General features: G+C 38.1%; 3 protein-coding genes across 4 annotated transcripts; all 3 read left to right on the forward strand.

The window, feature by feature from the left end:
* Positions 1-19016: 19016 nt before the first annotated feature.
* On the forward strand, positions 19017-37436 carry LOC148847164 (NAC domain-containing protein 53-like). Its single transcript, XM_088949820.1, has 6 exons — positions 19017-19507; positions 19613-19890; positions 20058-20252; positions 35572-36105; positions 36186-36303; positions 36744-37436. Exons 1-6 carry the CDS (start codon positions 19348-19350, stop codon positions 37190-37192), a joined length of 1734 nt encoding a protein of 577 aa, XP_088805946.1. The 5' UTR covers positions 19017-19347; the 3' UTR covers positions 37193-37436.
* Positions 37437-38965: 1529 nt separating this feature from the next.
* On the forward strand, positions 38966-50819 carry LOC148847165 (hydroxyproline-rich glycoprotein family protein). 2 transcript variants are annotated; one of them, XM_088950687.1, is made up of 7 exons: positions 38966-39576; positions 39712-39881; positions 46350-46426; positions 46724-46789; positions 49869-49943; positions 50038-50112; positions 50213-50819. In XM_088950687.1, exons 1-7 carry the CDS (start codon positions 39425-39427, stop codon positions 50669-50671), a joined length of 1074 nt encoding a protein of 357 aa, XP_088806813.1. In that variant the 5' UTR covers positions 38966-39424; the 3' UTR covers positions 50672-50819. The 2 variants fall into 2 exon arrangements, with proteins under 2 accessions (XP_088806813.1, XP_088806814.1); XM_088950688.1 differs by having other exon boundaries at positions 39228-39576; positions 50231-50819.
* An 8022-nt stretch (positions 50820-58841) lies between these two features.
* Positions 58842-60213, forward strand: LOC148847166 (uncharacterized). The gene is made up of 3 exons (XM_088950689.1): positions 58842-59174; positions 59280-59654; positions 59759-60213. Exons 1-3 carry the CDS (start codon positions 58986-58988, stop codon positions 59831-59833), a joined length of 639 nt encoding a protein of 212 aa, XP_088806815.1. The 5' UTR covers positions 58842-58985; the 3' UTR covers positions 59834-60213.
* The last annotated feature ends 7333 nt before the right edge of the window (positions 60214-67546 follow it).

Raw genomic sequence — 67546 nt, forward strand, 5'->3', positions numbered from 1 at the left:
ATGATGTCTAAATGTGTCAATTTATCAAATATATAAGTAGGTTTATTGTCAAATCTTTGCTGGCAGAAAGGCATGATATATATTACAAGTTTTTCCCGTATCATAATCGAACCCCAGTTCTCAATTATAAAATAAGTCTTATCGGGTCAGACCCAATGATCCCAATCATAAACCAGAATCTGGTTTGGAAATGGTTATGCACATTTATTTATGAACCAGGTCAGCATCTTTACCCAAATCAGATTTTTCCCAGGTCTTCAAATATGTTTGATGAAGAGAAGATCTATCAAGTTTTGGGTCCAAGTGGTCTACAACCTGGGACCTATATGGGTACCCGGCGGATAGCTATATGGTGGATTATTTAAAATTTTCCTTATCAGAAATGTTAAGTTACTGTATATATTCATAATAAAAGAATTGTACATGACCAGAAATTATTTAAGAATAACAACAATGATGTTGACCCATTTAACATCATTCTATTTATGTGCAAATAAAATTAGGGAGAATGACGTTTATCCCAGTGTCAGAATTTTTAGGCTCAACGTACAGTTGGGTAGGTGTCAACTTGGAATTGATGCTAATTTATATGTGATGTACAAAATAGGGGTATTTGACATTTTAAATTTTTATAGGTCTATTGAAATTTAGAATTCTGCAATGAGCTGCAGCGTATTTTTCCGTAAAAATTAAAGGGTAAAGATATAGATGGTATTAGAGTAAAAGCACATGTGTAAATGTGTGTATATATAAGTTTTAGGGTAAAAGACAAACCTCCCCTAATATTTCATCCAAATATTGAAACATCCCTTCATTTTTCAAATTGGACTTAGACCTCCCTCTTAGATTTACAAACTGTTATCTTTAATAGAAAAAGTAAATTGACTAATATATCCCAGCTTAAATTGGGGATTAAAGCCACTTTACAGAAAATAGCTTAAATTGGGGATTAAAGCCACTAACAAAATACCTTATTTATAAAAATAAGGTATTTTGTTCAAGTTTGCTTTTGATCGGTGAGGAGAGGTTTGTATCCCCATAAGATAATCTATGAAGGCAAAGAGGTAATAAAGGGTATCATTGGAATTAAAAAAATCAACAGCACATGATATCATGTGCTAAAAAACACGGAAGGAGAGTTTAAAGGATGGGAAGTTTGTGTCTAAAGGTGTCCAATCCATGGATTTTAAAAACGAACCGGTGACCAAACCGCTCAGGGGTCCGGTTATCGGTTCAAACGGTCTGATTATTCGATTCGAACAGTCATCTTGTTTTGACAAAAAAAATTAAAAAAAATAGAAACGGTCAAAACTGTTAGAACGGTTCAAACGGTTAATTGGTCGGTTCAACGGTTTGCTGACCAAAATCAACGGTTTTGGAGGAAAACGGAACCAATCAGGTGATCGGTTCCCGTTTTTTCTGGTCCGACTGTACGGTCTGGTCCGATTTTGAAAACAGTGGTCCAATTGACCAGTTTTGGATGAATGGATTATTCGAACCAAAAAAACATAGTAGATTGGACCAATTCAGTCCAAAATATTTATTAGATTGAATTGGACCTAGTCCGTTTGTAATAAATTTATATTGAATTTGGGTAGATTAAGTCAATATTTTGTCCACTGATATAAGATAAGAATATAGGTGTCAATGGACTGGGTTTGGGTTAAACCCAATCTAAAGTAAAATGAATTTGAACAAATTGAATGGTCCAAACATTAAATTGAACCGGTTCAAAATGATCCAAGTTATTCATTAGATTGGATTGGACATGATCCATTTGTAATGGACTCACATTGGACTGGATCGGATTGGACCACATCCAGTCCAATCGACACCCCTATTTATGTCTGCTGATGTCATTTAATAGGGGAGGTTCAAGTCTAATTTGAAAAGTGAGGGGATATTTCATTATTTAGGTGAAATTTTAGGGGAGGTTTAAGCTTTACATGGCATTCATGATAATTTTATTTTACATTTATAACCTACATCTAAACCAAATATCTCTAAAAACAGTTCTATAGTTAGAGTCCACGTTCTATGCACCCACGTAGCATTTTGAATTTTGGTCTTTGTTAGCGAGCTTTCTACCGTTAGCAACTGGAATACGGTTGAACCGGATACAAAAGGACAAAAAAAAACATTAAATCAATTCAAACTCCCTCTTCCTCCTCTTTGTTGAGCCCTAACCCAGAAACATACCACATCCCACATCCCACTGGCGATCTCACTTTACACCAGCATTCGTGGACGTGAAATCCACCAGCGACAGTCTAGCGGTAAGCAGAGAATCTTCTTTCTTTCGTCTTCTTCTTCTTCTTCTTCTCTTCCACCGAGCCCTAACCCATAAACATCTCACATCCCACCGGCAAAGGTATAACAAGCTTCCATGTTGTTGGCATCTGCACACTGTTTTAAGAATCAATGAGATGATTCAGACCAGTTTTTGGCTTTCACAGAAAAGGCTTTTAGAGAGGCTTTTGACAATACGAGATGATGAAGACATAAGCTGTGAAATTAGAGATCAAAGGAAAAATCAAAAGGTTTATCACTAATTACTTTTAAAGCAATTAAATCAAAAGGGAAAAATCAGATACCAGAGGAAACAAATCCTCTTCTTGTTATTTTTCTTCCTAATAAAGCTACTAGAAAGAGATGCAGCCATTAATCAAGCTGTTAGAGAGAGAGAGAAAAAGATTAATAAGAACTGATGCAGTACGATCCGGACACTCCTAACTAACTGCTGACTGGCTCTTTGCTGGCAACAGACGGCACCTGAGAAGACGAAAGGAAGGATTCCCTGGCAACAGACGGCACCTGAGAAGACGAAAGGAAGGATTCCCGATGGGAATACTCCGATGCTTAAGTTAGAACGCAAGAAAGAAGGAAAAGAAGAGTCGGTAGCTAAGAGTGTAGGTCGCGTTTTATCACTATACTCGAGAAATTAGAGGTCTCCAGAGAAAGCTTCTCTTCTGCCATGAGGGCTTTTATAGGGGTGCTCTTGCGAGATCGGGCAGAACCACCACTGGACCCCTGCCACAGTCGTTACCTGCCAGGGCTGCACAGGTGGCCGTTGTGACGTACTCCTCGCCCGCGTGAGTGACACGTCTCCAAAGTGATAGGCACGCCTCCGCCTGCTGAGAGACGTGTGTGCAGACTGTCGAAAGGACAGGGACTGCACCATCAATAAGGGACGTGGCACAGTCTGATTGGTACGGCCTGTCAGATAGAAGCTTCCTGAGGAATGCTCATGCGGCCCATTCGCGAGCTACTTTGCAGCGAGCTCGGAATACTTCAGGAGTACCCTAAGTAGAATTGGTCCTCGGGATGACTTGTCTGCTTGGGAGCTCGGGCGAGCTAGTTTTCTTAGCTCGCAAACTAAAGTTGCCTCGAAATATACCTTTAGAGGTAGCTCGGGGAACCCGGAGCTCACGTTGTGACGAGCTCCTTCCTTTGCGCACTACGATGTAGCAAGCTGTTTTATGGGCCCGTTACTTGGTTGTATTGGGCCTCAATGCTGAGCTGTCGCTTATGCTGAGTCTATGTCTACGTGTCACCGTTTCATAGGTTGGGTCAAATCATCCTTCATCAAGAACATTGATAAAATTGGAAGGACATTCAGCATTGGAACTAAGCTTACATAAAAGAGTTCGCTTCCAGGAAGCATGAACTCATAAAAGAGGAAGATGAATAAGATTGAAAGAAGAGGAATAAGAAGAGGAGGAAGAAAAAGAAGAAGAATACTGACCACTTACCGTCGGACCGCCGCTAGTGGATTTTGCGTCCATGAAGGCCGGTGTATAGTGAAATCACTTAGGGGATGTGGATGTTTCTGAGTTAAGGCTCCACGGAGGAAAGGAAGGAGTTCAAATGAAATCCTTGAGTGGTTTGATGTATTTATTGTCTTTTTGTGTCCGGTTCAACCAGACTCCAGTTACTAATGACAAAATGCCCGTTAACTAAAGCCGAAACTCAAAATGCTAACTTGGTAACTCTTTATTGGTGGATTCATGCGTCCAGTGCACAAAATGCAGACTCTAGCCGGAGACTTTACCAACCAATCAGTTGGCACCTTGCAATTTTGATGTTGGTCAAACTTGACAAAATTGGAGCTCGAAAAATACCACTCTATATTAGCAAAATCATGGGCATTAAGAGGAGAAAGATCAACCAATATTGTTGTGAATGTTTTACATTTTACTTCTTATCATACCAATGTTATTGAATACCGATTTCTTTTTGAATACAAGTAACTAAGATGCTTGCTTGGCATTCCTTCAAACATGGAAGCGCAGGATTAAACCATCATATAACTACATACTCTATATGGTAAAGTCAATGAATCTCATATGCACCTTGCTTTATCCCCACCCCCTTATCCTCCTATGATGTGTATGTAATGTGCAATACAAAAAAAAAAAAAAAGAGTGATTTCTTTTATCTTGTTTATTCTTTTACAAGAATAAAATATTAGACTTTGTTGTTGTCAAGATTTGCAATTAATAAGGAGAAAGCTAGAAGACCTAGGGCTCCAGTGACCTGCAAGCACAGAAGACATTAGAGACCCTAAAGGTGTTCTCAAGGATCGAAATTAGGAGGCAATACACCGGTGTATCGTATTGTATCATTTTGGGTTTTGAAACACTTGTTTATAGATGTTTTAGGAACCTTTTTTTTTAATAAAAAAAAAAACAAATTTTGAAAAAAAAAACACTAAAAAGACATAAAAATGTATGTTTTTTAGTATTGATACACCTTTGTTGATATATTGAGGTGCATGTATCAGTACTTTGAACAATAACTGTTCCTTGAATATGTACTCTGATGTTCAAGTCAGAAGGGAGAGAGGAGTTGTGAAGTGGTAAATACCTTGGGGTGAGTGCATTTATGTAAAGGAGTCATGGCCCAAGGAGGACTATGTTTCTTCAGCTCGTCTTCTTATTTGGCATGGTTTCTTTACTCATCTCTGGTCTATGTCAATTCAACCATCCTCTTCATGATTTCCTCTTTCCTGTTCTTTTTCTTATCGATGCTTTCTTGAATCTGCCCCTTGCTAGGGCCACATGTCGCCTCCTGACCAGAGGTTGAAATGACATCATACCAAACTCCATATCTACCACAAACAAGATATGTACAATGGGCTGGAATGTATTCAATAGAAGAAATTAATGTTTGTCTAAAGAAAGAAAAAAAAAAATGAACTACCTTCCTAAAATACTAAACACCCTACGTTGAGTTTATAGCTCCTAAACTTAGTTGAATGGAGCAAACAAGTTCAGTGGATCCGGGATCCATTTCTCTTTCTTTTTCTGTTTGATGATTTGCTGTAAAGAGCACTAATTGCCTTGCCCCAATAGCCTTTTTCCATCCATCATCCATTATGGGTAAAAGGTGGGATCTTATAGGAGATAATGATAAATTGCAACTTTACATCATTGAATTGTATGAAGTACCGAGAAAGGTTTAGCAGTAGGGGTGTCAGTTGGACTGGATTTGATCCAATCTGATTCAGTTTATTGTGAGTCTATTATAAATGGACTAGGTCCAGTTCAGTTCAATTCAATGAATGTTTTGGATCAATTTAGACGGTCTAATTTAATGTCTTGATCGTCCAATCTGTTCAAATTCATTTTGATTTAAATTGGTTTCAACCTAAACCCGGTTCATTGACACATATATTCTTATCTTATATCAATAGAATAGATATTGGCTTAATCCAATCCAATCCAATATAAATTTGTTATGAGCAGACCAGGTCCAGTCCAATCTAAGAAATATTTTGGACTGGATTAGTCCAATCCAATATATCTTGTCATTCCATCCAATCCGTCCATATTAATTTTGGACTAAATGGAGTCCAATCCAAAACCGGTCTATTGACACAACTGAACCCAATAGCTGTTGAACAGCCTATAGAACCAACTATAGTATTCCATGCTGGTAATAAAATACATGGATCCACAATCATTTAACTTATGACCGTGGGCCTCATGTGATTTATAATTGGCATGGGACCTTATCATTGGCTCCAGAGCCCAGCCATTGCATTCAATTAATTCGAATTATGATTTAATTAGAATTCCTCTACTTATTTATTCATACAAAAGACATTTATTCACCCATGTAGTCTGTGGACCTACCTAACGCCATTCCTTAATTTCTAAAGAGATGAGATGGTTGAAAAATATAGCTTGGATCTGCAGATCACATCTTTTGCACAAGACACTGCAGCCCCATATTGGAAATATCTCCCCATGACTATACCGCCTAGGGTATTGTGCAGAGTCTTATGTGATTGATAGATATCCACTTAGAGAACTCTTTGCACAGGTGACATTTGCACCCATTTGGGAAGAGTGTAAATATAAGTACGTTTGGTGCAAATACGAGTACTATCATTTTCTTGAACCTTGCATATATTTATATTTACACTGAATAATTTTGTATTTGCACTTGTCCCAAATGGAACCATGGGCACTGTTAATAGGAAGAGTGCAAATATAAGGTTTAGAACTATTATATATAAGATTTTGTATTGTACATGTTTGTATTTACACTCTTCCATCTAATTTGGTAATACACTGAATCGGAGCAGCAAAGACAAACTTCTCAACCTTACCTCACCCAAGTTGCACCTGTATCTATTCCACAGCTCTTAGCAACATTACCTCTCTTGTTTTTCTTCTTTGATTCCTTCAAACAAAAATAAAGAATTAAGACGTTAAATCCCTATTCCAAGCTTCGAAGTTAGAGATGCCACACTAAGAAAGTAAGAATGAATGAGCTGCAAATGGATGGAAAAATCAAAAGCGTGCAACAATGTTCAATCTTCTGAAGCTTCCTAAGTCAGGGACAAAATATATTTTTTGGTGTATGTTTGTTATGAAAGAGTAATAAGTTCAAATTTCAAGTTACTTCATCTCCAATTGTCAACCAGCTAATTGGTAAAGATTCCAGCTGATCATGGGGAAGACTTGGGATCAATTCCTGCCTTCATCACTGTTGGGAATTGAGAATGTATGGGACTTTCAAAAAGAATAAAAAAGTGTTCAACTATGATACTAGAAAGATATGATACTAGGGCCATGTTTGGGAGTGTTTAAATTAAAATCAAGTGCTTATTCGAATAAGCATTTATTTGCATTTGGCACCCAACTTTTTCAACTAGGGATAATTTTATAAGTGGTATTTTATAAGTGCTTTCATATAAGTACTTCTATAAAATTCAAATAGGATTATTTTATAAGTGGTATTTTAAAATTCAACTAGGGATAATTTTGGAAGAAAAAACTTAAAAAAAACTGAAATTTTGGGCTTAAAAAATAAACCCTTATTTTTAAAATAAGCACTTGTTTCGGGCTTATTTCCCAAATACCGATAAGTGTTTAAATAAGCCCTCATCTAAAAAAATAAGGCCTTATTTTTAAAATAAGCAATTATTTCAAGCTTATTTCTCAAATACCAATAAGTGTTTAATAGCCCAAATAAGCACTTATTTTTAAGCATTCCCAAGCATGGCCTAGAAATATTTACGGACAATCAACTGGTATCATAAAAGAGGTGATTAATCAGATGGTATTCATCAACTGGTTTTATTTAATTAGTGTATACAATCCTATCCGATATTAATGAAGTAAGCTTGAAAATGGGTATATCTAACTCTTTGGTTGTTGGGGGTCAACAGCCTCTGCTGTTGGGAACATTTTTGGGAATGCCACGTTACCATAGTGGGGTAAAAGAGTAATTACTCCCTATTTCTTTTTAACCATAAACATAAACATGTGCGTGAATTGGTGAATGTGTCCAGTCTAAACACGCTCTCAACGGCATAGGCCGTTGGCCCCCAACAATCAAAGTTAACTCTAACTTGAATCTGGTCCATTTGTACACCTAGTTAGGGGGTTTCAGAATGTCTAATTGGCTAACGACTTGGTGTTATTTTCTTGTTAAAAGGAAAGAATGTGGGGTGAAAAGTCATTATTCTTTGGGTTTCATACAGCTACAATTTTATTTTATTTTTATTTTATGTGCCAAACAACAAAATCTAGAAAGTGACACTTTTTTACAAGGTTTTCAAACCACCATTGACCTGGATGGTCGGACTGTTCGGCCCGGGAATCATCTAGGAAACTGGTTTCGATTTATCCCAAACCCGGTTTTTAGCCAAAAAAATGTTGAAAAAGTCAACAACATGTTGACACGGACGGTCGAACCGTTGACCTGTACAACAGTTTTGACCATTTTATTTTTAATTATTTTTTAATTTATTTGTTAGAACGGGCCATCTATTCGAACCAAACGGTTGGACCATCAACCGGGAAACCAATGGTCAAAATGATTCCATTTCTAGGTCGTTTTTTAAAACATAGCTTTTATATTTTTACCCGGTAGTTCCCTTTCTCCCCCATCTATACTTATCCTTACAAGAATGAAATTTGTGATTCCCCAAATCACAAAAGGAAAACACATGCAAATTGATGCTCGGATCTTCTACACATGACAACGCTATCCACTCTTACCCAAAGGCATTGCGGCAATACATCAAAAACATCTCTCCATGAATGACAACAGATGTTCTCAAGACACAGCTGAAATGTCTAGGCATTCTCAAGGATAGCAGACCCGAAGTTAAAAATTTGTGGCAAAAAGAGTGAATGAAATATGTTCTTTGTATCAATGATGTTGCACTAGCATTTCACAATATATTAATACAACGGGGTATGTTAGTACTAGGGGTGGCAATTTTTCACCCAACCCACTGAATCCACCAAACCCACCCAGTATCTAATCCGCCTAACCTGCCCATTTACTTGGCGGGTTGTGTGATCAACCCGTCCATTTAAATGGGTTGGGTTGGGTTGGGTTGTGGATAACTGTTGGGTTAACCATTACAGACATTAGTATTAATTCCTTAACCATTACAGACATTAATTTTCTATTAATTATTGACTAAATTTAGTTTTGTCTTGAATCAACACACTTCACTCAACATAAATCCAAATCAATTTGACCCAAGTCCAGACCAATTCAACGCGGTCTAACCCAATCCGGGTCGACCCGAATCCGAAATAGACCTCGGATGGGATGGCTCGATACCGCTTGCTATGCTCGGTTAGGGTCGTCTGGTCCAACCATTATTCACACAGTCGGCTCGACCTGGCACAAGCTTATTCGGGCCGACCCGAATCTGAAACGGGTTGGATTAGGTGGGGTTCAAACCCTAAACCACCCCGCTTGCTTTGCCTGAGTTGGATCGTCCAGTTTGGTTCATATCCGTACAAACTTACCCGAATCTGGTCAGGTTCGATTTACCTGACCAGAGTCATATCCGTCCAGCTAATATGAGTCGACCCAAGTCAATCCACCATTGACTGAACCGATATGGTATGGTTTGACCGAATTAAACCAGCCCGGTCTAGTCCGACCGAATTGAGCCGGCCTGGTCGGGGTCTAGCCTGACCGAACTGAACTGATCTGGTCCGACTAGACTGAACTGGTTCAGGCGGGGTCTAGTTCGACCGGACTGATTTAGATCTAAACGGTTCAACCACTCTTGAACTTGATGTGATTACCTCGAAGACAATCCAATTAGATAGTTCAAGTTGGTCTGACTGGTTTGAACCTATGTGGTTCGTCAAATCCGAAACCCTAACATAGTTAAATGGCTTTGCTGCTTGTATAAAAATAACATGCATGTAATATGATTTGAACCTTCACCACTTGTGTGAATAGCAACTACTATTATCACCAAACTATGACTAACTTATTTGTCAAAAAGGAGTTAGTTTTTTGTTTTAAGTACATAAATATAAGATTAATGGGTTTGAGCGAGTTGGATTGGGTTGAACCCAACCCATTTAATTTTATATAACTGGGTCATTAACGGGTTATTGGGTTAAATAGGTTGGGTTGAAACTCAACCCAAGCCGCCTAATTGCAACCACTAGTTAATACCAATCCAAATTGACAACACAAGGTGTTAGACACTTAGGCTACATTACCAATCCAAATTTAGCTAGGCAGTTGCACCATCCACTCTCCAGTCTCCATGCATCAAGTCTCAATATACAAGGGATGAAGGGAATGATTCATTTGTTAGGTGTTCGGCTCTGCTACACTTTTGTATACAGACAATCTACTTTGGGCTCGGGTTTTGGGTTGGGCCCATTCAAATTTTGACAAAAGTCGAATCCAAGTTGGCTCAAGTTTCATCCATATCCATCCCACCTATGTGTGTGTGGTCAAGGTTAATTTTAAAAATTGACCTAGAATCAAAACCGTTCTAACCATCGGATTATGGGTCAATAGTTCAACTGTTCGGTTCGAATAGACGACCCATTCCGACTAAAAAATAAAAGATTATTAAAATAGAAAAACAACAAAAAACCATTGAATGGATCAACGGTTCAACCTCCCAGGTCAACAGGTCACTGATCAAATCAACAATTTTTGGCCAAGGATTGGGTCGAGGCTTGAGGGTGAAATGGAACCGCTTGCTTGGACAGTTCCCAGGCTGAACAGTTCGACCATCTGGGTTAATGGTGGTTTGAAAACATTGTGTGTGATTAAAGATTGGCCGATACATGTGAGAGTAACTGGGTCTCACACTAATTGTGGGTACCTATCGCCTACTAATTTGCCATACATGAAATGTAGGAGAAAAAAAGTGGTAGATCCAAAATTAGTTCCGTGAGGTCTCCTAAGGTTGTGTTTTGTTCGAGTTTACATCGTCTGTCCCTAAGGGATAGAAATTTTTCTATCCCATCCAATTAAAATTGAGCATGACACCCTCTCCCTCTTGGCTTTCAAACTGACGGAGTCTAGAGCTAACGGCAGTCTGGACTCCAAAATTTTATGAAATCCAATTAATCCTCTTGCTTCTTTCTCTTTTCTCATTCCCTCTCTCTTCTCCTCCCTTCCCACTATCTCTACAACAACACGGAACTGCCCCATGAGTGCCTGAATCTCCATCGCCCATACAACACTACAATCAGAAATGCCGCAGCAACCCTTGCCTCTGGAACCGCCACTCTCTCTCTTGAAATTTTTCTTGAGCTCTGTGAGATCTTTAGGATATGTTTGGTTTGAAGGAAAAGGTAGGGAAAGGAAGGGAAAGGCAAGGGAGCCTATTCAAGATTTCGAAAGGTTTCATTACCTTTCACTTTCTTTCCCTACTTTTTTCCTTCAAACCAAACACAACCTTATTGGTAGATTCTTGAAAGACTAAGCAACCATTCAGAGAGGAAAAGGGTACCATGTAGACCTACCTGTTCATGGGTTAGGCTTGGGTCGGGCTTTGCCTCTTTATCAATAGAAAATGTGCAGGCCCAAGCCCGAGCCCAAAGCCTGACATATACACGAAATGTCTTATTTTAAATGCACTATTATAAGCTAATATTATATTAATTTAATAATAATTTAATAAATTAATAAACTAATTTGTATTGCCTATAGTAAATTAATATTTATTAATAATTTAATAAACAAATATATTTTTTATATAACATAAATGTTTTTTATTATACATAATAGTATCGAGCCAGGCTTATTTGACAAAGCCCGAGTCCTAGCCCGTGGGCCTGAAATTTTGTCCAAGCCCAAAAAATAATGGGTTGAGCCATTAGGCTACTCGGCCCATGAGCAGGTCTAGTGCCATGGCATTGCCCTTCTCTACATCAAAAATAACTCATCGTCGATGCTAATGAAGTCAAGAGCGAGTCTCACCAAAACCAGAAAGAACAGGTGTTCTTCGATGATACAGCCTTCGATGACGCTAGAGTTTCACCGCTTTTTGAGAAAGGAGAAATGATGCCGAGGGAGGAAAAAACCCTCTTCTTCTCCGACAAGGATTTTCACTGAAGAGTTAAGCTCCTTGAGCACCTATTGTATTTCGGCCACTACAAGTCTAGATTTGAAGCTTGAGATTTTTTTTTATTGTTTAGTTGATGGATATATAATCGTAGAACTTAGATTTAAAAGCTTGAATAGTGATGTTCTATTTGTTTCTTCTCTATGTTACTCTTCTTCCTCACCTTTCTGCATTTGGGATCAAGTTGATCAACTAGATGAACTTCTCAATCCAAAAATTAGAAAAAAAAAGAAATAAGAAATTACAATATGGAGTTCATACTTCTCTACTTTTTTTATTTCCTAAATAAATCTTTTTTTCTCTTTTTCTTGGAGTCTAAATCCACTGCATGAAATTCCCATAAATAAATTTTAGGTCTAAATTTATTTTCACAGGTTCTATTCCATTGGATGGCTTTTTTCTAAAGCTCAAGATCTCCACCCAATCATCTCTTCAAGTTGCTTCCTTCTGGAATATTTTCACAGGTTCAGTGAAGTTTGTATATTCATGAAGCTTTCATGACAAAGGCAGTTCAAGTTACTCAAGAAACAAATAATCTATTTTCTTGTTTCCTAAGAACTAAGGTCCTGTTTGGTTTGCGGGAATAAGGGTTTGGAATCAGAATTGGAATGGGCTATTCTGATTCCAACCGTTTGGTTGGGTTGAATCAGAATCCCATTTTCATTCCTGCTGGAATGGCATTCCCTCATTTGAGGGAATGGTCACTCCCTACCCTTCCCTTGGGAATGAAATCCCATTCTTGCTGAGTCCCTTTTTTCATTCCCATTCTTGTGTGAATCAAATAGACTATGGGACTGAACCATTCCAGTTCTGATTCTGAAAGATTTCGATTCTGATTCCAATTCCAATTCCAACTGCATGCCAAACTGACCCTAAGCAAATTAGATAATTGAAGGGGGAATTTCTGGCTGTTTGAGAAAAATAGCCATTGGGCTGTTGCGACTTGAGACCGAATATGCTCCTCATGGGCGCCTCACACGCACATCCTACCATGCATTGGGAACATCTCCCATACTTATAAGTTGTTATTCACGGGAGATGTTCCCAGTGCACGGTGGATGAGCTTGTGAGGCACCCATGTGTGAGGAGCAGATCCCATTCCAATGGGACTTGGGAGCTTCCTGCACATGACGTGTTGCTATAGGGTGGGGTAAAAGAGTATTTACAACCAATGATCTTATCTTTAGCAAAAAGATAAGCAAGAATCTGATTAAAATATGACCCCTCTGATGCCCCTAATTTGGATAGGCTTAGACTTGCATCTAAGGCTCAACTTGGAAGAAGTACAAATACAAATACATAGAGTGCAAAACCTTACATTTTCTATTATTTTAGGGGTGGATTCGAGCTGAGCCGAGTTGAATAGTATAAGGCTTGAGCTCGGCCGAGTCGAATAGTATAAGGCTCAAGCTCGGCCCGAGACTGTTCTACAAGGCTCAAGCTCGGCTCAAGTCAAAAATTTAGAAGCTCGAGCTTGATTTTGAGAAAAAATATTTTATAAAAATAAAAAATTATATATGAAAATATTTTTTATTTGATATTTTAAAATATAAGAATTATAAGAATTAATAATTATAGTATTTTTATTATATATATTATTTTCTATAAATATATATATATATATATATATATATATATATATATTTGAAATGGCTCGTGAGCTCGACTCGTTTCACAATCAAGCTAGTGAATTGGGCTCGAGCTCGGTTGAAACCGAGTCGAGCCGAGCTTAAGCAGTTTGTGAAAAGTTTGGCTCGTTGCCACCCCTATATTATTTGTATGTATTTGTACTGTACATATTTGCATTTGCACTCTTTAGCTCAGTTTGGAAGGAGTACAAATACAAATATGTAGAGTGCAAAACCTTGTATTTTGTACTATTTTATATGTATTTGCAGTGTACATATTTGTATTCGTACTCCTTCCAAATTGATATTTTGTATGTATTCGTACTCTTTCCAAGCTCAGTTTGGGAGGAGTACAAATGCAAATATGTAGAGTGTAAAACCTTATATTTGTATTATTTTTGTATGTATTTGCATTGTACATATTTGCATTTGTACTCCTTTCAAACTGAGCCTAAGGCTGCATTTGGAAACGATCCAAATGGAGTGTAAATCTCGGTTCAAGGTAAATTTGCACTCTGGTTCACTTTTGCCTGTGTTTGGCAACATTACACTTATGCATTGACAAATAACAGACCAATGCATATTTACATTGATAATAAGACGTAAAAGTGCATCAATAAAAAAGAAGTAAATTTGCATTCAAGTGGGTTTTTGATAAAAAAAAAAGCATATGCTTTATTGGAATTCATTTTTGCATCCATTATAGCCAAAAGTCTGTTTGGTAAGAAGGTAAATTTGTCAATGCAAAACTAATCCAACTTTTACACTACAAATTTGCATTCACACGTATTTGCATCATTTCCAAACGCAACCTAAGCTACAATTTCTAAGGCTCAAGGCTGTGAAGAATTTTACATCCAACCAAAAATTATTGATGAGGACTCAGAAGCCAGACCCATGTAGGAAGGGGAAGAAATACACAATTTGGATTCGCATAATAAGCTATTAATTACTCTTTTATGGAATTTGGCTTTTTCAAGTTATATATTCAGTAAATTTTGCCTCTAATTTTAGAAACATGTCATCCAACCAAACACTATCTTCTGGCTTTGAATGCTAATTAGCAAATCTACATATCCTCTTGTTTCATCATTCTATCTAGAAACAACAATTTTACTATTGAGTTAAATCTATCTCTAAAATAGCGTTTGGTTCTATTACTGTTTATAAGAGAAATGGCTTCAACTTAGTGTCAAGTAGGTGTTTTATTCCAATGGAGCTTAATTTATTTATTTAATTTTGTTTGCTGATGAAAAAGCCTTCATTAGAGGGATGTTTTTCCAATGCCCAAGCATTTATTTTAAGGTTTTTTAAATCGATTCAGACAATGAACTGATCAGGGGTTCGGTTCCGGGGGTGAATGGTCTGACCGTTCGAACCGAATGGATGATCCATTATGGCAAAAAAATAAAAAATAAAATAAAAACCAGCCAAACCACTGAATGATTCAAACGGTTCAACCACTTGAGTCAGTGGTTTACTGATCAAACCAACGGTTTTGGGGGAAATAACAATTCTGAGATAAAACAAAATCGATCACCTAACTGATTTCCAGTTTTCTGGTCCCATCTGATTCGATTTTGAAAATCATGATTTATTTACCATTCAGCACATATAAGATATAACGCCGAGTGGTGCCTAGTAACCCATAATGATGCTGAACTGCCATTTGTCCCGATCTTCTGAAGAGAAACGTTTTATCTCAATTTTCAAGGAAAGATTCGTATAAAACATTTATCTGATAAATGTAAAACCAAATATACCCTAAATTAAGATGTCTCAGGTTGGTGGTAAACTGGTTCTGAAAACACGGGAAGCCGTCTTGGGATGTTTCCCGATCATAATTGTGCATTTCAACCATTCATAGCCAGAAGACTTGCAAGGTTTCACTTTTGAAAAAATATATAACCAATGCTTTGTGTCACTTCAAATGTCAAGCTTGCATCATTGAAAACTCTTTCCTCATCTCTAATGAGAGATTTTAAAATGCGGTTTCCTGTTTCTGAATTTGATGAAACTCGAAATGAACAATGAACCGGACACAGCTACCAAGGTGCCAGACTCACTCAATCTGGATTTTACAATCAGATAGGGGTTCGAATTGCTACTCACGAGTTGTTCTTACATTTTTATCCACGAGTAATTATAGCTGTGCATTGGGAATATCTCCCTTATCATTTGTGGGAGATGTTCCCAATATATGACAAGTGGATGTGAGAACATTTTATGGGTAGTATGGCTTTGGTGGTTTTTAATGGGTTGAACGGGCAAACTGCCTGGTTAACCAATAAAAGTAGGACCTGGTGGCAATTCCGTTTTTTAGTCCAATCCATGTCTTAAAACATTGGTGTCAATCCCTAAAATTTAATTTATTTCTATTGCATTTATTTGTGCCTAATGTTTGAGTCATTAATTCTGAATAAGGATGTGTTTGGTTCGACAGAATGTAAGAGGCAATGAAAGTTATTGGAAAATTCCTAGGGACCATTTGATTCATGCGAATAGGGGTTTGGTTCATAAGTTCATTCTGGTTCCAACCGTTTGTTTGGGCGGAATTGAAATCTGATTCCCACTTTTAGTGGAATGGCATTCTCCTATTTAAGGGAATGGCCATTTCCTCCCCTCCCTTGGGGTCAAAGTTCCATTCCAACTAATTATAGTTTTGATTCCAATTTCTGTTTGAACCAAGCATATGGGAGGAATATATGTATATCTTTTTCTAATTTCTGATTTTAAGTGATTTCTATTTTGATTCTAATTTCGACCACAACTGTGAACCAAACATACTCTTAAAAAACATAGGCTAAATGCATTGGGATTGAGCGTTTCTTCAGATTTTTTAACTTTTTTGTTCTAATAATTTGTAAATAATAATAATAACAACAACAACAATAATAATAATGTAATAATAATGATGATGATGATGATTATGTGTGTGTTTGATTTAGCTTTTTTGTACTTGATTTGTCTTCAAAACCAATAAAAGTACTTGATAAGTCATTTATTGACAATGTTTTGATAAAAATCCACTTTTATGGATATAAATCAAAACCCACTTTTGTGGATATCAATGTGTATAGATAAATATGATGATAAAAATGATGGCAGTGTTTTGATAACTACATATCACAAAACGTCCAAGAAACAAAACACACGCAAAAATTAACCCCCCTCTATCTCTATCTTTCTATCTCTCTATTTATCTACATATATATAGATATAGATATAGATATATTGCATTGGCGACTCTAAAAACCACTATATATCATCAATGTTCAAATTATCCATACTCTTTAATTCTTATTATTCCATGTATTGCCTATTCTAAAATTGATACTCATCAATGAAGATCAAATTTTAAAATGAGCCTAGATATCTTAAAGGCAAAAACTCTATGCACACATGCAATCCCATTCATTCTAAATAGTTAGACATGCAAATGGATTGGATGAAATCCGATCCAATAATGTAAATCCTATATCTGATCTGGTCTATTGATCTAATGGATCAATCTAATAAAGTCAATTTGAATTTGAATCCATTAAAAATGTCAGATATCTAAATTTGATTCAATCCAATTTGAATTCTCATATGTATGTAAAATTCAACAAATTGTTAGCACACACACACACACGAAAAAATGAAATAAAATAGTATATAGTGAGAAAAACAAAAAAACAAGCATTTTTTTTCTAACCATTTTTTTCAATTGTGCCATCAACATGCCATTCGAGTGTCATCTTGTATGTCTTTAGTGGGACATTATAAGTGTCAATGGTGTTATTGTAATTATCATTATGTTTTTTCAACATTTTAATGTATTATTCTATTAGACAAAATCTTAATATCCCTTTTAGGGGAAGTCATAAGGGAACTAAAATGTAAAAGTTAAGCACAAGGGCCTCTGATGCATAAACTATGTATATGTACTTAACACATTAGTGCAATACATAGTGCATTTTTACTAATTCGTGTACCATTATTATTGTCTTTTTATTGCATGCTGTTTTGTTTTGTAAGCTTGCTTCACACATTTGAGCATTGCACAAGGCCTTGTCAACTAATCCATAATATATAATTTGAAATTTTGTAAAGAATTATCAAAATCCGACAAAATAGAATTGGATTCAAATTTGAGTCGGGTCATGATCCAGTTAGGGATGACAATGAGGCAAGTTCAGGGTGGGTTTGGTAAATTCTACACTCTACTTACTTCCCTAAACCTCTTAACCTATACCCACCCCAAAACTTGTAGCAGGTTGTTGGATTTTAAGAATCCAAACTCTCCCCATAAATGAAGATGCAAAACCCTCCCTAACCCCTACCTTCCTTGCATTCAAAGGTAGGGTGGGTTTTGAACTTAAAACCCACATCTAATTCCCTATTATTTATTGTTGTATATAAGCAATAAATAAGTAAAATAACATAAGCAAATCACAAGATTCCCAATTATTTGATAGACATGTAAAAAACACATAAACTATCAATTATCCTTCGCATAAAATTCAATACTTAATACATAAAATTCATACTCATTCCTCAGAGAGGATTGGATTTATCCTAATACTATACCCTACTTATATTGTATGGATTGTAAAATATCAAAATCCATAATTCAACAAAAAGCCGAATAAGGTAGAGTAGAGATTGCATCACAAAACCAATACATAATTATTATATCAACCTATCGATACTTTCATCTCCTCCACACAAGCCACAAGCAAAATCTAGTACACTATTTATGGGTTGAGCTTGGGCTTCGCTTTTGCCAAAATTTGAATGGGCCCGATGTGCAGTTCGAGCACAACACACAATGTAGAGTCCAACCCAAAGTCCAGCCTCTGAACAGGGATCTAGTTATTGATACTTTGATCTTCCTACAAGCAAAAAACTTTGCGCACACTCTTTAAAAAAGAGTAAAATACAAAAACCTCACCTAAAGTTCATGACAATCATAAAAACCTCCCCTACCCTTTTATAAATTATTTTACATACAAAATTATTGAATAACCATGTTTTAATTCAACAAAAACATTAGAAGATGATCATTAAAAGGATATTTTTGTCAAGTAAAATATAGGGTTATTTCAGTAATTTTGTATATAAAATAATTTATAAAAGTGTAAAATGGGTATTTAGAAGAAACTACTACCTCAATCTAACGTTTTTCACTATGGGGAAGTGATGAAAGGGAGATTTTTATCAAGTTTCTCAAAAGTTTAAGGGAGTTATTTGTTGAAATAAAACTATAAGGGAAGTTTTTATAATTGTCATAAGCTTCAGAAAAGGTTTTTATATTTTACCCTTAGAAAAACTACGTACACGGAATTTAGCCGCACATCGGGAATATCTCTTAAATGAATAGAGAGGTGTTCACAATGTGAGGTTGGAATCTCCCGTCGCATACTTTTTTGACCTTCGAGGCCTCAACTCATCAACCATCGTACATTCTTTCTCATGCCCATCCAACGGTTGTATAAGCCCTCGTTGAATCCATAATGGCACCAATCATGGATGATGGAGGATGCAATCGTCATTCTTCTACGGTTCTACCTGCCATAGAGCACTTAAATAATATAGTCAGCAAACAGCAACTCCTTTGCTTTTCTGATCTCTTTCTCTGTCTCTCTCATACCTTCTTCGAATGCTCCGAAGTCCGAACATGTTGAGTTTCAACGTTGTAGAGATGATAAGGACCTTGTTTAAATTATCAGACATTGATTGAATCCTCTTTTTTTTTTTTTTTTTTTTTTTTTTTCCTTTTCTATTTGTTATTCTTCATCGAATCCTCAATTCCCCAATTTCCAATTCTCTGTAAAGCCATCTGTCTGTATCTCCAAGAGACCGCATGCTATGGGGGGTGAAGCAGCACTTGCTCCTGGTTTCCGATTCCACCCGACCGACGAAGAACTTGTAAGCTACTACCTGAAGCGCAAGATATTGGGAAAGCCATTTCGCTTCGAAGCCATCTCTGAAGTCGATCTTTACAAAACAGAGCCATGGGATCTTCCGGGTTAGCTATTTCTTTTTACAAAATCATCTTTAGTTTCATTTCTAATGACTCCATTACCTTTTTTTTTCTTTGTATGTATTTCTGATGAATTCTTCGAATTTTTAGGTATGTCAAAGCTGAAAACCAGAGACCTGCAGTGGTACTTCTTCGGTGCCCTAGATAAGAAATACGGTAACGGGTCAAGGGCGAATCGCGCTACGGACCAGGGGTATTGGAAGACCACCGGTAAAGACCGTCCGGTCCGACATAACAACAAGACGGTCGGGATGAAGAAGACCCTTGTATTCCATATTGGACGGCCTCCACGTGGCGAGCGGACCAATTGGGTCATGCATGAATACAGGCTCGTCGACGAAGAATTGGAGCTAGCGGGTGTTCTACAGGTTAGTTTATTGGTGAACTTTTTGTCTGTTACAAACTATAGAGAATTATTGTCCTGAAGAAAACAAAAAACTGCAGACAATCGGATGCTTGTATGTGCACTTTTATTCCTTTTTCTCTTCTTTTTTTGATTTATTGTGGAAATTTATTAATTGTTTTTGCTGGGTAGGATGCGTATGTGCTGTGTAGAATTTTTCAGAAGAGTGGTTCAGGGCCCAAGAATGGTGAGCAGTATGGAGCGCCTTTTATTGAGGAGGAGTGGGATGAAAACGAAAATGTGCTGATTCCTCAGGGTGAGGATGGTGACAATGCATTGCTTAATGGTGGGGATGACATATACTTCAGTGTTCATGACTTAGAACAGGTATATGCCTTCACTAATTAGTTTGTTTTGTTCACATGAAACTTTCTGAATTATGTCACTCGAATGAAATTATTTTGCCCGCCATTGGTGATGGTTATAGTAGAATATAGTTCAATATTATGTTGTTTTGCATTATTGCAACAGCCACTAGACTCAGTTATTGGTTTTACTGTTAAAGGTTTCCTTTAGTAATAATTTAGATGAAGTGAATAAATCTATAGAGAAATGTATAACTCAAAATGGATTCAACTTGAAGGTGAAAATCTGGCCAACTTAGATAAGAGGTGTTGAACTTTGTACAGATAGGATGACAGGCGGAATTTAATTTTGCGGGATCTCAATACAACTCAATTGTTTGCATATTGATTGGACTCATCTGAATAACTTTTCTGGCTAGTGATCTTGATTGATCTATATAGCACTAATTGCCATGTAATGCATGAAAAGTTGTATGATATTATGCTTGTCAAGGAAACAACTGGAAAAATCATCATTTGATGTCAAGTCACTGGGGGAAATGGTCCTCATTCTGCTACTTTTTACTTTTTTAGGCATCTTGCCCATTGATTTCTTTGTTAGTCTTTCTTAGGCAATTTCTGTGGTACTGAAAAGATACTGTACCTAAAACACTTTCACTAATCAAAATCTCTCATGAATTCATACCCTTTGATTGGTTATGAATTCGTTAGGTACCATACCTTTTTGTTACAGTAGTCGATCAAGACTACAGCCAGTCTTGAATTCCAACAGATTTTGGATTGAGAAAAGTAGAAGAAAGAGGGAGAAGAAAGGAGAAGAAGCAGAAGTACACAAGGGTTTTGAAAGGAGGGACAGATCGAATGAATCTGCCGCCGCCACTCTCTCAATATTTATAGTTTATATTCACTAAATGTAAGAAAGGACAAAATTGCCCTTAATGCTTACATGGCAAATAAAACAAATAAATAACTGAGATAACAAGCTGTCTAAGATAACTACCAACTAACACTGACAAACTAATCAAAGGTTACATGTGTTGTCATACGAACACAGTGGGGACCACATCTGTGGGGCCCACATCAGTGTTCTCTACACTCCCCCTTAAGTTGGGAATAGATATTTGTCATCCCCAACTTGAATAGGTCTGCTTCTAACTTCTTCCTTGGAACGACCTTGGTGAGAAGATCTGCAAGCTGCATGTTGGAGGTAATATACAGGAGACACACTTCTTGTGATGAAACCCTTTCTCTGACAAAGTGTCGATCAACTTTGATATGTTTAGTTTTGTCATGCTACATCAGATTGTAAGTTATATTAATAGCCGCCTGATTATCACAATACAACATCAAGGGCTTCTCATAATCAATACCCAACTCTTCAAGTAGTGACTTCAGCCATAGGATTTCAGCCACTCCGTTAGCCATTGGCCTGTATTCAGCTTCGGCACTAGAGCGGGAAACAATACTTTGTTTCTTACTCCTCCAAGAGACAAGGTTACCTCCTAGAAGGGCACAATATCCAGAGGTAGACCTTCTGTCATCAGCACTCCCAGCCCAATCAACATCTGTATAGACCTCCACCTTCATGTGATTATTGTTCTTGAACAGTATACCTCTACCTGGGCATTTCTTCAAGTATGCTAATATTCTCTCAGCTGCAAGAAGATGTGTAGTTCTAGGGGAATGCATGTATTGGTTGACAACACTGACTGCATAACTGATGTCTAGCTGTGTGAGGCAGAGATATAGGAGCTTTCCAACCAACCGTTGGAACATAACTCTTTCTTCAAGAGGCTCTCCACCCTCTGCACCGATCTTGTGATTTTGTTCAACGGGTGTATCGGCAGGCTTGACACCTAACTTTTCAGTTTCCTCCAACAGATCTAGAACATACTTCATTTGAGAAATAAAGATCCCCTGTTTAGATCTAGCAATCTTAATACCCAAAAAATATCACAGTGCACCAAGATCTTTCACATCAAACTCTTGATGAAAGAGCTGCTTGAGGGACTCAATCTCACTATTATTATTCCCTGTCACTACGATATCATCCACATATACATCAAGCAAGGTCAAAGAAGAGTTCACTCTTTTAATGAACAGTGTATGATCTAACTGGGCCTGTACATAGCTGAATTGTCCAAAGACTAGTCTGAATCTATCAAACCAAGCTCTAGGGGATTGCTTTAATCCATACAATGCCTTATTCAGTCGGCAAACCTTCTTACTTGTATCTGTATCATAGAATCCAGGGGCAACTGCATGTAGACCTCTTCCTGTAAGTCTCCATTCAGAAAGGCATTTTTAACGTCCATTTGGAACAAGGGCCAAGAGTAACTTGCTGCAAGGGCTAATAGAACTCGAATAGTGGTAATCTTTGCTACTGGAGCAAAAGTCTCCAAGTAGTCTATACCATAAGTCTGAGTAAACCCTTTTGCAACCAACCGGGCTTTGTACCTTTCAATGGAGCCATCAACATTATGTTTCACAGTAAATACCCATCTACATCCAACCGGTTTCTTTCCTCTGGGTAGGTCAACTAGCTCCCAAGTATTATTTTTCAAAAGGGCATCCATCTCAACTAGCTCCCAAGCAAAAGTCTCCAAGTAGTCTATCTCACTTCCATTGCCGATCATAGGATAGAAACTGGGAAATGTAGTGAGCTGTGGATGTGGTGCAACACCGTTTCCCTTTACGAACCGCAATAGGGAGGTCAAGGTCATATGAAGGAGGGGAAGTAGCAACAGTGGAAGTTATCTCAGTGGGCCTTGGGACTGTAGTACCTGGATTTGGATCCTCAGAAGGAACTGGAGCTGGCCTGGACTGCCGATGATCGGGATCAACTTGCCTGCATCGCTTGTGATAGAGTTTCAACTCCTGATCCCTCTGACAACCCTCACCATTACAGCCTTCATCACTCAATGGAATGGGTAAAGGAACAACCTCAGATGAGTTAACCCCACTCTCACTGCGCTCCCCCTGAGGAAGAAGACCCAAATTCTCTCTACTCTCCCCCTGAGGAGAAACCCTAGGATAATAGGGTGCCTCCTCAAAGAAGGTGACATCCATTGAGACAAATCTCCTCCCTGAAACAGGATCATAGCAGCAATAACCTTTTTGAGTTTGTGCATAATCGAGAAAAATGCATTTGGAGGCTGTCTCACAATGTCATAGTCTGAATTCAGGCCAGCCAGAAATTCAAACACCCTATTAGTCTCGACTTGTTTTCTATGGGTCTGTGCATCTTTTGGACTTTCCCACTCAAGAGTCTCCAGATGGTCAATTTCATGCCACAGGGATTTCAAGGTAGAGAAATAAACAGAGACTAGTTTCTCTCCTTGTTTAAGATTATTCCCCTCACACTTCAGTTCACAGGCTCTAACAACATTAAGGGGTTGGGAGTAGGTCTCTTTCATGACATCCCCATATCTCCTTGGCTGTCTTTGCCCACAAGTAATTTCGACTGATATGTGGCTGCATAGAGTTGCACAGCCATGTCATAACCAAGTAGTTCTCCTGAACCCACTTGGTATACATTGGGTCCTCCTTGGAAGGTTCTTTCACATCTCCCAATAGGTAGCTAAGTTTTCCCCTTCCCCCAATAGCCATTGGGCCCATTCCAAGTAATTGGATCCGTCAAATCTCACAAAGTCTCAGACATACTACTAGAACTGCTGTTCCCAAAAACACCTTCTCCCTGATTTTTGAACTCCATTCTTGGTCAAGAATCAGTAGTTAAGAACTATCAGGGTTACCACAATAGAAAACAACACTTAAACAATCGATCAAAATCAGAAATCTGTATGAAATCAGTTCAGATCTGATCTGAAACCAATCGGCAACCAGAATATATGCAGTCCGATAACAGTTCTCACCCCCAAAACAGGCTCGGAAACCAAAAACAGGTCTGAAACCCACTTAGAAAGCAATCTGTAGTGCTGAAGCAGAATTAGGGTTTTAATCGTAGGGTTAGGAAGATCTTTGTGAGAACATAAACAGTGCTCAGCCGCACTTTCCAAAAGAATTCACAGTCAAGTCTAACCGTAGGGTTAATGACAAACCCTAAAAAAAACTAATCACCTCTGAGAGAAAATAGGAGAGTTCGGCCGCTCCTCCTAGATAGGTCCAACCTATCTTGACTGACAGCAATCTCAAGGGAAAAATAAAGACTTACCCAGAGAACTCTGATTGCTACCTTCAATCGTGGCCTGAACCCTAACCTTCTTTGATTCTTCCTGATTACCAAAACACTCTGCAAGCCTCGACAAGTCTTCGAACAACTGCTAAACTTTTCTCGTAACATCCAAGAATCAGCCAACAAACAGTCCTTTGTGAGCTTCCAGCCCTAGACAATTCTCATGTGGTCAGCTGGACTAGACTCACATGAGAAACCCTAGATAGGCTCTGATACCAAGTAGTCAATCAAGACTACAGTCAGTTTTGAATTCCAACATATTTCGGATTGAGAAAAGTAGAAGAAAGAGGGAGAAGAAAGGAGAAGAAGCAGAAGTACACAAGGGTTTTGAAATGAGGGACAGATCGAATGAATCTGCAGCCGCCACTCTCTCAATTTTATAGTTTATATTCACTAAATGTAGGAAAGGACAGAATTGCCCTTAATGCTTACATGACAAATAAAACAAATAAATAACTGAGATAACAAGCTGTCTAAGATAACTACCAACTAACATTGACAAACTAATCAAAGGTTACATGTGCTGTCATACGAACACAGTGGGGACCACAGCCGTGGGGCCCACATCAGTGTTCTCTACAGTTACCATAACAGGATTACTTTTAATGCTAATCATTTCTTGGTAATCTCTCTCTTAGGCACAAAGGTACATGCATATCCCTTTAAATCTAGTAATGATGCAGTACAGTGGGCCTTGCCAAGATGGTCTTAGGCCAATGCCACATAGCTCTAGTAACGGTATTTTCTTTTTAGGATCATTAACATTGTAATACTTTATTAGTTTATAAAAAGAATAGGTGACATGTACAAAAGCATATTGTGCCAGACACCCAACAGTTTGGTTTAGGATCCCAGCTACTAAACCCCCCAAGATTCCTTTTATTTGATTACATGTAACAGTCAGCTACTTAACCCTTCTAAGGTAGGTTGTCTTTCTTTACAAGTCCAATATTCTTGGCCCATGATTCACAACCCAATTCTTTTTGCCGACAAGTCTGTTTGGATAACTGGCCTGTGGCCATTATGCAAGCCCATGCCAAGCCTACTCCAGCAGGCCTAGAACAGAAGACACATAGAAGGGAAATACTCCGATGAAGATTATGAGATTAGGCTATTTTTGTAATTTTTTCTTGGATTGTAAAATGAATTCATTGTACCCTCATTTCTCCTCTTCATAAATGAGTGAATTTTGAAGTTTGAGCATTTCTTGTAGTTGAGAAGCAAGACTCTTCTCCTTGATGGTGAGGCTCTATTTTCCATTTTGGGTTTGGTTAGATTCTATTTCCAAGGTGGTTTTGAGTAGTGATACTCTACCCAATATACATCTTATCTCTTCTTGTTTCTCATATTTTGTCCTCTCCTCTACATTGTCTTCTTTCCATTTGTAGAAGTCCACCATTAAAGCACCTAGGCTCTTAAACAGTTTTAAAACTTGAAGTTTCCAATTGCCTTAAGTTCCCTGCTAGCACCAATCTTCCAAAGCAATTTCTTATTTCCAATAGTTAGATTTTCTTCCAAGTAAATGACATTTTAGTAGGCTTAGTCAATTATATTTTATATATTTGTAAAATATTAGAGATTTCTACAGAAGTCAATTTAGATTTACACTCCTTGTGTAGTAAAATTATCAAAACAAATATGCACACTGTAGAGGCAGTCCAAATCTTAGACATATTTTGTATCAAACAGTCTTAACACTTGTATACATGCATGATCTAGAGCACTTCCATATCTAGCAGAGTTTCTATGTTTAACAGTTTCACAATTTCACTTCAACTTCTCTTGCTCTTTCTCTACAGTTTGGTTACTCGGGCCACAGACTCATTGTGTGTGAGGTTGCAACCCCAGTCAACCTCATCTTGTGACACTTGGAAGGTCATATTGTTAGACAGTTTTGTATGCCCTTAGCTTTAATCTGATTTGATGTACTTTTGACATTTAGTGTAAATAAATAAAGTGCATGCTTGATTCATGTTGTTTGGTATGATTTTGTGTAAGACCCTAAAACTGGACACTTATTGAGACTCGTGTTAGTTTTAAATGTTCACAGCCATTGGATAAGTCTGGGGAGATTTATCCTGCCAAGGCTGATATTGGTGTGCCGCCAAGTGTTGGGATGGCCTGTCTCGGCCACTAGGGTAAGACCCAAGGCACATGTAGTATGGGATTACTCGAATCTTTGAACCGGACCAGATTTCCAGTATTGCCCTGGACCTTAGAGACAGATGGGCAAAACTGAAAAGTTAGACCTGACCCCTAGACTTGATTATGATACTTCACTAGGTGTTGGATTGGGCTGTCTTTGATATGCCATTTAGTGAGATCCTTAGCGGGGGTCAAAACCTGAGCATGTTGGGACAGTTTGAGAAATAATCCGAGTGGGTGATTATAGTGACAGGATCAGTCCCTTTGTTGGACAAAGGTAATGATTGGGAATGCACTCTCTCTGATGGAAACCAAACTGCCTGCAGTTGATTTCAATAGTTGGAATTTTGTTTTGCAAAATTTATATATATGATATACAGGTATTTTCGTTTTCAAGTTGTTTACAAATGGTTTTAATTCCTGGGATCCATGTGAGTGGAGAGTGCAACATTGTTCCTTGCAGTCGAGGGAGAGGTCCTCTCTTGTCGGGCAATGCTTCATCATTATGGGCTGAGAGGTTAAGTGTAAGGCCATTTAGGATAATACCTGATGGGCTAATCTTGCACCCGCCCACAGTCCCTGGGCTTTTATAAGATGACTTGGCCCAGGGACCACTTAGTGTAAGTGTTGGGCCCTTAGGGTCCATGTGATGGGCTTAGGGGTTCATTGGGCTTCTTAGTGAATTCGGCTAGGCCTTGCAATAAAGGCTGGGCCGAACCCATGTGGTTGGTGTGTAGATCAATGTTTGGGTCCCACGCCATACAAAGATGCCCAACTGGCCAGTAGATTGGAAACTAATTGAGCACTAATTACTTAATGGGCCAAAAGCCCATTTCGAACTGGGCTGATGTGATCACCCACTAATGGGGCGGATTTGAGATTAAGGTTAGCAAAAGGATTGGGCCTTTAACCTAATCCACTCCATGATACCAAATTCTAATCATATTTGAATATGGTAATCTCCTGATAAGATCAGGAGTAAGCTAACCTAATCTGCAGATAGGATTAAGATCATCCCCTATCCAGATGCTGATTTGGATTGGGATAACTCCTAATAGGATTAGGAGATTTCTTAATCAAGAAGAAAAGAGGAGAAATCCTAAGATGATTAATAGAATTCGAACCAGGGGTTTAAGTAGAAAATTCTTCTGCGAATTAAGATAAGGATCTCATACACTCCAGAGAGAAGAGAATCAGCATTTGCTATCTTCATCTCAGGAGTTCTCCTCCAGCCGCCGCCATTCACTACAAGATTCGATCTTTGAGAAGAAATCAAGAAATCAGTTCTTGATATCAGTTTTCCAGGAGAAACTGATCAAGTTCGGTGCTCATTGTTTCCATAGGATTCTTCTGAAGAATTCGGTGTGTAGGACACACTCTGTTGGTTCCGTTCCACAGTTGTTATGTCATCTTCAGCAAGAGCGGATCTCGGTGTCTTCTTTGAGTGTGCACACCAACTTTGGGAGATACTGCTTCTCTGGATCAGGTATAATTCCTCCCTTGTCTTTTGGTTCAGATCTGGTTCGGTTATGGTTCAAGTTGGATCCTTGAATATTGTATTCTAAATTTAGGGAATATGATTCCCAGTTGGAAGAAAGGTAGGAAATTTTTGAAATTCGCCCACCCATTCCGCAACCATTTTTGCGTCCATACGGTGGATCCTACCATTCATTCACATATATATATATATATCCCTTTTCTTTATTTTTTTATCATTTTTTGATTGATAACAGAATTATATCCATTCATTAAACAAGATAGAATGGTACATAGCAGAATGCAGAAGAAAGAGAGATAAATTTCCTTATCTCTCCCGAAAGATATATAGATTATAAAAACGCCCACAATAAGTTTGGACTTCTTTATTCCTTTATCTGTTCTACTGTTGTAGGAAGTATGGATTTACTGTTAGTATCAAGGCTTTAAAGTTCAGAAGTTTTGTGCATATTTCTGAGCCAAAATCTGAATTTTGAAAATTTGGATATTTATAGGTTCTACACAAAAATCAGAAATTCTGGATGAATATTGTAGACATTTAAATTTTTCATGGTTTTCTAAATGGGCCCTACCCCCATAAACTCAAATTTGCTTATCGGCCTTAGTATGGGTCCTATTTGGACCCTGCCCCATACTCTCAAATATGTGCATGAGCCTTAACATTTGGGCTTTGTTGTTGCAAATCCATTAGCATGATGGAAAGATCCATGCGAGACCTACTTTAAAGTCAAACTTAAAATTCAAATTCAAATTCAAATTTGATTTACAAGTCTTAGTGGTTTATGGTAATAATCCAACTAGAGCCCATCTCAAGTCCTAATGATGGAAATCTAGTCAATGATTGAAGAAAGAATAATTCATTGAGAATCATTTTCTCCATAAATGGCAAATTGCCAACCATTTATAAAAGGTAACTAGAGCTAACCAAATTTCTAGTCAACCAAAGCACACCTTCTCATAGATGGAAATTAGTCAATGATTGAAGAGAGAATAATAATGGATGATAAATTATTTTATTAAAGAAAGGAAGTAACTACAATTTTTTGCTCTTTGGAAAGGGTGAAAAGAACCAATAAAAGTCTCAATCAAGGGGAAGAAGAGATTAAACAAAAAGAAAATCTATAAATAGGTATTCCCATCAAGGGGGAGGGGACTTTTGGTTAGAAACTAAGTGAAGTAAAAAAGAATCTTGGAGAAGGAAGAAGCACACATAGTTATACACACCATATTCTTAAGAGCAAAGCCACAACGTTCTTGGAGTTTGAAGAACCCTTCTTTTGATCAAGCATCTAAAGTCCAATTGAAGGAAGCAATCTCCATCGCTTTTTGAAGTACGGGAGCATGTCATCTAACCCTTGGCTTCAAATCCAATACAAATATTCAAGTTGCAAGAAATATTTCATCAAGAGAGAATAAGAGGTGCAATGTCTTTTTAGGAGAGAATTCAAATACAAAGAGTTTGTATCCCATTTACTTTAAATATAAGAAAATCAATTTATTTGAATTTGTCTTCATTTTTCTTGTATTTGGATTTATACACGAAATTTGTGTTGACAAATTTGTCTTGGAGACATATTGGCTCTTATTACTTGGTAATAAACAAGCATAAATAGGGGGCATTTCTTTAAAGAAATAAAGGAAAAGAGAGAGAAAACTGAAAAGGGTACTGCACTTACCAATAATGGAGCTAATGGAAAGTCTCTCCCCCTCAAAAGTCACTTGTTTCAGTATGAAGTGAAGATAAGTGACACAGGTTCAAGAATTGCCTCTCCACGAAATGTGCAAATGCTAGAAGTTTATGGCAAAATCTCTCCCCCCCCCCCCAAAGATGACCTATTTCAATCCAAATGCCAAGATAGTTGATAGGGTTCAGGGACTACCTCTCCACCAAATGTGTAAATGCTAGAAGTTTATGGCAAAATCTTTTCCCCTCAAGGGCCACCTATTTCAGTCCAAATACTAAAATAGGTGACATGGGTTCAAGAAATGCCATTTTATCAAGTAATTAGAGTCGGTATGTCTCCAACACAAATTTGTTAACACAAATTTTGTATATAAATCCAAACACAAAAAATTGAAGACATTCAAATAAATTGATTTTCTTATATTTAAAGTAAATGGGATAGAAACTCTTTGTATTTGAATTCTCTCCTACAAAAAAAGATAGCATCTCTGGATCTCTCTTGATGAAATATTTTTTGCAACTTGAAGATTTGTATTGGAGTTGAAGCCAAGGGTTGGACGACGTGGTCCTGTGCTTCAGAAAATGATGGTGATTGCTTTCTTAAATTGGGCTTTGAAAGCTTGATCAAAAGAAGGGTTCTGCAAACTCCAAGAGTGTTGTGGCTTTTCTCTTAAGAATATGTTGTTTGTGGCTTTGTGCTTCTTCCTTCTCCAAGAGTCCTTTTAGTTTTTGACCAAAAGTCCCCTCCCTCTTGATGGGAATCCCTATTTATAGATTTTTTTGGTTTAATCTCTTCCTCCCTTTGATTGAGGATTTGATTGGTTCTTCTTACCCTTTTAGAGAGTAAAATATTGTAATTACTACCATTCTTGGAGGGAATAATTTATCATCCATTATTCTCTCTTGAATCATTGACTAATTTCCGTCCACGGGAAGATGTGCCTTGGTTGATTAGAAATTTGATTATCTCTAGTTACCTTTAATAAAGAAGAGTGTTGGCAATTTTCCATTTATAGAGAGAATGATTCTTAATCAATTATTCTTTCTTCGATCATTGACTAGATTTCTATCATTAGGACTTGAGATGGACTCTAGTTGGATTATTTCCATAAACCACTAAGATTTGTAATTCAAATTTGAATTTAAGTTTGACTTCAAAGTGAGGGCATGCACATATTTGAGAGTATGGGGTAGGGTCCATATAGAAGGACCCATAGTAAAGCCCATGAGCAAATTTGAGTTTATGGGGGGGGGGGTAGGGCCCATTTAGAAGCCCATGAAAATTTTAATGTCTACAAATATATATGAGGAAATCCTGAAATTTGAGGAAGGATTCCTAAAATCTTACTTGAAAGAATTCCATGCAAAGTTTTTAGGATTTTGTTTTAGTTATCATAGTGTAACCAAAGTTTTGTGAAATTTCTTTTGGAGGGAGAATCACTCTAATTAGGTTTGCCTTAGCTAACTTGCTTGTTTACTTTTTGTTAGTTTTTAAGATTCTGGTGGGGGTGGCTAGTAGGTTGGAAAAATTAATGAGAAATTTCCTTTGGGAGCCAGGGGAGGATAAAAAAGATCATAGGGTTGGGTGGGAGGTGGTGTGCAGGAGTAAGAAGGATGGAGGCCTTGTTACTGAGAACATAAGGAAGAGAAACTTGGCCTTATTGGGTAAATGGCTGTGGAAATTTTCATTGTAAAAAGAAAAATTGTGTTCCAAGATAGTGCGTAGTATTCATGGGCTTGCTGACAATGGATGGGACTCTGGGATTCTAGCAAAGACTACAAGGGCATCTCCCTAGAAAGCCATCCAAGCTATTTCGCCTTTGTTTTCTCCTTGGACCAGGTATGATTTGCACTCAAACAATCTCATTAAATTTTGGGAACATGTTTGGGTTGGGAATTCTCCTTTAAAAGGCCAATTTCAGCTCTCTTTGTTATATCTACCTTTAAGAATTGTTGAGATGGGCCTAGTTGTTTTTATTCTTATTTTAAGTTATTTAGTTAGGAAGTTGTTGGGCTTTAGGCCCATTAGTTTATGTTTAAGTTGTGATTGCTCAGCTACATTAGTAGCCGCCCTACTAAGGGCATCCTTGTAGTATCTCATTCTTTAAGTTAAGTATAAATATAATGAGGAGTTGGCAGCTAGGGTAAATCTAAGAATCCTGGTTGACTTCCTACTCTTTTCTCCTCTTTTCTTCTCTTCTGCTGAAATCTCCATCTTCCTCCTCTTTCCCTTCACAAGAAATTCGACTAAATCTGTAATTAGTGATTTCTACTTGGTATCAGATCAGGCCGAAGGTTCCTTGAGTTGTTTTCTCATGCAGCCCTAGGTCGGCCGACTGCATGGTGATTTAAGAGGCAAATCGAAGATTTCAAGTAAGCCCAGTTTTTGGATTTTTTGGTGGATCTGTGTGCCCCATAGCTGGTCTAGGGTTTCTCATCAAACTCAGGAAAAACTGGAGAAAGGGAAAGAGTCATGTTTCTGTTGGACTCTTCAATTTTGACCTAGGAAGTGGTTCCCTAATTTTTTAGGGTTCCTTGGAGTTTTCTGTGAGGGGCGGTTCAAGTCCTGCCTGATTTGGAGGCTTCTAGAGAGAGCGATTGCCTCTTCTCTCTTTTTTCCCGTCCTACAGAAAAAGGAATCTTTTGTGGGAAGACATTATAGGACACTAGAAAGGTGTTGTTGATTCCAGAAGTGTTTCATTTGATCTTCTTGCATATTTCAGTTATTTCCTTTACACTTTTTGAGAAGCATGGAGGGTCACGGAGTTGAAAAAAAGCCTAGGAGTGAAATGAGACCAGTGAGAGGTGTTGGAGACCTTTTCGGGACTGGGACCATTACTACAATTAGGTTGGATGGTGCAAATTACTTAGAATGGTCATAATCTGCAAAGATGGCCATTGGTGCTCGTGGGAAATTAGGGTATATCACTGGTGAAGAAGTGATATATGGGATGGGGTTGCAGAAACCTATTCACAGAGGGAGAATGTTGCTAGGGCTTACCAGTTAATACATTATTCTTTTTTGAAGAGGAACTTATCCTCCTACAAAAAGGAAAAAAAATCAAGGTGTCACATGGTCCTTGAAAATTTTGAGGTTGGCCAACAAATTTGTAGTTTGGATGTGAACTAGATGGATCTAGGGTTGAGTATCTGCACAAAGGCATTGTTTCACCTTCGTGAGATAAATTAAGTTTTGTATACTTGGTGACTTGCTGTGGTTTCCATTATTCTTCTTGCATATTTTATATGATTCTCCATCTTTATAGGATTCATATTTGCTATTGCCTTAATGGGTAAAACGATGGTTACAAGGACACACATTTGGTACTACTCTGTGTTTGCTCAGGTGCTCTCTGGGCAATATGATGGCTGTGATATTGTTTTAATGAACACCTGAGAGGGAGGAGGGAGGGAGGTAGGATTTGAAAGGTGATATTTTCTCTGATGAACTTTTTTTTTTATCTGGATGAAAAAAAAAACTTTATTTGAATGTGAGAAAAAAATTACAATTTTCAAGCCCTGAACAATGGGAAAAGATTAAAGAAAAGAAGCTTTAATGGAGGCAAAACAACAAACAAGGAAGAGTGTACTACTAACATAAATGCATACAATGGAAATACCCTATACAGGAATGACCAAACCCCATCCCTTCCTACCAAACCAAATTATCCGCATATTATCCAGTCATAGAATTAGCTGATTATCTTCTAAATGATAGGGATCTAATTTTTTTAATTCAATGCTATAATGTCAATGGGCTCTCGTGCTAACTTGCATCTAGACTGACAACCTGTGAATCATCATCCACTGTAGTCCAGTTATAATTCAATACAACCATCAATGTTAGAGAGTGGCCTGGTTTCTTGGTCATAATTCTGGTGCTGCAGTTTTGTCAATAGGAGTGATTAAAATCGGCTTGGACTAACCTGGTATGAGTTTTTTCTAGTTGAGTTCAGCCTGGACTTGCACTAAAGTCTAAACCTACACATAGGACGGGTTGTGCCTGGGCATCAAATCTCAAGGCCTAGTCCGCCCAACTTGGCCTGTAATATATACATATCCTATGTATTATATATCATATAAATGTGAAAAATATGTTTTTATTTGCTTCTTTACCTAAACCTGAAGTCTAAGTCCAATAGCCCACCTACCCACCTACCATAGCAGTGTGGCCACCCATTACCTGTTACCTGATGGATGTCAAACTTTATTTTTCTTTAGATGTTGCTTTGAGGGCTAGGTGACATCTGAATTCAAACAGTCTGCACTGAGCCATGGACCTTATTTGTGGCCAACTTTGCACTAGACCAGCCCATGTACCAGTTGAGCTGGGCCTAGATGTTTAGGCTGGGGCTTGCCCAGGCTGACTCTTTTTTATCATCAACGGATCAGTACTAATCTATTCATTTACAAATTAACATTTATGCTTATATCATCATAAAATTAATATGAATCTAACTATCTATTAGTGAAGTGGTTGAATATATGTTCACTAAAGAGTCAGATTTAAGTCAAAAGTTATTTTCAAATCGTTTTATTTATGCCATACAATATTAAATTAGGTTTTCTCATTATTTTATTAATAACATATAATATCCAGATATGTTTTAGTTTAATCTATTAATGATATTCAATATCCAAATCTGATCTGAGTTTGATCTAAATCCCATCGATAAGATTTGATTTGAATTTGAGTATTAATGAATCAAACTTGGGTCTAGGTACATCTGATTCAATCAAATCCGTTTGCAGGGTTGGGGGAATACCCACGGGGTAAGGATTACTATATATGAGTGTGGGGTATATATGATGGGGCAAAGTAGCTATTGGATCTATCCCATTTTTTTCTTTTTTTTTTCTTTTTGGTCCTGTGCTTGTGTACTACTTTGTTTGTTCTGTCATTTATTTCATACTAATGAAATTGCTGGATGAGTTACTGATAGAAAAAGGAGAGGGGTGGCCAAAACTAACTGGGATTAGGTGCTAAAAAAGGATCCTTAGCTAATTATTATAACTGCCTTAGAGTGGAATGGAGGACATGATTCTTGTTGCAGGACAACCTGATTGTGACAAGGCAGTGACTGGTTATTCCACAATCCACATTGACTAGTGTGCTTCTCCTTCATATTGGTGGGTGAAATATATACTTCCTTTTGAGCCTTTTTTTTGTGTCAAGCAATTTTTTAATATTATCGAGATAATGTGGGAAAAAATTAATAACAACTAATATATTTGTTTTTGCATCAGTAATATGAAATTGTTTGTGCCTCCACAAACTCAATTCAATTTGTGGTGTTCCTCTTATTTATGATGACTGACTAATGGTTGATGTGTGCCATTTAATGGCCACAAGGATAAAAGTACCCTTTCCCTTTTTCTGTTTTTCTTATTGAACTCTCATTTGTCAGGACTATGAACTTAAGAGCTCAATAGCATTAATCAACCGATAAACATTATTTATAACTTTACATTAAGTTCCTGCAAACTTAAATAGTTCTGATCATTGCTGTTATGCATTCTGTGTTGTATTTCTTAGATTGTCTTCTCCAGGATTCATTAACTAGTGTTATTTTTCTTCTGGATTCTCATAGTTAAGGGCCAATACCTAATTTTCCCCCGGCCATCTGGGTCTATTGAGGGTTGGACTGGATACTAACCTAACCTTGATATTCTTTCACACAAAGTGCCTATTCTTGGAATCAAACCCTTGTTCTCATGTTTGTCAGGCTGAGATTTTATCCTTGCATCAAGCAACGATGACCCCCTTTTGGGTTCTTGTAATTGTAGCCCTAAAATCTGATAATTTTTATATATTTTCAGGATCTTGGCATTGATCCATCTCAAAACACTCCTGCTCCATTGAACTTTAATTCTGGAAATTGTTTCAACCATTTAGAGGGACCTGGTGACCTCCTCAAAGATGATGAGAATCTCAACTGTCCAGAAGAATGGCAGGACCTTAAAGATGATCAGGAGTTACTAATTGGCATGGATAAAAGTGAAAACTTACCAGAACTGCCTGATGACGGATGGTTTGCTGACTTATTAGAACTGTATCAGATGGAGCGAACAGCAGTCAAAGATGACTATTTTGTTGAACTGAATGATCTTGTGAATCCTATGGGTGATGATTCCCATGGCATTGACCATATTAATGAGGAGCTGAAGTTCTTTGATTCTTCTGATAGTCTACTAATCAATGATGGGTTATTCCTAGAAATTAATGATCTTCAGAACCATGTAGAGGCAGGTCCATCAGAATTTGAAATGGTCGATGAATATCTGATGTATCATGATGCTGTTGAGGATGACCTAAAGACTCCTACTTTCAGTGAATCAATCCTCAACCTGGAGGTAATCTCTCAAAGCCTTGTGCTTGTCACTTTTGAATTAGTGTGGCAACTGAACATCTTGAATGTTGATCTGGTATACAGGTGAACACAGAAATTGGAGAAGTGCTTCCTGAAGGACCTCAGCCCTTTATATTACAAGATGGTGAGGAGGATGCATCCTCTTCAAAGCAAAAACCAGACACAACAAAGTTTTCACCAGGTACATAATCTTTCAAATAAAAAAAAAACTGTTTTAGAAAAAGTAACCATGGGTGTTTGTCCCTGAACTATCACATGAAATGTCAAATGAAATGATAGAGCTTTTTATTTTGGGATAAGTGGACTGCAATCCACCTCAGAAATCTGAAATTGCAGCCCCCTCCTAGTCTACTAGTAGCCCCCCCTATAAACCGCATCCTGCCCGGGAATTTGGCATCAATCCACGGGCAGGATTCAGTCCACCCCTAGAAATCTTAGCTCCACCCCAGGGGTGGACTGAACTATAAAAACCCCTTTTATTTTATATAGAAATACTTGAAAGGCTTTGTTCCAAATTTGTGATTCTGACTTGTGCTATGAGCCAGTGTTTGTTATTTTTGCCACTCTTCTGCCTGTATTGCCTCATAAGGGATATTTGTTTTCTGCCCTTTTATGGTGTAGATGTCCAACATGGCAATGGTTGGGACAATAACCTTGTCAAACATGTCAGCCGCATGCTGGGTTCGATTCCTGCTCCCCCTTCATTTGCTGCAGAGTTCCCCTTGAAAGAGGCAGCTATTGGGCAGAATAAAGCAAATGAAGCTTCTAATCCTGTTCGTGTTACTGCTGGGATGATACAAATAAGTGGCATTACTGTAAGTGGTGGTAGAAACTGTTGCTCGTTGGGGAAGAGTATTGCAGATCTCTTCCTTTCCTATGGCATGACAAGGGACGGTGTGATGGCTGTGGAACAGTTGATCAACAACTCTGTTGCTCTGGAACCGATGGCTAACATACTATCTGGCAAATCTGGGTCACTGATGATTAGATGCGGGTTCTACTTTACATTCTTCTGGGTTCTGATTCTTTCAGTGAGCTTCAAAATAGGAAGTTATATTTATACCAGGTGATTCTGTATCAGTAGAAACAGAACATAGACCTTATAAAAAAATATTAAAAAATAATCATTAGAAAAGAGAAGGATGGACACTAAAAATATTACAATGGATATTTATTGACACTAAAAATCAGGGAATAGTGTTACAGCATTACCATTATGGTAGAAAGTGGTGGATAAGAACAGTTGAGACATAAAAATACATCTGATTTTTGTTAGTTATCTTCATTTATATTAATTTATTACCATCCTCAAAACCTTTGCATGTGATGTACCTGCATCGTCCAACATAGGTAGCTCTGTAATTGTTCATACATCTGATTTTTGAACTTTGATATGAAGTTTGCACTTTGAATAATTTCAAATTTATGAGTGCAAAATTTGTATTGGGTGGAAATGCAAATGATGTATGTAAATAAATGTATGCAAATTTGAACAGGGTGCAACATTTGTATTTGGTTTATACTTGCACCGCAGACAGAGGAGTATGGATTCAGTCCTCACACTGTGCTCATAGCCTTCTGCAGCCATGTATCGGGAGCATCTCTGTATTTGTATGTTTTTTCATTCACGGGGAGATGTTCCCAATGCAGAGTTGCAAGTCACAGTGTGAGGACTGAATCCGAATTTGACAAAGAGAGCCTAAACGCCCTAAATAAAAGTGGTAGATAATCGATTGTATCTTCATTCCTAGAGTCCTCCGAGGATGAAGTTAGCTCCAATTCTATTTGACCATAAAATTACACTATCAGTTGGTTGATCCCTACCAGGCAAAGTTTGATACCAATAGGGTCCTTACTTGTATTTGCACTCTTGTCGCCTCAGGCTCAGTTTGGAAGAGTACAAATGCAAATATGTAGAATGCAGTCTTACATTTTGTATTATTTCGTATGTATTTATATTTATATTCTTTTCAGAGTTTTAAGTGCAAATATCTTCAACAAATTATATTGAGGACCAAATTTTGGAACTGTTATCTGACTATATGGTATATGCTGATGCTACTGTTGAACGGACGGCTCCAACTGGTTAAATCAATCAAGAGGCCTTTCCCATACCAACTGTATTAAGGCCCTGTTTGTTTTTAAGGAAAGGGGGGGGGGGGGAATTGTGATATCCATTAACTGATTTTTCCACATTCTTTTTGTCGTTGATTCATGTGGGACTCACAAAAAAGTCAGGAAAAAAAGTGCCAACACAATGGGAATATTGCCTTTTAATTCTGTATTTTAAGGGTAAAATAGTCATTGTCTCACTTATACGAGAAAAAATACACTTACTGATAAGTATTTCCCTGGCTGAATGGCCAAAATAAAAATGAACAGGACCTAAATGAAATAATCTGGCTATCGAGTGCCACAAGTTCATACCTCGATCTGTGCATAAATAGGTTGACATTTGGAGTTCAGTTCTGCTCCACACAAAGTGTGCCTTACACCAACCTAACATGTCTTACTCAAAAAAAGAAAAAAGAAAAAAAGAGATGTGCTGTGAGGTTGGTAGAGGCACACTCCGTAAGAAGCAAAATGGAATTTTGATATTTCTGATATTTGATCATGTGGATGAAGATGTAACTAAAGGCATTGGATAATTTGGATTGCATAGTAAAATTTGAATTGGGATATTCTCTCACAAAGCACTCCTCATATTGACGTCACATCCACATCCCACCATGTCTCTATACAAATACAAGTGATGTTTTACGATAAACATGCTGCGTAGTCAATGTAAGGAACAAATCAAGATTTGTAAAACTCTACTTTGAGAGGGTCTAGGAACAGACCGTGGGACCATTTTACGATAAACATTGCGATGTATCTGCTTAATATGAGCCGATACGTACGCTACAATCGGAAAATAGCTATATCTTGATTTTTTCCAAGTAATATAAATATTGTCTCTACTATTGTCTATATGTCAAAAGCTGAAAGCTGATTGAAACGGAAAATATGGAACTAATGGAACTATGGAAGCATGATCAGATACGTATCGGCCAATAGGAAAAATACGTACCGATATTTAAAATGAACCGACTTACGAAATGGTTTGTCCTTCGCAAAACGGCCATTTATTGAGGATATATAAATTCCCATGCGTAGGGATTAGGGAGCGATCTGAGAACTCTTTCCTCAGACCTGAACTTGAGCCCTTCGCTGCATGGGAGTATAGGTAGCTCCTCTAGCTAGATTGTATACCTTAATAAAGGGCGAGGGAGAGAAAAGGGGAGAGCCGGAGAGGAAGGAGAATGGATAGAGACTGGGGATCGAAGCCAGGGAGCGGAGGCGCGGCCTCCGCTCAGAACGAAGCTATCGACAGGAGGGAGAGGTTGAGAAGACTGGCTCTTGAGACCATTGATCTCGCTAAGGACCCCTACTTCATGCGCAACCATCTCGGCAGGTCGGTTCTTAACATCTTTTCTTTCTTTATTGCTTAGTTTCTTTCTCGAAACCCTAATGCACGTAGTGTATTTGAATTTATTCTTCATTTGGTGGCGTGGAGTCATTATTTGTCGGTTTGGTTTGCATTTTGTAGCTACGAGTGTAAGCTTTGTCTGACGCTGCACAACAACGAGGGGAATTACTTGGCCCATACTCAGGGGAAGCGCCACCAGACCAATTTGGCCAAGAGAGCTGCCCGAGAGGCTAAGGAGGCCCCCGTTCAGCCTCAGCCCCATAAGCGCAAGGTTGCGCTGCGCAAGTCAGGTCATTACCTTTTTATCTTCCTTTCACTTCTCATACATAAGATATTATTCTTTTGTTGCCACTTTTGTTTATCTATTCATATATAAGATTCTTATATATCTCATACATAAGATATTTTTCTTTAGTTTAGATAACAAAGTCTATTCATATATTCTTGTTCGATGAAAATCTAGGAAAAAAACAGAGTACAGTACATCTTCTTTTGTTTTTTAGTTTTTTTGGGGGTGATTAGAGAAATCAGATTAAAATTAGGTTATTCATAATGATTCTAAAAGTGAGGGAGGCTTGATTCATTTGAATGAACAACTGTTGTGAAAACTTGGTTAGAAGTCAAATTTAGCTTGAGGTTGGTAGTATTGGATAATCCCAAAACCTCGTTTGGGGCACTGGAACGGGGACAGAATTACAATCTTAAATCAATTCCCTTAATTGTTTAGTCTTGTTTTGTCAGTCATGGCTGTTTTTTTTACTTCCCTCCTGATTGCGTATCCTGTTACTCTGTTAGTGGGGGTTTGCATTTAGATCATTAATAGAGTCTCCAGTTATTGATAAGAAAGAAAAAAAAAAGAATCGGGTAATCAAAGAGATTTTAGATATAGCTGGTGGAAAATACTTACACCTTGAGGAACAGTGTGTTGGTGCCTTGGTGGGAGTTTCTTGGTGATATTGGGTAAAACTTTAGTGGTGTTAAAAACATCCAAGATTTAGATTAAGACTTGCATACCTATTTTTAATAAAAGTTAAGGGTCCTACCACTTAGGCTTTCATTCTGTCTTTTTTTTATCAGAAACTCAAGGAATTTTATTAAAACTCAAAGATGAAGAGAATATACAACAAGAAGTTGTAAGGAATAGCACCCTTTACAACAAAGAGTCCCACCACCCTGATAGGCCCCAATTAATGCCAGGAAGAGGAAGGGTCAACAATCAGCTAAGGGGGGGAAATAATTGAACAATTAATCACATGAGGGCAATTATAGCTGGAGGGAATAAGGAGAGTCTTGGGGCATTTATAGCTATGCCAGTTATGAATAAGAAGAGTTTTTGGGCATTTATAACTAGGCCAGCTGGGCATTTATAGAGGGAGTCAGTTATGCTATCAGTAGAATATAAGAAGGGGCTTTGGGGGATGGGGGTGGTATGTTTTCTGAGTAAAATATTGTGACTGTTTGGGAGAGCTGGCGGTCTCTTGAAGAACCGACCAACTGTTAATGTTTTCTACTGAATGAATACTAGTTTCTTTTGTTGATGTTCGAGTGTGTGAACGCTGCTGTTAGACCTGTTCATGGGCCGGGTGGCCCAACGGGCCGGCCCGGCCCGGCCCGACCCCCAGATGTGCTTGAACAGGCTTTTTGGCCTGCGGGCTTAACCTCGGGCCAAAAAGCCCGGCCCGCATAAAATTCGAGCCGGGCTCGGGCTTTGCCGAAATAGCCCGGCCCAGCTCGACCTATAGGTAAACCTAAGTAAACCCGGCCCGACCTATAGTTAAACCTAAGTAAAAACCCTATGTGATGTCCATTTGAATAAATTTTTTGATTTGAGAATGTTGTTGATTCACTTGTAGGCTCATTGTTCATTTAAATAGGGGAAAAACATCTAAATTAAAATAGAAAATGCCCATTTGAATAGGGAAAATTTTGAATTTCTTTTATTAGGTCGGGCTTCGGGCTCGACTTCGGGCTTTTTATCAAGGTCGGGCTCGGGCCTAACATTTTTCTGTTAATAGAGAGTCAAAGCCCTGCCCGAGCCTGGCCCATGAACAGGTCTAGCTGCTGTAAGTCTGTGAATTGCGTGTCAAATTTTTGGGACATATCAGTGGTATCAGAGCACGTCTTTCGTCGGCCATGGTGACAACTAAGGAAGTGGCATCGTAGGTGGAGGGTTTCGAAGAACGCTTGACTTCTCTGCATTCTGAAGTGGATGGCTTACGTGATGAGATAATAGCTGGACTGTCGGAGATCACATCCTTGGAAGGAGGTGTTCAAGACTTGGTAAGGCGTTTTGATCTGTTGCTGCAGCAACAGTCCTTGCCAGCTTCCTTGTCTACAACTGACAATGTTCCTCCTGTAGCCGCATCAAGTCGTGCGGCTGACAAAGGGAAGGGTGCAGCTTTCCCGACGTCCCCTTCAATGATAGTCTCGGAACATACTTCTGATTCACTTCCTCGGAAGTTGGAGCTGCCTATTTTTGATGGGGAAAATCCAAACGGCTGGCTTTTTCGCGTGGAGCGCTATTTTGAGATTAATGACTTGCTTCCGGCGGAACGTCTGAGGGCAGCAGTGGCCTGTTTAGAGGGTGATGCACTGGCGTGGTATTATTGGGATGGTTGACGACCTTTTCGGAGTTGGGCAGAATTCAAGGAACTCCTCCTTGAACGTTTTCGATCGACTCAGGAAGGTAATTTATAGGAGCAACTCTTCTCGTTACATCAGCCTTCTACTGTTAAGGAATATCGTCGCCAATTCGAGGTGCTCTCCGCTCCCTTACGTGACCTGCCAGAATCAGTCCTTGAAGCAGCCTTTGTTAATGGGTTGCGCCCAGATATCCAGGCCGAACTCCGACAGATGGAACCCGCTAGGTTGATCAGAAAAATGGTTACAGCCCAGGAAATTGAGAAGAATTAGGCCTTATGGGCTTATCAATCAGGTTCATTTCCTCGTGGGCCCACAACGGCCCTCTTTGGAACCCACTTTAACTCATGGGTTTCGCAAGTGACTACTCCTGCTGTCACCCGACTTGCACGTGCCGCAATCCCTCCTTCTTCATCAGCCCTTATGATTAAGGCCCCACCTCCTGCTTTCAAAAAGATGACCAATAAAGAGATGCAACAGAAACATGCGAAAGGTCTATGCTTCCGTTGCGACGAGAAATACAGCTCGGGACACCGTTGTGCTCAGAAATCACTTCAGGTTTTATGGGTTCAAGATGATGTGGAGGAAATTACTTCTGATGCATCTAATTTGGGCTGCACTTCCGGGGACACTGAAATTGCTCCGGCTCCAGAATCAGCCGCACTTTGTGTTTCGTCTCTTGTTGGGTTGTGTGCAGCAAATTCCCTTAAGGTACGTGGACGCATTTTGTCACGTGAGGTGGTCATATTGGTAGACTCGGCTGCATCCCACAACTTTATTTCCGAAACTTTAGTAGAAGAATTGAAATTACCTCGCACCCCTACACACGAATTTGGAGTTTAGATGGGAAATGGTGAGGAGGTGAGAACCTTCGGAGTCTGCCGTCAGGTTTGCCTCAACTTACCCGAATTGGATGTCATTGCTGATTTCTTTCCTTTAAAGTTGGGCTCTACGGATGTCATTCTTGGTTTTCCTTGGTTAGCATCCCTTGGGGATTCAGTGATGAATTGGGGCAACATGTCTATGAAGCTCAATTTGGGAGGTGTCTGGGTGAAATTACAGGGCGATCCTTCTCTCTGTTCTTCTCAGGTATCTTTGCATGCTATGATACGTAACTTACAACATGAGGGACATAACATGGGTTTTCCACTTGGATATGATTTTGATGTTCATATCCACTATGGGGCTGATGCTTACATTTGTGGAGAAGAGACGACATTGTTGGAAAGCCTTGAAGGAAAACAAGGAAAACCAAGGTTGAAGCCTCCTTTTCCAGCTAATGCAGGGCTATATGGATGTCCAACAACTGTTACAAATGTTGAAACTATGGCTGTTTCCCCCACCATTTTAAGGTGTGGTCCTGAATGGTTTGCTAGTTTTGACAAGAAGAACATTTATGGGACAAAGCTATTCTGTGTCTCAGGCCACGTGAATAAGCCTTGTACAGTTGAAGGGGAGATGAGTATTCCATTGAAGGATCTGATAGAGAGGCACTGTGGAGGAGTTAGAGGTGGATGGGATATTTTGCTTATAGTGATACCAGGGGGTTCTTCTGTTCCACTGATTCCAAAGCGCATATGTGATGATGTGTTGATGGATTATGATGCACTCAAGGCTGTCCAAACGAGTTTAGGGACAGCTGCTGTAATTGTGATGGACAAGTCAACTGATATTGTGGATGCAATTGCTAGGCTCTCTTATTTCTATAAGCATGAAAGTTGTGGGTAGTGCACACTATGCAGGGAGGGGACAGGATGGCTGTGGATGATCATGGAGAGGCTGAAGGTTGGAAACACAAAGCTGGAGGAAATAGACATGCTTCAAGAGGTGACAAAGCAGACACACCATATGTGCATTGGGCGATACTGCTGCTTGGCCTGTGCAGGGACATATCAGTACGCGGTGTGCGTCCATCCACTATGCCTAGAGCTACTGGTTTGGGAGTTATTCATTGGTTGGGCCTGCCTGATTTTGAAGATTCTTGGGAGCCTTTTGACTTACTTCGAGACCAGTTTCCTCATTTTAACCTTGAGGACAAGGTTAGACTTTGGGCGGCGGGTAATGATAGGCCCCAATTAATGCCAGGAAGAGGATGTCAACAATCAGCTGGGGGGGGGAATTGAACAATTAATCACATGAGGGCAATTATAGCTGGAGGGAATAAGGAGAGTCTTGGGGCATTTATAGCTTTGTCAGTTATGAATAAGAAGAGTTTTGGGGCATTTATAACTAGGCCGGCTGGGCATTTATAGAGGGAGTCAGTTATGCTATCAGTAGAGTATAAGAAGGGGCTTTGGGGGATGGGGGGTGGTATGTTTTCTTTGAGTAAAGAATATTGTGAGTGTTCGGGAGAGCCGGCGGTCTCTCGAAGAACCGACCAACTGTTAATGTTTTCTGCTGAATGAATACTAGTTTCTTTTGTTGATGTTCGAGTGTGTGAACGCTGCTGTAAGTCTGAACTGCGTGTTAAATTTCTGGGACATATCACACTCTTTTAACATCGAGCCCTAAACATATGATGTCTATTTACTCATTGCTTAGCTAATCCATCCGCCAACCCATTAGTGGGGGAGCTCCTAACCCATCTTACATGAATTTGCATTCGTCTTGGCAACAACTTGAATAGTCTCCAAGATTGCCTCCTTATTTCTTTCTCTTTCCTCAAAGATTGTTAATTTCCTTTCTTCCCATATTGTCCACACAACCACTGCCCTTGCACACTTCCACAAGATTCTACCTCTTCTCTATGTGCATCTCAGAACGGTTGGGCTGAAAAGCCTTTCCAAACTAGCAGGAGGGACCCGCCTGCAACCAAAAAGAGAGCAAAACCATTTCCAAACACAACAGGCAAAGGGACAGGAGATTAAGAGGTGGAAAGCACTCTCACCGTTCAACTTACACAAGATGCACCCATTTGGCCTTTTCTTTTGCAGCAAATCACCCATGTTGATGCTCCCGTGATAAAATACCCAATAGAAGGCACTGACTTTTGGGGGATAGGGGTACACCAAACTTATTTAATAGGAATAGGGAGAGGAATTGGCCATGAAGGAAGAGAAAAAAGATTTATTGGTAAACGACCCAGAGGGACTGAGAGACCAAACCTGCTTATCATCCACTAAATCATCAAAACCAGGTCATCCAAAATATTCAATAGGTTAGACATTGATGAGATTTTAGACTCTCTAAGGTTTCTCACAAACCCCAAATTCCAACCCTCCCCAGAGGAGGGAAACCCAAGGAAATCATACACAGGTCTCCAAGGCTTAAGAGAGCATACAGAGAAGGAACACACATCTTTCAAGGGGAGATCCCCAACCCTTCTCAGAATATAATCCTTTTACCAGAAGCCAAATCATACCTGATATGCTCAAGGAATTGAGGAAGAATACCATGCATTGCTTTCCACGAAGCAGCTTGATCAGCCCTTTGCAGAATACTGGCATCCCATCCGTTCCTATAGAGCCCATGAACACTTGAAATCACTTTATGCCACAATTTGTCATTCTCCAGGGGGAAGCGCCATGACCACTTAAAAGTGGTTTCAAGTGATAGGAGTTGAAGTAGATGTATTTGCTTAGATTTTTTGTGTTTGAGGATATTTGAATCTCTATGCTTTTCATTTTATTGCCTGAAGTGTTGGACAGACATTTGCAATGGTAGAAAGGGGAAGTTATATTTGGAGATTGTTTGTGGCTTTTAAGCAGTCTTGTCATTCCCATCTTAAATTTGTAAATGATTCGTGTTTTTTTATCAATAAAAATGATTCATGTTTTTCTGTGCAAAGTTATTCAGAAGCAGCTAAAATAATCTAGGTGCTTCTTGCAGTCCACTGAACAGATAACCTTGATATGGTATACTATTTGTGTCTCTTGTGTAGTTGTAAGCCCTTAAACAGGTTCCTTAATCATGACTACATAATAATCACTTGATACTGTACTTTCTCTCCCCAACTTTTTGGAATTTCTTTGTTCATCCAAAGAAGCTTTTTCAAGTTTATCTTAGGGAGTAGGATTGATGTCTTTGGTGCTAGGGTTTGAAAATAGTTACTAACAATGGATTATTGTTCCTAATTCCTTCTTTGTATTTATGAGGTTTATTGCTATTCTCTTCTGCAGTCAAAATTGGTAGGCCCGGTTACAGAGTAACAAAGCAATTTGATCCAGAGACAAAACAGAGATCACTTCTCTTCCAGGTTCCCATCTGTCTTTAGTTGTTTCAATTGTATATTTCTTAAGAGCAATGCCAGTCCCTCAATCATATATGGGGCTAATGCTAAAAAGGGGCATTTTTTTGTCAACGCATGGAATTTGAAGCTCATTAGTATTTACTCTTTTGTGATTTACAGTTTACCTTGAGCTTTGATCTAGCATTGCTCTTAATTTAATACAATAGATGTGTTTAGCGTTGAGGATATGCATATCACTGTTTATATTATACTTTATAGTTACCTTAGCTATACCTTATATGGTGACATTGCACTTCATTACAGATTGAATATCCTGAAATTGAAGACAACGCAAAGCCACGACACCGATTCATGTCATCCTTTGAGCAGGTATAAGGTTTGTTTAAAAGGTTTGTGATGCTTATGCTTTGGGGCGTACTTCAAACTGAAGTTTAACTGCTAAGTAAAATGACCCTCAGGCTCAACCTTAAGGGTCAATGCTAAAAGCATAGTGGACATGCATCATGTCTTGATCTGTCTATAGCTTCTGGCTGCACACTGACTTTCAATCGTTTCATACGACCAAATGATAGTGAATAACTTTATTTTTTTCAAAAAAAAAAAAAAAGAAACATGCATTCCACCATGTCTTGATCTGTCTATAGCTTCTTGATTTGCATTAAGAGCTTTCTAGTAGTCTAGGACTTTTAAGAAAGCTCTTAATACTTGATATTCCTATATATTGATAAATTATTCATCTATATGTTATTCCTATATAATGATAGTCTTTTTGCATGGTACTAGGGGGTGGGGGCAATTTCTGACCCAACCCACCCATGTCGTCCACCCATTTAAGATTTGGGTTGAGTATGGGTCAAGTAAAAATGGTTGGGTTAGGGTGGGTCAGGGGTTTCCCTTTCCCTTAACCAAGAGGAGTGCACACAAAAAAAAGGGTAAAATGCTGAAACCTCCCCTGAAGTTTGGTAATTGCGATTACCTCCTCTGAACTTTCTAGCACGGTTGCAAGTGGACCCCCTCTACTAGAATCCTCTAACAAGAGGCATGAAAATGTCCAAAATACCCATGCAGTTACTTTTTACCAAAATGTTTATTTTCCAAATTTTCTCTTCATATCAATTGCTACCCCAAACCTTTCCAATCTCTTTTCCAAAATAGATTTATTTTCCAAAAATTTCCAGTCATATCTATCGCTCAAAGGTAAAGCTGCAACTTTAAACTCTCCTTTTTTGTTCATAAAATTTGTATTGTGTTTCTGTAGAAACCACCTTAATAGTAACTGCATGGGTGTTTTGGACATTTTCAGGCCTCTTGTTAGAGGATTTTAACCAAGGGATCTACTTGCAACTTGCAACTATGTCGGAAAGTTCAGGGGAGGTGAATGCAATTACCAAACTAAAGAGGAGGTTTCAGCAATGGTCAGAAACTTAGGGGAGGTTTTTTAGCAAAAAAGCGGAGAAAGAAATTGGAATAATGAGAGAGAAATCACACAACCAAGAGGAGAGAGAATCTAAAATATAGACAGTAGGAGAGAGAAATATAAAGATTTGGACTTCATTAGAAAAAAAGTTAGAAAAACAAGAAGAGAAGCCACATAACCAAGAGGAGAGAGGGTTTAAAGGAAAGAGGTGGAGAAATATAAAAATTGGACTTCAGTACAAAATATTGGAGAGAAATGGCAAAAGAGTGAATCCACATAACCAAGAGGGAGGAGAGAGAAACAAGATAAAAGTGGCGAGAGAAACATAAAAGTTGGACTTCATAAGTAAAAAGTAGTGAGAGAAAGGTGATAAAGGAGAGAGAAGCCACGTAACCAAGAGAGAGAATTTAAAGGAAAGAGAGGAGAGAGAAACAACTTAAAAGACAAGAGAAACATAAAATTGAATTCCATTATGAAACATTAGAAAGAGAAAGGACGTAAAGAGAGAGAGAATCCATACAACCAAGTGGAGAGAATGAGAGGAGAGAGAAATAAATATTGAACTTCATTAGAAAAAAAGTTAGAAAAATGAGATAAGAGAGAAAACCCACATAACCAAGAGGAGAGAGAGTAGTGAAAGGAGGGAGGAACAAGATAAGGGTGAGGATATTGAAACAAAAAGGTTGGACTTCATTGGAAAATAGTTAAAGAGAATGGACATGAAAGAGAGAGAAGCCACATATCTAGGAGGAGAGAGAAACATAAAAATTGGACTTCATTGATTATGTGGCTTCTCTCTCCATTATCTCCTTTCTCTATGTTTCTCTCTACTCTTTCTATCCTCTAGATTATATCTCCTCTTGGATACCTGGCTTCTCTCTTTTTGACCTTTCTCTCTCTATTTTCTTTCTTAATGAAATTTAAATTTGTTCTCTCACGTCTCTTATATTGTTTCTCCCTCCTCTTGGTTATGTGGCTTCTTTCTCTTTCATGTCCTTTCTCTCTCTAACATTTTTCTAATAAATTCTATTTTTTATGTCTCTCTCCATTTTTTTCTTTAAGTTCTCCCACCTCTTGGTTCTGTGACTTCTTTCTCTAATTTTTTCCTAATGAAGTTCAATTTTTATGTTTCTCTTCTCTCTACCCCTTTAGACTCTCCCTTCTCTTTATTATGTGGTTTATTTCTTTTATGTCATTTCTCTCTCTAATTTTTTTCCTAATGAAATCTGATTTTCATGTTTCTTTCTCCTCTCTTATTTTGTTTCTCTCATCTCTCTTGGTTCTGTGACTTCTTTCTCTAATTTTTTCCTAATGAAGTTCAATTTTTATGTTTCTCTTCTCTCTACTCCTTTAGACTCTCCCTTCTCTTTATTATGTGGTTTATTTCTTTTATGTCATTTCTCTCTCTAATTTTTTTCCTAATGAAATCTGATTTTCATGTTTCTTTCTCCTCTCTTATTTTGTTTCTCTCATCTCTCTACTTTTCTTTACATCCTCTCTCCTCTTGGTTGTGTGGCTTCTCTCTCCATTCTCTTTTCTCTCTCTAAAATGAAGTGCAACTATTCTATTTGAGTTGAACCAGTTAGGTAAGCACATGTGGATAAGAGAAATCCAAAGGTTTTTTCCTCAATAAAGATTGATTTACATGATTTTAAATATTCAAATGGGTCAGCATGGGTAGGTTAGGGTGGGTTGCAAGTTGCAACCCATTAACATGATGCAACTAGTATGGGTGGCAAACGGGTGTGTTGGTATTCAATCCGCACCCAACCCATCCATTCTGCCGCCCCTTGTAAACACTTGTGAAAGAATGTGATCTTATGGTGCTTAAGCTATATGCCTCAGCATCAGAAGATCGTAGCACCTCACCTCACTCCACTGCATTTTAAAGTGTTTGTTTAACTCATCTGATTGATCCATGTGGGTCTTTACAGATTGCCTTTGCTAAGCCAGCAATTGCACCATCTCTATGAAGGCTAAACAATAATAAGTTTTCTTTTATTTTGTATTTTCATTTTTTTTGGTTTGCAGAGGGTTCAATCTTGTGATAAAAGATATCAGTATCTCCTGTTTGCAGCTGAACCGTATGAAATCATTGCTTTTAAGGTATGGGGATCATATGCCAAAGTGCATGTTTATAAATTAATTTTGGTTCCAAGTACTGTAACTAACCTCCGCTGGTTGTGGCTTTATTGTTTAGGTTCCCAGTACAGAGATTGACAAATCCACACCCAAGTTCTTTTCACATTGGGATCCAGATTCAAAAATGTTCACGGTTAGTCTTAGCTTCTTTGTTTACTTCGTCGTTGTGTTATGCTTTTTATAACTTCATATTCATTCAACCTGTGGACCTTTAACATGGGGGACTTTCACAGTTGCAATTGTATTTCAAGGTCAAGCCACCAGAGGCGAATAAGCCTCAAGCTGCACCTGTACCTGCTTCTAATGGCACTGCAGCTCCTGGTGCCCCACCAAGGCCCTTGCCTCCACCACCCCAAGCTCCGCCACCACCACCGCCACAAGGACTTCCTCCTGGTGCTTCTATAGCTAATCCTCCAAGAGGTCCACCACCTCCTGGATCTGCGCCACCGCCACCCCCACCAATGGCAAATGGCCCACGGCCCATGCCTCCTGGCGGAACTCTACCAGTCCCACCACCTCCTCCAGTTGGTAGTGGAACAATGGCGAACTTCACCCCAGGTGCTCAGCTTGGTCGGCCATTGATGATGCCTCCACAAGGTTTTTCGGGTCAACAGCTTCCAGGCCAAGGAGCTCGGCCTGTCCCCCCACCTCCAAACATGGGACAACAGGTTCCTAGGCCACCCATGCCTTAGAGAGGATGATGGTTTCTGTTCTGTTACATGGTAGAGAGGATGATAGTTTTTCCATTCTCAACTTGAACTTCGGTAGTGTAGCAGTTTAAGGCATCTATCCATGTTGAATTTTGTTCTGATTATTACTAATAAACTTGTCTTTCTGAAACATCGTCTGTTTACTTTCTTCTTGTATGCGGTAAGCCTCATGAATCAACAATATACGGTACTGCACCCGTGGCACCGTTTTCCATTTTGTGATCTGCATGGCGGTTGCACTTGCACATATAATATTGGCAAAGACAGAGATACGTATTGCACTCGTGGACTGTACAAATATGTTTCGGTTTTTGGTCATACCAGTAAATGCATAAGTGCGTTGTATGGTAGTGGATTTGTTGCTTCAACGTAAAAGATTTAGCTTTAAATCTTCTTACTATTGTTTTGAACTTTTAAATAAATCTTCTCAATGAGAGTTGGGGCAATTAGCCAATTCACATGGCACCTATTGAGATTTCTGAACCATTGACCCATTTGATTCCATCATTTCACATCAATTTCCTTCTGTTTTTTTTTTTTTTTTTGGCATTTTTAGCCATTTTTCATCATTATTCTTATTTCTCACCCATTACACATTTTTTATTAGTCTTACTATGAGACCAAAAGGCATGATAGAAAAACTGGGAATTGCCTTTTTATATTTATATATATTTTTTTGTTATTTAATTTATGACAATGATGACTTAGATCCGAATTTGATGAATTTCTTAAGATTTCCAATCTTAATAAAGAAACAGTAAGGAAGGTGAAATAAAAAACGGAGAAGTACAGACAGGCCCAATGTAGATTTCTGATTTTTACTGCAGAGCTATAAATATTTAAAATGTCAAAAACTCCCACTTTATACACCAATTCCTGCCCATGAATAGGTATCAATTCAGAGCTGCATTACCCCAATTGTACTTTAGCCTAAAAATTTTAACCCTGGGTTGAATCGTCATTCTCCTAATTAAAAATTGGACCGGCAGAATTCAAAATAAACTTCGATGCCTCTCGCAGGATGAATGGCAAATGTGCCATAGGTACCATTGTGAGGGATGATTTGGGTCAATCCATTTGGACCAGTTGTAGAGATATGGGTGATTGTTCGATCAATGAAGCTGAAGCATGGATCGCTTATTTCATCAAAGGATGCCATGACATACAAGACCTCAACAATCTTAGTATAAAATATAGATACGTATTCAGAGAAGCAAATAGCGCAGCTGAACTGGCAAACTTACTTGAGTCATCAAAGAAAAGTAATTACTAATTTCCCTTCTCGTTTGTCAAAAATGTAATTACTAATTTCCCTTCGTCTATTTCCTTTTTGTTATCAATGGTTTTTAACACATGGTCAAATTGGCTTATTAGGTATAAACTTGTCACAAACCGAGGTTTTTGGTCCATTCCATCACCAAGTTACTTGTTTGCAAAAATTTGATAGTGTAGTTAATGACTCGCTGAACCATTTGACCCGGTCAATAGAGTCAAGTTAACCTTCATATGCTTATTTAAATTTTGTATTACATTTGCATAGTTTATAAAAATAATTTTTATTTATTACACTTATTTTTATTTAATATATAGATTGATGTCTAATTTTTTTCACAAAGTTTATATAATTTTTGTATTTCTATTTGTTTTCTTTTAACTTTTTATTGTTCAACTCTAACATCTTGTGTGTTGAGTTAGTTGACCCATTTTACCTAGGGGTCATTTGGCAAGTCTTTTTGGGAAGATCTTCTGATAGCTCTGAGCCTCTAATAGTCAAAAGACGCATTGAGCTTTTGCATAAAAATCTTAGCAGCCCGTAGCTAGTTTGGCTATCACATATCTTTTCATGCATTTTTCTTTCTGCATGAGAATAAAGCGAGAAAGATGTGAAATGCTCAATTTGAAGCTTCCCAAAATCAACCAAAAATGGGCTTTTCACATCTTTTCGACGCATTGACTTTTGGCGGCTAGATCTATTACGAACCAAACGAAAAAAGACTGTTGCACAGTCTGCCCGACTTGTAAATAGCTGAAAGACCGTGCGGGAAGACACGCCAGACGGGGCCCTAGTCAATTGAACTATTGACCTACCACTTGGACGGAAAAAATGATTTTATTCCTAGGTTAATTTTTTAAGTGATTTTTATACACTTAAAATATGGCATATAGAGTTAATGGCAAAAAAAAAAAAAAAAACAAAAACAAAAATGCATTAAATATAGGTGAGGCAAGGTTCAAAATACCGTAAAACATGATTTGCTTTGAATACACATGGATATGGCGGAAAGATATGAATAGTATGAACACATTTGGATATATCAAGGAAGTTTTCGTAAATCATATAAATACATTAGCAATACTAGATCTAAGGTTGAATTGACCATAAATATGGTATAAATGCATGATAAATACATATTTTAATAGCTTACATGAAAAATGTATTACAATTAACAATACCAGGAATTTTGGATTTATAAACCTCACACAACTTTATAAATAACTTTGGGCCTTGGCGCAACAGTTGGGTTGCTCCATTGCGACTTGGGTGATTAGGGTTCAAATTTTAGAAACACTTCTTTATGTGCACGGGTAAGGTTGTATACATCTTTCCCTCCCCGGACCCCACATTGGCTGGAGCCTCATTCATTGGGCTGCCATTTTAATAGATTTTATTACTTCAACTGATAAATATGTTTTATTTACTTTTTGCGGATTAAATTATAGTTAATAACCTACAAAAATATGAAATTTTAGTTTAAAAGTATATAATGTCCATTATAATTTTTAAGATACATATAATATGTAATTCAGAATTTTCAATTAGTAGTCACTAAATACTAATATAATTATTTTTTATTATTTTTGTTTATGTAAATTACCATTTTTTAAATATGACTTTAGACATAAATTGTTTTTTAGATAATTTGGTTTGCTAAATTCATTAAAGAAATCATTTAACATATAAAATAAATTATTTTTTCTAATTTTTGGGGAAAATCCATAAATCTACTAATAAAGCCTTAAACATCGCAAATCTAACAACAAATGGCTATATTTTTGCAATTGAGGCACTCAAATGCATTGATTTACTGAACATGAATGATCAAATAAAAAAAGAGAAATTTCCTGATTAGTACCCTGTACTTTAGGGATTGTCTTAAGTCAGTCCCCAAACTTCCAAATGTACCATACTACTTGAACTTCCAGAAATTATCAAATTAGTCCCTGCCATTCACAGTCCATCAGTTATCTGTATCACATGATGACATATACCACTTACAACTTTTAAAAATGTCAAACTATTTTTCAAAAGAAGACACTGTTCATTATCTTCTACATTAAGACTGAACCAGTTGTTGCTACAAGTTCCTACTCTGACTTCCCTATCTGGAAAGCAGGTGGCAACGACAATGTTGTTAACTCGCATGCGGCCTTTGAATTTCGCACAACGAGTTCCAATCCAGTCTCTTAAGTCCTGTGTAAAAAATCTTCTGGATTAGCAACCATGGTTTTTAAAAATGAACCGGTGCCTGAACCAGTCAGGGGTCTGTTACCAATTCGAATGGCCCGATCGTTCGACCCAAATGGCCAGCCCGTTCTGAAAAAAAATAAAAATTTGGAAAAGGTTAAAACCGTTCAAACCGTTCGAACGGTTAACCAGCCAGTTCAGCGATTTACTGACTAAAATCAACGGTTTTGAAGAAAAACAGAACCAATCAGGTGACCAGTTCCTAGTTTTTCCGATTCAACCGTCCGGTCCGGTCCGGTTTTGAAAACAATGTTAGCAACTGTGGATCAAAGTGAACAACAAAAACTCGTTGTATTCTTCGATTGGGTGTGCTTGCGTAAAGATTACAAATTCAGGACTAATCACACCTTCTGGATCCCCATGAAAATCCAGAACGATTACAAATTGGTTATTGATTTCTTCAATTGGGTGTGCTTGCGTAATGATTAGTTTGGAAGTCTAACATGGGCAACCGCGACGTTACAATGGCGACACTTGAAGACAGGTAATTTTGTTCTGAGGAACGACTCGGTTAGAGGTGTAAATAAGCACGATTTTGGACTGGCTCGGCACGGCATGGCACGATGGCCCACGGGCCGTGTTAGGCCCAGCATGATGGTCCGTGCCGTGCTGGGCCTGGGGTTTGAAGTCCATGGGCCGGCACGACATGACACGATCAAGCGGGCCGTGCCATCCGTGGCCCACGTGCTAGCACGATCTATATATATTTTATGTATGTATTTATATATATACATAATATTTATATATTATATAAATTATAATTATATAATAATATATAATATATTAATAAAATAAACAATTTTTTTTTCAAATTGTTTAATTTTTTTTTAAATAAATAAGCAAAAATAACTTTGGCCCGATCCATAGCCCAACTTGGGCCAAGGCTTGGCCCATGGGCCAGCCCAGCCCACAGCATGACATGGGCCCACACGGGCCTGAGCCATGGACCGTGCCGGGCCGACTCCCAAAATTTTCTCCGAAAAGGGCATGACAGCCTATGGGCTAGCATGCCACGGCCCGCACAGCCCACTTTACACCTCTAAAATCGGCTATGGCAATGGTTTGGTATCCTTCTATCCAATTGGATTATCCAATTTCTCACCACCACCACCCAAAATATCATCTTTGATAGTAGTGTCAAGATTTAGAACATGCCCGCCACCACCCACGTCAAACGTCTCCATCCCTTCTCCAATCAGAAGGCTAAAACATCGGCATTTCTGGTAAACCTTTAGAAAAATGAAAAGAAATATCCAAGTTGATAATTAGCGGTGGAAGTGTGTATCCCAGAGATTAGGATTACAAGAGTGGTGCGCTCTTACTCTGTGACACGGCTCACATCAGTGGTCTTATTGCCCACGTAACTTTTCTCTTTTCCTTTCTCATATCTGGGTTACGTTTGGTTAATATAAATAACAAATTTTTGAAGCTAGATCTGGGTTTTGCAATTCTGTTTTCGGTGAATATCCTCATCTGCGCGTTTTGCACTTTTTTGAAGTTTTAAAATCTGATTTTAGATGAAACGGCAACATAGTTTACTGGAATCAAAATGACGTCCATTGATGCGAATTTGACAGAGTATTGGACTTTTGTGGCTTTACCATCTTCACTGTTTAACTTTTTTTTGTGTGTGTGTGTGGGGTGGTGGGTGGGTGGGGATTCCTGATTACTGATCAGTTAAAAACTGTTTAATGGGTTCTATCTGTTAATCTACATTAATAGATAAGTAAAATGACAGAAATGCCCATCAGATATTATCTAATTTTCTTTTTCCTAAAAAAACATTTATTTGTACTATTTCTTTAACTAGAGGTTCTAGAACCCTTAACATAGCCGTAGAGTATCAAGTTTCCCTGGGAATCCAACTTCAGAAACCTAAGAACATCAATCTTCTTGGTTTTGCTAGTTTAGTTTTCTTGGGACTATCTCCAGCGAGCTTAGGAGACGCTAATATTGAATAATGTAGGAGACGATGACAAGACCAAAAGCTGTAAAATATGTGAAGGACTGAAAAGGCTGAGAATCTGCCAACTTATAGACTTGGTATCACATTCTATCAATAGGATATATATGGGATACCATGGAGAGTGAATCACCACTTAGGCCCCATTTGGTTTGAGGGAATAGGGGTTTGAAATCAGAATCGGAATGCGCTAGCGCTATTCCTTTTTCAACTGTTTGGTTGAGCAGAATTAGAATTCCATTCTTATTTCTCTTGAAATGACAATCCCCCATTTGAGGGAATGGTCATTTCCTACTCTTCTCTTAGGAATAAAATCCTATTTCTGCTTATTCCAATTATCATTTCCATTCCTGTCTCAACCAAATATATATGAGAATAGATCATTCCAATTCCGATTTCGAAAGATTTTTATTCCGATTTTGACTCCAATTCCAACTGCAAACCAAACAGACATTTACATGGACATTCCAAAAATGTTTTTCCACACCTCTCTCTCTCTCTCTTGTGGAGGTGAGGTACCAATGCCCACTTCTTTCTTTGGTTTGCAGTCAGAATCGGAATCAAAATCCTTCGGAATTGGAATTAGAATGGTCTATTCCCATAGTCTGTTTAGTTCAAACAGGAATGGGAATGAGATTCTATTCCCAAGGGAGGGGCTAAGAATGGCCATTCCCTCAAATGGGGGAATGCCATTCCAGTAGGAACAAGAATGGGATTCCAATTCCGCCCAACAAAACAGTTGGAATTAGAATAGCCTTCCAATTCCGGTTCCGGACCCCTATGGCTGATAACAAAGACATCCGGGACTTAGAAGTAGAAGAAACACTCTTGCTTTGCGAACTATCCATTAGGGGTGTTCACATTAAATGTCAAACTGACCAAACCGGCCTGACCCAATCCGAATTGGTCGGTTTTTTAAAACCACTGGTCGGTTTTAGTTTCTGTGAGAAAATAAACCAGCAACTTAGTATGTTTAAGTAATTACTAATTAGTCCCTACTCGGTATTCCTTAATCCTTCCCTACTCCCTATTACAGTTAACTTAAATTAAAATTTAAGTTATTTATTACCTTTATTAGTTTATTTATTATCTTTTTGGGTTTAGCAACCATTGCTTTTTTTTTTTTAGTTTTGGAAAGAGAAAAAAAAGAGAGGTTAAATAAATACTATAAATGACTATTGGATACTTACTTGGAGTTGGAGTCTTCAACCGTTGCATGTTGCCTGTTCGAGTCTTGGAGCCGAACCGACCAAGGGTGTTTACATTGGACTGTTTAAAACAATTGTTATATAAAGCGACTAAACCAATAAATCAACCCTTCATGTTTGAGTCGGTTTTTCTTCTGGTTCAGTTGGTTTCGATTTAGTCAATAAGTAAACTAACTAGGTGGGTCGATTGAAGAAAATGACTCAAACCCACCCATGAACACCCCATTTATCCATTATAAATGTAGAAGCAGGGTGGGATGAAGTATTCAACGGACCCACTTAATTATTGGGGGTAGAGGTGTAAATCGGGTCGTGCCGCTTATGATTCATCACAATTTTGTGTTAGCCTGGCTTGGTCCGTTGGTCCATGGGCCATGCTGCAGCCCGACATGATCGTATGGGCCGATGGACTATGTCCGGCTTGGGGTTTCAAGTCGGCCCATGGCACGACCCATATATATAAATATAATATATTAATAAAATAAACAATTTTTCAATTTTATTATGCTATTTTATTTAATTATTGTATATATAATCAATTGTATACATCAAAATTCATATAAAATTAAAAAGTTTAAGTTTTTTTCAACTTTTTAAAATAAATAACTTTGGCCCAGTGCACAGCCTGACTTGGCCCAAGGCTCGGCCCACGGGCCAATCCAGCCTTTCTGGCACGGGCCCGTATGAACTCAGGCCGTGAACTATACCGAGTCAACCCCCAAAATATTCCAAGAAAGAGAGGCATGACTCATAGACCAACCCGACCCAACCCACACTTTACGCAAGCCGCATGCGGGCCGGGCCATACTGACCCAGCACGGCCCGTTTTACCGCTCTAATTGGGGGCGAAGGACGCCCGCCAATATATTTGGCTCGACCCCTACTGATAAGGGCTTCTGTTGTTGATGACCATGAAGACTTTTGGGAGAAAGGCAACAAATTAAATCAAAGAAAAATACAAGATACTAACCCTACCCCTCTAACCTGGACCCTTTCTTGATATTTTTCAGAAAAATTATCTTATTTTTGTTATTTTATAAAAACATTATCTTTTTGTTGATGTTCAGGGCAAAAAGTTGCCCTTATCTGCTAGGAATCCTTATTTTTTAAACACTATAAAACAATATTGACCTATATTTTATGATTTTTTCTTATACTTAATTAATATAAAGATTCGTAGCAAAAAATAATAATGAAATATAAGTTATTATATTTTTTTCCGAACTCTTGTACCAAATTTATGTTCAATCCCATGCATTGCATGGGTTCAGTTGATGGATAGCGTGGGTCCTTATTATTGGTCACAACGGACCGAAACACAACCAACAGCTGCAGCTACTCCGGACTCCACACTTTTCCCATTAATCGGTTGGTTGAATTCCGACCATCGAGATCCTCGTGGGAGGGAGCCACCCATCTCTCAAGTACAAATATACATATACACTCTTAAGCACTCCCATCAACTCTCTCTCTCTCCAGCTCAAAATCATTCCTTTCATGGTTTGAAGTTTGAACCCCATCATCTCTTAATTAAGTCGTAAAGCTCTCTCTTACATCCTTTACTCCTGAGCTTAAACTTTGTGTAAGAAAGAAGGAAAGATGGTGAAGAACAATAACAAGAATATTGGCGTTCGTAGTTCAACTCCAGCGCGCTCATACTACAGCCTCTGTGGGGTTAGAGCTGTTCTCATAACTCGTAGGAATAGTCCCCAAGATCTAATCCTGCGTCGTCTCAGACGATACCTTCTCTACTGTAAGCTCAGATCTTTGATACCCCCAAATCTTCAGGTATATTATGTACAACCCATTAGAATCTCTCTCTCTCTCTCTCTCTCTCTCTCTCTGTATGTGTTCTCTCTGAAAGTAGTCTGAAACTTCAACTTCATGCAACAGCTAAGGACTAAAGGTGGGCTTGGAGGAGCAAATGGAGTTGAGGTGGAGCATCACGAGACCCAGTTGGGCGATTCATCTGATGAGGAAAATTGCAGTATAGAAATGGGTTTAGACGACTCTGGCAAATCTCATGGAAACAATCAGAAAGAAAATCATAATAAGACGGGTACTGAGGAAGATGATGATCAGGAGTTACAACCTTTTGTTCCTTCTATCAAATTCACAAGGTTTGACAGTTCCCTTCTTATCAGTACTGTAGTGCTCAAAGACATCGCTTTGACCTCGGCCCTCTTCCACATTCTAGAAGAAGAGAAGCTCGCTATTGTGTCTGAGAATCAGTACAGAACAGAAACCAAAGTTTCTCATACCGTTCTGGTGAGTGACTCCTCTCCCCCATGTCACATTAGTGAATCAGTCTGTATCAACCTTTTTACAAATTTGTTTCGTTAACTTCTGTCATGGGTGCAAATTATGATCAGGTGAGAGTGAAGCCGGATTACGACGTAGATGAATTGGAGAAGAAGCTTTGCAGGTGGGCAGGGAAGCCCATTTAACAAGCCTGTGCGTGTAGAGTTCCGATGGATATGTCATCACATCCTCTTTAACTGAAAGTTGGCCGTGGATGGATTCGTTCTGCTTAATTACTCACTAATTCGTCATTTGTTATCTTGTTCAGTTTATTGACTCATCAGTCATCTAAAAGTCTAGAATTAATTTATACCTCTAGCTAGTTGATTTAGATAGAAAATAACCTTGACAATACTTCACCTTTTATCTCTCTCAGAATTTGAGAACCCGTTTATATATAGGAGTATAAGAAGGATTCATAGGGTGTTGTGGTGGCAAGTATATCTGTTTGAGGGTGAAATCCTTCTCGATTGTAAGGTTTGAACTTTGATATGACATGACACTTTTATTTAATTTAAGCATCAAACCAACCTTTTTTTCCTTAGTGTTTTAAGTCTTACCTAGAGATAATATCATTCTTTTGCCTAGTAATTGGCTAGCAGAAATTGTAACCATAATCATGAATGTAATCAACCAATATAATTCCTTTCCCCTGACCATCTACCCGCCATCTTCTCCTGCTTTATTTCACTGGATTTCGATTTCAACGACTCAGAAACTCAGACACAGACCATTCAATTCAAGCTATCTCAATCGAATCGTCATTCTCTCGTCCAAGATTGAAATTCTTGAAAGAATCTCAAACCCCATTACCACACATACGAACGCCATGAATTTGTTGTTCAAAGTAGCTCGTTAATGGAAGCTTAATTAATGTTCAGAAAGATTACATTTTAGAAACGAAACTGCACGAATTCATGAAGGATTTCAGTAACAGGACTTCTCCTGCAACTTACAGGTAATTTAATTACAAGCTTTTAATTTCTTTCCATGAATGTTAATTCTTTTTCTGTTTCTCCGTACCTGCACAATGACCTCAACGTAAAGAGCATACCGGACCAGACCAGATCACCAGAGAACAAGTTAACACAGACACAAGCACCAACACACAAAGCAAAATAAAGAAAAAATGCAGTCGGAAGAACGAGGAGGAAATTCATGTTGTTCTTCGATCGATCATTCGACGCCTTTTAGAACGACCGCCGGAGTTGGACCGTTCCACCAAGGTTTTCAAGGCGTCCCGTAAGAAGCCGATGAATTCGTCGCTGTTGTCTCCCTCTCCAATGACGACTAGAACGTTCTGGACTCTACCTCCCAACGTTGCCATTTCTGCTCGGATGGTCTTCAGGCGGAGGGATTTCAGTGTCTCGATCAGATCGAGCACAAGGATGCTTTCAGAATCAATCTCCCGGTACCGGGAAAATCACCCGGAAATACAGCGATCTCGTCCGTCTCGGAAGGAAATAGTTCGAGCTCGGGAATCTCTGAGGCCTGCAGCTTTAAAAAGTCAACTTATTTTAGAAAGTTAACTTTTTAGAAACTTATTTTAGAAGGAATTAAAAAAAATGATTATTTGATATATTTAAAAAAAATTAATTTATTTTAGAAATTATATTAAAAAGATTATTTTATTGATATTAAAGTCTAAAAGTTGCCTTTATCTTATATTCTTTTTTTTTTTAATTGTAAATTAAAGTGTAAAAATCAAACAGATGATATATATATTTATATTAAAATAACCAAAAAGCAAAAAGAAAAGAATAAAACAATCATTCTTCGTTGATAGCTGCTCCACTTCATTGGTATCTGATGTTATATATTCTAAAGCCAGGATATAAGATAGTTGAAAACATAAATGAGTGTTCATTCAAGCTGGATCAAACCCACTCGATCGAGTTCTTTCTAATATAAGTTGTGTTGGGTTTGGATTGGAAAATTAGGGCTCAAACCCACTCGATCGAGTTCTTTCTGATATAAGTTGTGTTGGGTTTGGATTGGCAAATTAGGGCTTGGACCTTGGTATAGGTTTGGACTCAATATTCATGACTTAAGGTTAGGCATCAACACCTCCCGGGGTGATGTAAGTGATGAAATGGAAAAACTATTAGGCATGATACCATAAGAACAACCCCCTCCCCGGGGTGAATTTTACTAAATACCACTTGATTGGTTACCACTGTTATGAAACCAGTTGATTGGTTATAAATTTTCCATTATCATAGGTCAAACCCAAGTGAAGTTATGATGGATTTTATTAAAAAAAAAAAACAAAACTTGGAAAGGTTTTTATAGTGCATTATTTATATGTTAAATTTAAAAATAAATAAATTACAAGCAAGAGAAAGGTGAGGAGGAGGTCTATATAAATTACCCATCTATATATTAAATATTTTTTAAATAAATATTTTCTTTTATAGTTAATTTATATATTTACTTTTCATTAATTAGGTTCTTTTTAATGTGATACCTTTTTTTTTTATTTTGTTTTGCATTATAATCCTTTTTTACTAAATAAAAAATAGATTTACTTAATTTGTATTTTTTTAGATATTTTTTCAATATAATTTAATTTATAAATGATGAATATTAAAACTAGGAAAAGGGGGGATTATGTCAGAGTAGAGGCAAGCAAGCCAAAGCGGAGCAAAACCCCCCTTACACAACAATGAAGGTGTTGGGGGCGGACTTGGTTGGAGTATGGGGCAAATCCCTGGATCCAAGAAAAATCTGTTTGTACAAAGATATTTTTGTTCATTGTAATTAGATTTGGAAAAAATAAATCCTATTTTAATATGTAAGAGAAAAACAAATGACATTTTTATTTAAAAGAAATATTATGTGACATTTTTAGTATAAATTGATTTATTTTCTTTATAAACAACCAAATAATCAATTTTTTTTTTAATTTTAAGAAATATTATAACTAAATTAAAATTTTTAATTTTTAATACTTTTTAAGCCTCACCAATTTGATGCACAATAGGGTGAAGTATAAAAGTAGAGGGGCAAGGCACCTAGGGCCAAGCAATTTGAATTGGGATCACCTGCCAACAAAACATGTCCCAACCCCTATCAACATCCATACATTTCTTCATGTATGAAATGTGCGGTGTTGGATCATGTTGGTAGGGATTAGAACATGTTTTATTGTTGGCAGGTGATCCAGACTCAAACACTTTAACTCAGTGGCGACTGAAGGCATATGTCTCAACGGCCAACGCCCAGACGATATTGATCTTAGCAGTCTCAAGGCAGGATCTGCAAGCGGAGGATGAGATTCACCAAGCCCTATTCCAAATGTCCCCTAGGAAGCCCCACGGCTGAATGGCTTTCCAAAACTCTTCTATCAAAAATTTTGGAGCTTAATTAAAGATGTTATAGTGAATGGATAAGGGACTCCTTGAGATAAGGCAAGATAAGTGAGGAGATAAAAAACCACTTTCATAACCTTAATTCCAAAAATGAAAAATCCAGAAACTGCTATTCATTTCCATCTTAGAAGCCTTTTGCAATACTATTTATAAGATAATTGCAAAAATTTTAGCAAATAGGATGCAAAGGAAGTTAGAAAAAATCATCTTTGAAAATCAGAGTGCCTTCACACTAAGGAGAGTGATCACCAATAACATTCTGTTGGCCCATGAAATTTTACATTTTCTAAAGCACTCAAAATCAAAGAAGGGGTGGATGGCTATTAAGCTAGATATGAAAAAATTAGGTTTGGGAACGGCTTACGTAAATTGGATTATGAAGTGTGTATCCTCTCTATCTTATCAAATTCTGGTGAATGGCACTCCCTCTAAGAGAATTTGACCATAGAGAAGCCTTCGACAAGGGGACCCTCTATCCCCATATTTGTTCTTGTTATGCTCAGAGGCTCTCTCTCCTCTCAACTAAATGCCTTAGTAAGATCTAAAAGGCTTTCTGGTGTCAAGATCTGTAGACAGGCCCTGAGAAAGCCTCTAGTCAATAGGTGAATTACTCAAAATCTGAAGTGATTTTTTAGCCCCTAAATGCATTCCAGGCTTAAGAAGTTATTGGCTAATATGCTCCATATTAGAAAAATGGAAAACCCTCTATCTATTTAGGGTCTCACCCTGTAATTGAAGAAAGTGTCAACTTTTTGGTTATCTAACTAAGAGGGTAGCAAATAAGGCCAAGGGGTAAAGAAGTTCAATTTTCTCCCAAAGTGGGAAAGAAGTTCTCCTCAAGTCAGTTTCAACAGCCATGCCCACTTATTGTATGTCTTGTTTTCCGTTGACAAAGAAAACTTGTGACAACATTAGAAGAGTTCAAAAAAGTTCCTACTGGTGAGATAGAGATGAAAAAAGAAAGGTGAGATGGGTGACTTGGAATTAATTGTGTAAAAATAAAGGTTATGGGGGCCTTGGCTTCAAACCGACCCATGAAGAAAATGACACAAAGGAATTAATTGTGTGAAAATAAAGGTTATGGGGCTTGGCTTCAAACCGACACATAAAGGTTATGTGTAAAAATCGGTTGGTTTCGGTTTAGTCATTAAGTAAACTGATTAGGTCAGATCGATTGAAGAAAATGACTCAAACTGACCCATGAACACCCCTATTATCCATTATAAATGTAGAAGCAAGGTGGGATGAAGTATTCAATGTGGGAAGCTTATTCCTTGCAAAGAGAGAATTCCTTTCTAATGTCAGAAATGAAGAGTACAAGAATTGAAATATACCATTGGGATTTTGTGACCAATAAACAATGGCAGAGCTAGGAATATGTGTGTGTGTGTGTGTATGTATGTATTTAAAGAGTGATCATTTACTTTTTAGTTCAAGTTTGGTGGTGGTAGTGGGGGGGGGGGGAATGGACCCACTTAATTATTGGGGGTAGAGGTATAAATCGGGTCATACTGCCTACGACTCATCACAATTTTGTGTTAGCCTGGCTTGGCCCGATGGTCCATGGGTCGTGCTGCATCCCGGCATGATCGTGTGGGCTAATGGGCTGTGCCGAGCTTGGGGTTTCAAGTCGGCCCATGGCACAACCCATATATATAAATATAATATATTAATAAAATAAATAAAATTTTCAATTTTATTATACTATTTTATTTATTTATTGTATATATAAGTAATTGTATATATCAAAATTCGTATAAAATTAAAATTTTTAAGTTTTTTTTTAACTTTTTAAAATAAATAACTTTGGTCCAGTGCACAGCCTGGCTTGACCTAATGCTCGGCCCACGGACCAATCCAGCCTGTTCGGCACGGGCCCGTACGGACTCAGGCCGTGAACTATGCCGGGTCAACCCCCAAAATATCCCAAAAAAGAGAGGCACGACCCGTAGACCAGCCCGACCCAACCCACACTTTACGCAAGCTGCATGCGAGCCGGGCCATACCGACCCTGCACGGCCCCGTTTTACCCCTCTAACTGGGGGCGAAGGACGCCCACCAATATATTTGGCTCGACTCCTGTTGATAAGGGCTTTTGTTGTTGGTGATCATGAAGACTTTTGGGAGAAAGGCAACAAACAACAAAAATCGCATTAAATAATGAACAAAAAGATACATAAACATGATTGAAGGGTCAATCATCAATGTAAGTGGTGGGCCGGAGGATCCACCCGATGCGCTCTTGATACCATGCAGGAACATGTAGATGTAGAATGTTTGACACGGTGACACCAGGTGGTCCAGGTTCAGTCCATCCATGCCATGTGTCTCTTAGCTTTTTTCTTTGGTAAAATTCCTGATTGTATCTTATTTTGGGTCTAGTGTTATTTTGGTCCCCAAACTTTAAAAATGTGATAATTCAATATTCGAAATTTCAAAATGTGGCAATTCAGAATCTGTTTAGCCGTTAAGTGATACTTTAAAAAGACACAAATGTCCTTCAAGTGTCATCTAATTTTCATTTTCAATTATCCAAATATTAACAAAAAAATTAATAGTCCCAAATCATTGCCTCTTCCATTCAAGAAAGTTGGGGTCACCAAAATACCCACTCAAATGTAATCTCAACTTTCTTGAATGGAAAAAGCAAGGATTTGGGACTGTTAATTTTGTCAACGTTTAGATGATTGATAAAGAAAATTAAATGACACTCGAAGGGCATTTGTGTCATTTTCAAGTGTCACTTAATGGCAGATTAACTGTTGATTAATGATAGGTAAGGCTGCCACTTGGGCCAGGTTGGCCCGAACCCAACCCTAACCTAACCCGAAAAAGTTGGGTTGGATTGGGTCAGGTTGATGTTCGGGTTAGGGTTATGGTTCAAATTCATGAACCCGATTTTACTTCAGGTTGCGTTAGGGTTGACCCCTTAGCCAACCCGACCCAACCCAAACAGACTCTATAGTACATGTCATATACAAATATTTGTTATATGTAGTATATAACATACATCGATTTGTTTAGATGCATGATATTTGTATAGCCCCCACCATATAGAATCATGTATTTCTTTTAAGATAATCACTTCACTTAATTCTAATAAGAAATACTAAAACCTTAATAACATTATTTTGTGTTTTTTGAAAATTTTATTCATCTCCTCTATGTTGTTTGTCGCCTAAGAAAGATCTATCGTAAGTCATAACTCATAATAAGCTATAGTCATTTCTGACACTTGTTTTTCTTAATTTTGTACCAAAAGTACAAAAAAAAAATCAACAAACAAATACTAATGAAACACATGATTAATATATGTAGTGAGAGTTGAGTTAAGATCTAAAATCGAGAAATTCTATGAAGTTTTAAGGGATGGGAAGAAAGTTGGGTTGGGCCCAACCCGAACCCGACCCATTCGGGTTGGGGTTAGGGTTGAAGGAATTTAGTTAGGGTTGGGTTGGTCGGGTTGAAGGTCGAGTTGGGTTAAGGTTAGGGTTGGGATTTAGAACTTAGGGTTGGGCTAGGATTGGCCTCAACCCGATCTAACCCGGCCCGACTTACAGCCCTAATGACAGATACTGTATTGTCACGTTTTGAAAGTTCAAATGCTGAATTATCACATTTTAAAGTTCGATGACCAAAATGACGCTAGGCACAAAATAAAAAATACTAATCGGGAATTTTCCCTTTTTTTTTTTTTTTGGTAATATATAAAACCTGATAGTCCAGTAAATCATCAATGCAGTATTAACTACTCAAAAGGGAAGATTGTTAGTCTAACAGAAAGAAAAGCTTTCCCCACGAGCTGTTGGAGCTGCTTTCATGAACGACCAAAGTTTTCCTTGATATTGAGGTTAACTTGAAACTGCAGAGTGCAGAATGAGTTCAAAGGCTGTCTTGTTTCCTTCCTCAGCCAAAAGAAATAGACGGCCGGTGGAATTTGTTTGCTTCTGCCTCTTTGGAGGAGATAAGCAGCCTTGCTTGCATGTGTCTCTTAGTTTGGATACCTTTACAATTCACCCTATATTGGACATATCATGTTTATATTTTGAAATTTTAATATATGAATTAATAAGAGAAAAATAATAATTTAAATTACATTTTCTATTATCAATTTCTAACAATAAAGAGGGGCTAAATTCAAAATTGAGGTAAAAATCCATTGCCACTTTTTCATAGTAGTATAGATACTGACATAGGCTGAATGGCTCACTTTAGGTGTCATCATTTTATTGTATCATTATTTGTCAACACTTTACATAATTAATCAGTTAACAAATACAATCTGATAAATGGGAGTGCAAATGAAAAAAAAAATGCAAATTTTCGTTTAATTTTCACATTATGGTTTATTTGCACAAGTGTCATGGTTGCAGTGAAACTTTATTTGCACTAGTATAAATGCATGGGGAGTGCAAATGAAAAAAATGCAAATTCTCATTTAATTTTGTTTTAAGTCTTAATTTATTCTGCTTCAATTCTTAATTTCCT

The sequence above is a fragment of the Nelumbo lutea genome, chromosome 6 (genome assembly GCF_056320005.1).
Source record: "Nelumbo lutea isolate HS-2025 chromosome 6, American lotus-T2T, whole genome shotgun sequence".
In the NCBI taxonomy this organism is placed as follows: Eukaryota; Viridiplantae; Streptophyta; class Magnoliopsida; order Proteales; family Nelumbonaceae; genus Nelumbo; species Nelumbo lutea.

Coding starts and splice junctions, on each gene's coding strand:
- LOC148847166 (XM_088950689.1), top strand. CDS start 58,986: ATGGTGAAGAACAATAACAAGAATATTGGCGTTCGTAGTTCAACTCCA. Junction 59,175..59,279: donor TGATACCCCCAAATCTTCAG/GTATATTATGTA, acceptor TTCATGCAACAG/CTAAGGACTAAAGGTGGGCT. Junction 59,655..59,758: donor AAGTTTCTCATACCGTTCTG/GTGAGTGACTCC, acceptor AATTATGATCAG/GTGAGAGTGAAGCCGGATTA.
- LOC148847164 (XM_088949820.1), top strand. CDS start 19,348: ATGGGGGGTGAAGCAGCACTTGCTCCTGGTTTCCGATTCCACCCGACC. Junction 19,891..20,057: donor AGCTAGCGGGTGTTCTACAG/GTTAGTTTATTG, acceptor TTTGCTGGGTAG/GATGCGTATGTGCTGTGTAG. Junction 36,106..36,185: donor AATCAATCCTCAACCTGGAG/GTAATCTCTCAA, acceptor TCTGGTATACAG/GTGAACACAGAAATTGGAGA.
- LOC148847165 (XM_088950687.1), top strand. CDS start 39,425: ATGGATAGAGACTGGGGATCGAAGCCAGGGAGCGGAGGCGCGGCCTCC. Junction 39,882..46,349: donor GGTTGCGCTGCGCAAGTCAG/GTCATTACCTTT, acceptor TCTCTTCTGCAG/TCAAAATTGGTAGGCCCGGT. Junction 46,427..46,723: donor AGAGATCACTTCTCTTCCAG/GTTCCCATCTGT, acceptor ACTTCATTACAG/ATTGAATATCCTGAAATTGA.